The 54,809-nt window shown below is 36.4% G+C and overlaps 2 protein-coding genes across 3 annotated transcripts; one reads left to right on the forward strand and one right to left on the reverse strand.

Moving 5' to 3' along the window:
• Window positions 1-924: 924 nt before the first annotated feature.
• Window positions 925-11,799, reverse strand: LOC125695443 (APAF1 interacting protein). Of its 2 annotated transcripts, XM_048949865.1 has the most exons (8): window positions 11,681-11,799; window positions 11,322-11,422; window positions 8,936-8,984; window positions 7,682-7,799; window positions 6,331-6,466; window positions 3,598-3,765; window positions 2,893-3,009; window positions 925-1,626 (listed from the first exon to the last, which is right to left on the reverse strand). In XM_048949865.1, exons 1-7 carry the CDS (start codon window positions 11,735-11,737, stop codon window positions 2,910-2,912), a joined length of 729 nt encoding a protein of 242 aa, XP_048805822.1. In that variant the 5' UTR covers window positions 11,738-11,799; the 3' UTR covers window positions 925-1,626; window positions 2,893-2,909. The 2 variants fall into 2 exon arrangements, with proteins under 2 accessions (XP_048805822.1, XP_048805823.1); XM_048949866.1 differs by lacking the exon at window positions 11,681-11,799 and having other exon boundaries at window positions 7,682-7,854.
• A 47-nt stretch (window positions 11,800-11,846) lies between these two features.
• Window positions 11,847-48,631, forward strand: PDHX (pyruvate dehydrogenase complex component X). The gene is made up of 11 exons (XM_048949853.1): window positions 11,847-12,026; window positions 21,281-21,364; window positions 25,338-25,438; window positions 29,180-29,385; window positions 30,080-30,178; window positions 34,734-34,917; window positions 35,537-35,684; window positions 38,359-38,417; window positions 41,612-41,770; window positions 44,961-45,025; window positions 46,769-48,631. The coding sequence occupies exons 1-11, from the start codon at window positions 11,888-11,890 to the stop codon at window positions 47,031-47,033; spliced, it is 1,509 nt and encodes a 502-aa protein (XP_048805810.1). The 5' UTR covers window positions 11,847-11,887; the 3' UTR covers window positions 47,034-48,631.
• Window positions 48,632-54,809: the final 6,178 nt, after the last annotated feature.

The raw sequence follows: 54,809 nt of genomic DNA on the forward strand, positions 1-54,809 counted from the left end.
AATGTGCTCTCTTGTGCCCCGCATAGAAAGATAGGCTGCAGTTGCCACAAAGATGTGGAAACACAAGACATGTTGTTGATGACAAACTGGCAGCATAGCAGCAACAGCTCTGTTGACTACACCAGTGCACAAGTAACCACATCTTACTGTTTAGAATCAGCTGTTGCCCAGCATGGGTCGGCTCTCATCAGCAAGCACTTGTCTTATAACATGATGCCTTACTGAAAATGAGTTTTGCTGGAGCCCAGCATTAGACTGTTAGATGGGCACTAAAATATCCTCCAAGACAAAACAGGATATTTTTTGCATGAATTTAGCATAATGCTATTACCAGTAAATAGAAGAACCACCAGTGTATGTTGCCTTAAAATCAGTGGTCTGATGTACACAACTAAAGAAAGCCAATGCTCTGAATAGGGTAAAAAATCCAAGTTTCTTCCTGACTTCTTGGTTTAGCCAAATAACTTTCCACGAGTAGCTGAGTAAGTCTGATTAGTTATCCTCATCAAATAGAGTCTTCTCCATTTCTGATTTTAGTTATGTCCTCTTTTGCCCCAGCTCTGGCACTCTGAACCCACTTCTGAGTTAACTTTTTAACAGTGGCTGATTAGGAAACAATATAATTATTTTCTTTTTACCCCCTGCAGTAGTTTCTCTTAGGTTAATGAGTTAATTCACTTCACAGAAGCTCAAACAAGTGCCAAAGATGATGCAAGGAAAATGGTGGGAATGTATGGCCCCTAGCAGAAAACAGGAGGGAAAACAAGACCTCTACTTTCTGGCAATGTAAGTTGTCAATTGGTGTTCTTCCTTAGGATGAGTCTCAATACTCAGACAGAAAGTTGGTCAGTTGTGGCTTAGACAGATGCCACTGGGGCTATTCCATGAGGTTTTAAAATAAAGACACTAAGACACATAAACATATAAAGCTAAACTTTAATGAGCTGCTTGAGTAAATTGAAATGAGTTTGGCTTATAGAATAAAAAAACTGTTTTAAACAATTGCATTGAAAGTGACTGAATTTAAAGAGGTAAAGAATAGCTAAGACCTGGAGGAATATCTCAGTAACAACTTCCAAATGCATGCTACAAAATTATGTGATTTTCCTACACAGAATAACAATGAAAATATGACTTAAAAATACATATGCTACAGGCTTAATTTCACAGAAATTAATGTAGCATAAATTAATCAGTAGTTTAAGCAATCATTTTAAATGTAACTTTTAATTAAAAGGAGGTCCTCATATCCTTCCAACGTATAAGGACTGCTTTATCTTTCAGAAATTCAGATCTATAACAAGTCAAACGATGCAGCAGTAGAGCAGGATCAGCAAATGCAAATCTGTTAAAATACTAATTTTTAAATCACGCAAGCAATATGTCACATTAGTTCTCTGTAGCAATTTGAATGTGAATTTTCATTCCTCCTGAAGTAGCTTTTGCCAGTACTCATAAACAGCAAAGATTGTGCAGGATCTCTTTGTTTTAACTCTTTCTTCTTTGATACGCTGGTCAAAATTGGCTGCCAACATCTGTCAATTCAGCTGAATACAACAGCACCCCCTTCTGGCTTCAACAGTGCGAGGTGGAAACTGGAACTCCCATGATCACATAAGAAGAAATCTGTGTAGGGAAAACAAGATATATACAAAGATTTGTGTGGTTTAATGATCATGGTGAAGAAAGGTCAGAGGTTGGACTGGGTGATCTTAGCACCCTTTTCCAACATTAATGATTCTATACTCTAAAATTAGGTATTTAGCCATAAGAAATGGGCAAAGGAAAATTAATTCTGCTAAAGAACAATTTTAGAAATTTTCTCAGAGGCCATGGGGCAGCTCTGTGCAGATGTGGTAGGCAGATGTCCCTGCATGCAGTGGCAGCACTCCAAATACCTGTTCGCACAAGGACTCATTTGACAGTAAGCGTTCTGTCCCACTGCTTCCTCCTCTGGCGTGGGCATAACAGCTAGTGCCCTGAGTACGTGGCTGTTTAATGCTCACACTGCCTAAGCACCCATTTTTCATCTCTTCTGATGCAAACACAGTGGGTAGAGAGAATTATCTGATGGGTCAACTCTGTGCAATGGGTTAGTCCTTTCTGTTCAGACCACTACTTTGGTCCAGGACTCCTTTATAATCTTAGTAGCAGTATCTTTAAGCTTGCTTAGATTTACAAGAAGAGGGATGCCAAACTCTGAAATATTGTGCTACCACTGTGTTTTGCCCTACTGTGCTGTAAAAAGCTTATGTGTCAATTGTTTCAGAGTGCCTTCTCCTTCAATTACATAAAATACTGCCTGATCATATTACATATATACTTTTACTTAAAAATACTGGTTATGAAAACCTTGAAAACATTGATCATTGCTGCATTAGAAAAAAGAAATTCACAGTTAGCATCACTTGGTATGAATATGATACTAATTAATTCAGCTTATTCAAATTGCAACAAGTAATTTCTGCTCAAGAGCAGAAAACTACACCAAATAAGTAGCACTGAGAAAAGACTGAAATAAGAACTTGATACTGCAAGCTGAGGAACAGAAGCATGTGTTCAGACATCTCTGTAAAAATTAGCATATTAGGATGAGGTCCTTTTCTTTCACTGTTTTCATTCTGATAATGCTTGATCTACCTTGGTTTTGAAAGGTAATTGCACTCCGAGCTGTACCTAAGTGTTAAAATAGGCACAGGACATACTTAATATATATCCTTTCAGTGCACTGGATGGTAAGGAAGCATGATTTCGGGCGTGGACACAACTACAATGGTAACAGAGCAGGGAGAAGTTTCTGTTCTGGTAATCAAGTGGGAAAGCAGACGGAACAGATGGCATTATCTATAGTCTTTCCCTGCAAACAGATAATATCTACAGATAAACTCACACCTGAATACTGCTGTCATTCACAAGATCCCATTTTCTCCTGCTGGATGTTTTGAAGGATCTAGCCCATGCTGCTTCATCTGCACTGCAATATCAAATAGGTAGTCGTAACATTCACACCTAGAATTAAAAGGAAAAATAGGTGAAGAGTAAAGTTAGGTTCAATTCATTCAAGTCTTACTGCTTTTTGTGATAACAGTTATCTTCCTTGAGCTGTACATCATCAATGTGACAGTCTGACTGGATAGCTGTTATCATTTATTTCCATCGCAGCTGTATGAAATATCAAGGACACCCTAGTGCCCAGCATTTCAGCTACATGATCCTGATGTGTTGCACTTTCAGTAGTAAATGAAGAATGTAATTTCCAATGCCCCTGTACCTCCTCCCCAACCACAAAAAAAAGGGACTAGAGAAAACTGTATGAACAGTATTGGCAGGTGTCATATACAAGCAGAGAATGTCTTAAAGTTTCATACTTGTCCATGTGAAAAGAAAATGCTGTGAATTCTATCATTCAGAATAGATTGGAAAGAAAAATCAAACAGTGAAATAATGGATGAACCTAGTGAAGCCATAAATTCAATGAGGCCAAAAGGTTTATGAATATTCTGAATCACTGACAATGGCCGGAGATAAACAAAACAGCAATCAATCAAATTTTGAGGTATAATGGTAAAATACACCATGTTCCTTAATTGTACTCACATTGTTTTGGCTTTTTCCCATGTTTCTCCCCATACATAAACTCCATGACGTCTGACCAAAACAGCACAGGAATCTGGGTATTCTTCCATTGCTTTTGCCATTCTTTCTTTGAGATCCTTCTCTTCCGGTGTATTCTCAATAATGGGAACCACCAGTGTGTCATCATATCTAAGAGAAAAATAGATTTAAATATATCTTAAACATGAAACAAAATGTTTGGAAGAGATCTACCTTATACCTCAACTCTTCCATTAGAAAGAGCTTCTCCTTTGCATAAAGGTATTAACAGATTCTCAGCACTAGAGATTTTTAAGCCTCTCTTGTGAGTCACACTGCAGTAAAAGAATTGAGGAATGTATCCCACTTTCATGACCTGCTGGCAGTATCTGAACCATACTTGAGGCACAAAAAGAAAATAACACTTTAATGTATTAGATATAGTTGTTTGTTCACGTATCATCACTTTGTAGTTAGGTCCTTTTGCAACTTTTTCAGACTTTCTTCATCCTGTATTGGCATCGCGTACAAGCTTGATCTCAGATTAAATTATTCAAAAGAATCATATCACAAAGAAGGAAACAAAACTGTTTGCTGGAGCGCAGAAAAAAATTGAATTTAGGTAGTCCAAAAAGCCCCTGGAAAAAAAGATTGTCCTTCTAAGGCATATAAATAGAAAGTAAGTGTCAACACATGAAAAATAAATTCTTCTCTGATAGAGTGGTTGGTGGGCTACATGTGATCTTAAGAAAGCCTGAGAACCCCAGTTCCAAAGACAAGATGATGCATGTTCCTCAGTGGAACTTGCCTAAGAGTTTCTTGTGAAGGAGATTGGGATATTTGGCATTGTTTGAACCTTAATTAACACTGGCAGAAACTTGTTTAAATAGTTTTTAATAAGTCCCCAGTTCACATTCGGATTTATCATTGAGATCTCGTTGATATTTCAAGAGTGGATGCTAGCAGAACTTATAAAAAACACAGAGGGGAAGCAATGGTAGAATTAATATAGCCTGTACCTCTTATTAAATATTTACAAAATGTAGAGGTCTCATGTCTTACAGTTTTCAATGCTGATGCTTTTCCCAAAGAAGTGTATAAATTAGTGAGGAAAGAAAATTCAGTGTTTGTAGGTTTACTTCATCTTTTTACTTGTCTCTCATATATACTAGTCATTAAATTTAGATTTGGAGTGAGTGCTACCAGTTAGGACATTACAACTAAGGGATTGGTTTCCTAGTTTCTACTCTGTGCTCAGACATTAGTTTGGAAGCAAGTATAAACATCACAAATTGATTCCTAATCATAACCTTTTTTTGTAAGAATCGTTAGCTATAATAATAAAACCCACAGAAGACTCTGAAGGAGTTAAACTGTAGAGATAAAAAAATATTTTACTGAAACATAAGGAGCCTGCATTGAGACAAAAGTTCATATAAAATACTTTGAGACAGTCTGAGATTTTGAAAGCTGTTTACTACAGATTTAATTCTACAGAAGCCAAAGGTAAAATTATTCAGGGATCATATTTAGGCCAGGAAATACTTCTGATTATCCTACCCATAACAGATTGCTTCCAGAATTTCTTTTGAATTCAGTGTGCAGTCTGGTGTGAGACAAGGCAATGGAATCTTGGATGGATGCATATGTACTTAGCAAACATGTAATCTGGAGCTTTGATTTTTTAATTTTCTTTTTTTTTTTTTTTTTTCTGATATGACAGCAGGATGACACAGGACAATTTGTAGATACGGAATGCAATAAATACAGTGTTTCCTGACTAACATACAGGAATTTTGGAAATTCACAGTGCAAATCCAAAAAAAGGAAACTGTTGGTGTCGCTTTTTTCCCCAAACCAGTGTCAGACAGTTCCAGTATAAGGGATGTTTTTACTAGGAAGCTATGCCACATGAAAAACACAAATGCTAATGCTAACAAGAAGGTAAAGCTGGCAAGTCTACCAAAACTCCAAATAAAATATGTCCAGGCATCAGGCATAAAATCACATGCCAAACACATTGTTTGCTCCCTTGCCAAAGGGCAATTGTTATTTACAAAAATTTACATCAAAAAGTGGAAAGAATTTAGCATTTCAATTTTTCATCTAATTGTCACATATTATATAAAAGATGTTTGCTGGTCTCAATTCAACACTGTGGGTGGAGTCCTCAAAACAAGCCATCACACATAATTTGGAATAACTCAGCACTTACCTCAGAGCTCATCCTCGGAAAGTAATAACATTATCTTTAATGAGATGTTTATTCTGATTTTTCTTTCAGAAAAGTCCGTCAAGTAAAATCTGAAATCCTCAACTCTCTTAACTTGCTGTAAACTAGCGCAAGCAATGATATGTGAAGTCCACCCAAACACAGTTGCACTTTATCAATTCAGGCTAATGTTGGCTGGATACAGTTTAAGTTTAACATTGTATAGATGTGTTAACAACTCTGTTCTTGAGATATTTGTCAAGACCTGGCTCTTTATTTAGTTTGTTTCTACAGCTCAGTGGACCGCAGTAACTTTGACTTGGCAAGATTTTATCTCAGATCTCTTCTATAGGCTTGAGACCTTTGTAGGAGAAGACAATGATTGATTTATTCCAGAGGTCTTGTTACTACTCATTTATAATACTTTATATTATACACTTGAACACACATAACTCAAATTACTTATCATCTGTTTTGCTGCAAACAAGCAATCAAATAGCACATCTCTGCTCTTAAAAATGTACCGGTAATAGCCTCCTGAAGAACACTTCTGGATTCCTTTTATCATCTCCTGATGGGTAATAGTGAACTCACTCCCTGGGTAAAGAAGGGTAGCCATAACAGCAGCCTTGGAATGAGTATGTATCACTGCACCTGCTCCTACAAAGAGAAAATATATACATATATATGTGAAAGGCATTTATTAAGAAAAAAAAAACATTACTGTATTTGATTCATTTTCTTTGGCTAGGCATTGTAGCAAGTGGTGATCTACTGTATCAGAAGAAAAAATGCACAGCAGCCTAAATAAAGGTAGGAAATAATTGCTCATCTATAAAGGGTAATTATAGATTATTTTAGGACAGCAGTGTCAACTTTTACTTAGTGACAAATTTCAGGAGAAAAACCATTTGCACAAAAGCAAGGAGAAACACTGTATAGTTTTTTTTGTTTGTTTTTGTTTTTAAATTGCTATAAAAACTAAAACACTCTAATAATTTTATCAGAAATTCGTGATTCTGAAAACTTCCCGAACTTATTTGTAACAGTTAAATACTCCTACTTTATGCAAGCAGTATTTCTCAATTATCCATTGATTCTCTGAAAAAAAAACAAGCAAAAAAAATTATCTGCTTGTCCCATGATGGAAAGATATTAAATAATTGTAATTAACTCTACGAACGTGGCTGCAGTGTTGCCAAAAATATGAATTTTCCTCAGGTACGTAGAGAAGTTTCTTATGCAGGAAGACTAGATGAGCCTCCTTAAATCCTTTTAAAAGTAACACATGTAAATCTTCCACAATAGAAAAATATCTCTATTGCTGTCAATCTGCAGACATTCCACTCAGTGCAGGTGTACAGATCATTTGCAGCTCAAGTACCTCCAACAGCTTTTCCCAAAGTGGGACTGCAAGCCGTGTTGCTACCTAAACATATCAAGGAATTGCATGAAATGAGCCTTCTTTAACATCTCTGACACCAGAAAAGGAAAAGGATGCTCAACTGGAAACTGGCACTAAAGAAAAGATTCATATTTTGTTCACTTAATAATTTAGAACCTTTGACAATAGCCAAGGCATGTCAAAGACTTCCCATTCCCTCCAACAAATTATTAATAGACTGGGATAAAAATCAGTGCCGAAAAGATGATCTCAGGTGCAGCTATGTAGGAAGCTGTAGAAGTGGCTTACAGATGTTACTATGGATTACATTCTATTGTATGTGTGCCTGTACAAATTTATTTATTTCACAGGCTCGTGTCTTTTTCACTGTGACTTTTATGTTTAAAGAATCTGGCACTGAATTTTAATTTTGTTGACAATGTACATACGGTGTTTCAGTCAACAGTAAGGCAAAAAGATTTGCCACATACCTCTCATAGTGTAGGCGTTCATAAAAAGAGGTGTGCACTGGCTTTTCTTTAGTTTCTTGTGTGCTGGGGGACCACTGATGTCCTGCTCGTTCATGTCACAAACAAACATATCTTCTGGCTGTATCAGAGAAATTATTTTTACCTGTGATGCCCTGAAGAATTTCATTTTCCTTCTAAGGAGATATATACATACAGAAACACAACATATTTAATATAGAATGCAATTTCAACTTCGTAAAAATTCTGTAGTACGCTGTGTTCATTCTACCCACCAACACTAATTATCATTGCTGTCTAAGGTAAATGAACATTTGGTACTGTCTTGCAGTACTGCTGCTGAGGAGTACTAAAACTCAAACTTTCTAAGAAAGGAGATGGCCTATATCTAAATAACAGACCATGAAAAGCTCAAGAGAAAAAGTAGTAACTTACAAAAAAAAAAAAAAAAAAAAAAAAGCTTTACAGAAATGTTTCCTTTGTATTAAAAAGCTATAGCTGTTGAATTATCTACAGTAGAAATAAAACAGCCTCATTTTAAAAAAATAACAGAAAATACAGTTGCAAGAGATCTGCTTACTCATTATGCTCAATCCACTGCTGCCGCTAAAAAAGAGCAAGACATCACAGCCTTGCCATATTATGCCTTTTCCTGTCTTATTTGCTAATGTGGCTAGCAAGCACTATGCAAAACTTCAAGTTTCTATAGGCAAAAAGATTCCTTTCACATTTCCTTGTATTTCCCCTCAGAGCTGTAAAACAATTCTTCCTATTGTCATAAAATAGTTATCATTTACCATTTTCCCCTCCACTTATATTTTAGGGGTTTTGCAGTTCCAGGAAAGGAAAGACATAAAACAGCCAACATCACCTTTTCTTGGAGAAAGCCTTTATTTACTAAGAAGACCAAGAGAAAAGATTTCCAATCACTCAAATCACAAGAAACAGAAAAGAGGTGTTAAAGCATAATATGTGTGTACTACAGTAACTTGAAACTCAGATAGCTAGAAAGCCATTTAATCTTGAAAAAGAAAAAAGCTGATCTAGAGTAACTTTCAGTCAAACTTTGCTTTATGCCATGCTGGCCACAGGCTTGCTTCGGTAGCTGAGTACTTAAGAGAAGAAATTCAGTTATTTCAGCAATGCAGACGATAGTATTGTAAGCCTTACTCTATGCAAGGAAAAATAAAACACTAAGCATAAGTAGTTTTACCCACCTGAAGATAAGCTCTGAGGTAGAAATAAAGTTAAACATACCTGTATTCTTTCCTTCTGGACTCCTGAAGGAGCAATATAGATTTCATTCCTAAGAAAATTTGAAGATAGGTAAAATATTAAAAACCACGTCTTTCTAACAGCATGAGCATTAGAGCTCTAGATTCACTGGAAAAGAAATAGCAAATCTAAACTGTGATAACAAATTTATCACTCTTCCATATATGTGGTCACAGGTAGATGGGGTTGTCTTTTGCTTTTGTTTGTTTTTTTTTTTTTAAATGCAGATGGATCACATAAGAGCTTAAAGGGATATCAAACAGTGCTTTCAACTTGACAAGAGATTCAAAATAGATGCAGAAAATGCAACTTTGTTTTCTCTGTAAAGGAAAACACAAAACCTTCCCCTGTAATAATCTCAAACTCGGCCCCTGGAATTCTGAAGAAAAAACAAAGAGAACAAAATAAATTGCAAGCAGACACTGACCTGTGGCAAAACTGGTACTTAAAAATCCACAGACTACCTATAAACAGTATCAACTGTCTCTTGTATTATACAATGTAAATACTTTCATTTTTGTTCTAACTGCCTAATCTACATATGGCTACAAAATGCATTTGTGTGTTCATTTGCACTGATTAAAAAATATCACTCAGTGCAATTAAGTGACAAATTCAAGTAGAAGTATATCCTTTCTTCCAATGTTTACATGATCAAAACCCATAAAAATATTGATTTAAATTTAAATAATCTTAAAGTGGTAACTGAAATATTTTCAATAACAACAAAGAAAATCAGATTGCTATCTTGTACTTAATCACTCTTTGGTTTACGGAGCAATGCTTTAAATTCAGGAGCACAGAGACATCTAGTGAATAATTAGTCAAGTTACAGGTGTATCTCTCGAGAAGTGTGAGATGTTTAAATATTTTTCTCTCGTCTAGAAATTTATCATTCAGAAGAAGTGAAACAGGACAGCTGACAAAGAATTCTAGATCCAATTTTAATAATGCTATCCCACATCTTGGCATCTTCACCCTGAGTAGTTCCAATGAAGAGTGCAGTCAGTAATGTTGATCAGGACGTAAGATAAAACTAGCTGCTAGAACTTCAGTTGTTCTTATGGAACAATTCTAGGCTAGTCTACTTGCTCTTTGACTCATGGCTGTTCATTCTGAAACATACCTAACACTAATGCAGGTATAAAAATGAGTACAGTCATTCAGATTACAATCATTAGCTACCATGTAAGATGTACTGGAAGCTACTCAAATATGTAGTCTGAGCTACGAAGTGAAAGAACTGTTGAAGAAAACTGTACTACTACATCAGTGTATTCTCTGCTGAAACCATGTGTCTTGTCAAAATGAACAAGAATTACATAGAAACAACAGAGAAAACAGCCTATATTCTGCCGCTGGTAAGAAATTAAGTGTTATGTAGATCTTTCTATAGATGAAGAACTTTAAAACCAAGAATCAATCCTCTTGTCACTCCTTTGATTACTTACTGCTGCTTTTTTTGCAAAACTATGCAGGGAAGTGAAGTGAATTGCATAAAGCCATTAGAAAACCACAAATATTGGTGTTTGGAGCTTTTATTTCAGATATATGTATATATGTGAAAAGTAATAGCTGTGTTGTTTCTTTTTTTAACATATACTGCATGCAACTGTATGTCAGAAAAAATGAGAGATCAGAAACTTTCAAGTTACAGTGTCCACGATTGGGCAGTGACAGACACTGGAAAGTATTTTGCAGAGTGAAGGTTTGTTTCTTTTCTTCAGCAGCCACTAGCAGGGGTTCTGTTTCCATTAGAAGCTTTGAAAGTATAAATAGGAGTAATGAATAGGAGTAGTTAAAGAGCAAAGTGGTGCTTCTCAGATATACACCAAAAATTGTTTTGCTGTGCGGGTGCCACTTCAATTATGTCAATAACAACTCCTTAGAAATTATCTCAGTAGAATAGAACTTTCTTTATTGAAGGAAATGCCTTGTCTGCGACAAATACAGGGTGGGATTAATCTCATATTATCACTGAAAGCTTTTTGTGTAATCTAATCTAGATTCCACAGTCAGTGGAATGAAAAGGGGAAAATGAATCGCTCCTTAAAAGCAAGTAGTTTACCTTAGAGACAGAAGAAGGATAGAAATAAGGTACTCTCTTAACTTGACTCTCTTTCTCCATTGAAAGAACCTCAATGATTAATTTAGGCCAAACATCTTCCCTTCTTTGCTTTAAATCTGCAGCAGCATTCATTTTCCCTTCTATCTTCTTCACTAGTTTCTGACTTTCAGACATCTGCCACAGAACAGAACTGCCCTCACCAATTACAGCCAAGCTTTCTCTGCAAACGTCACGGAATGATCTGAGTTGGAGAGGACCTTTAAAGGCTGTGCAGTTTGTTGCTCTTCCACCTTTACTTACCCATGTTTCAGGCTGATTCCTCCACCAGTTCCCGTTACCCAGCCTAAACCATAGAACAGCCTACAAAGTTCAGGGATAAGATTTCTTGGATGTAACTTATCCTAAAAACAAATTTAAAAAAAAACGACACATTAAAAGCCATCAGAAAACTAAGAATTTACAATCTGAAACTCAGTTTGAACGGGCTATAGTCATACTTCAGCACGACGGTGTTATTTATGACTTTAATTACAAGAAGACTGTCCTTTCTTTTAGGACACGTCTTCCTAAGGCCTGGCTCGTTCTGGACCAAGCGCTGCTACCGCAGCCGACCCGTCACAGCCGTACGGCGCGCGGTAGCACGGCTGCCCCTTCGTTACCTGCGCCGCGTCGCGGCCGTCGGCGAGGCGGAGGCCGGGACCGTTGGCGGCAGCCATGGCGCCGTCGTGCGCTGGGTCCTGCCGCCGGGAGGCGTGCCGCGGCGCTGCCTGCCCGGCGCTCCTCGCGCGGAGCCGGCCGTATTCCCGAACGCCCGCAGTCAGGCAGCGCTAGGGGCAGCCCCGCGACGGCGGCGAGGGCGAGGCAAGATGGCGGCCTCCTGGTGGCGGAGCGGCGGCGCCGGGGTGCTGAGGTTGCTGCGAGGCGGGCGGCCCGTGCCGGGCGCTGGGCTGGCCTTGCCCGCCCGGGGAGGCTGGAGGCTCCTGCACGGCACGCAGGAGCTGCTGGGTGAGTGCCGGGCTGCGGCCGGCCTGCCGCTGTGTGGGCAGCGGGGAGCCTCGGTGGGCCGGAGCCGTGCTACCTTGTTGGACCGGACCGGTGCTACCGGTGTGTGGGGCTGTGAGGCCCGGGGGATGAATGCAGGACGAAAGGAGCAGTTCCGTCCCACGGCACATTGAACAGGAGGCATTGGAGGTGGGCCTGCCAGGCTGGGCGCTGCTGCCTTGGTCTCCGCAGGTCCAAAGCATGAGTGCTTTTTGGTAACCTTGCTCCTGTATTTAGCCCAAAGCTGGTTGTTGTTCGTCAGATGTTAATTCTTTTAGTCTGTCGGGTTTCTCTCTCGAAATTATTTCTCTTCGGTTTTATTACTAATTGTTCTTACACATTCATTTCTCCTGCTCTCTAAGGTGTGAGGATGGGCCTCTAAAGAAGTTCAAACATTTTGTGTAATTTAAAAGGCCAAACTTAAGGTGTAGCATTGAAATGCTCTACTTAATTTCAGAGGCAGCTTCTTGGCTTCTCAGCCAGGTGAGGGCTGCCGTGCTGAGCTTCTCTGTTAGTTTGGTGTCACACTCTAAAGAGCACACCTTCAGTTCTTCAATTTCCTTTAAAATAGTTCTGCTTATTCTCATTCAGCAGACTGCAAGTGTATGTATTATTCTAGATAATGTTTTCTTACTCTTGTAGGAGTCCAAATATGTTTTTTTGTACATGTGTGATATCTGGGATGGAAGGTTAACACCCATCGCATCCAGAAGTTAAAATGTAAATGTGTACGTAGCATATAAATGTATGAATGTTTGAAAAAAGGATGTCAGATGAGGAGGGAAAGCAAAGGTCAGTTTCCAAGAAAACTCATCAATGCATTTGAAAGAGGAAGCAAGAAAGCATACAGCACAATTCAAATGAAATTACCAGCACTGAGCATGTAGGGACAGAAGTGAAAAAATCATGGCATAAAATGATGCAATTGTAATCTTGCAGGAGTATTGAAGAAATAATCTATGAGTTAATATGAGAAATAAGGCCTAGTCTGTTATGCAACAGAATACACCAACATCCAAGTTTGTATTGCTGCTGGTTTTTGGTTGAGCTTTCACTGAAAGCTAAATCAATGCACAGACATGTTGACTAAAGCTAAGCTAGGTGAAGGATGCAAGTTATTCAGAGAATAACTTCAGACAAGTTAGGTGTCATTCATGCAAATTAGTGTTGGAGCTATCAGCTGCATTACGCAGAACAGATGAGATGGAGGGAAAGCAGAAAGACATCTTCATTATCTTCCTGATCTGTATTAAAAAAAAAAAAACAAAAAAAAAACTACATGAAAGTATCTTCCTGAACTTTTTGTTTGTTTGCTTTCAGAGCCTGCAGTAAAGCAACCAGCTGAATAAATTATGAAATAGAAGGCTTAGGAAAAGTTTGTTTCATCAGGCACTCAGATTTGCTTTTGTCAGGTGTAACGGTGCTATCACTGTTGCAGATTGATTCTGTAAGGCTTTGGCATGCTATTGTATTTTTGTGGTTTTTATTTTTTCCAATCTTTTTTCCTATAAAGGAAACATGATCTCAAAAAATTTGTATAGGGTTGTTCAAACTGTGAAGGAAGGTGGGGAGTTATTGCAGTTGGCTGTCCTAACTGGAAGGATATTTATCTGAGATCCTTCAAGACCCTTTCAGGACTTGTGCCTGATGCTGAGTTTTAAATGCTGTTTTTGTTAGAGGTCTGAAAAACGTTTGTCAATCCAAATATGACTTGAAGACATAATTAGACATCAAACTAATTGCAGTGAGTTATGTGAATAACAGTAAGAATAAACACCTAGTATAGGATGGGATGTGGTAGTTTCCTAGGTCATAATCCTGCATTAAGAAGTCAAGGCTTTTGCAAACAGAATGTGAGCGAATCATCATCACATGGCAAAAGTTATACTGGGTTGATGAGCCAGGAGTGTCATCTGGAGGGCATGTGCTAATTCTTCTGCCACTCTATTTTGTACCGATAATACCTCAGCCAAGGCTTTGCTGTAGTTTTGAATGCTGTACATCAGGAAGGGGTACGGGCTGATGGGAGAGAACTCAGATGCGTGGGAGTTGTTAAAGACATAATAAATTGTCAAACAATTCAATTGAAATGTATTGGCTGTGTAACAGAAGGAATAACCAGAACGTAATTATTTGTAAGAGATAAGCAGTGAAATACAAATGGATGTATTACTGGGGGAAAACTTTCAGTGGTTTGAACGGCATTGCTCTGTTTTATCTCTTTGATTGCATTGTGCATCTCCATAAACAGGGATATGTGACATTCCAGCTGTATCTATAGGTAGTCAAAGCACCAGGGTGTAGATCTGCTTAATTGTAGTTGCAAATTGGTGTATGTTACGCTGAAGTTTCAGCAGGTAATAGACACTGTAGTAACCTTGTGGAGCTGTACAGTAAACTGTGGAGACAAGGTGCTGATGGACTTTCTTCGTAGAAGGAAGAAAAAAAGTATGAACTATTACTTTTTAAAGAATATTTTAAAATATCTTTTTATATTCTTCAGTTTTATCATTGCTGTCAGATTGTAGCAAGTCTTTTAAACCTTTGCTAACCAGAGGGTTTGGCTTGGGGATTAACGAAATACCTCACGAGTGGCACATGTTAAAGTGTTTGTCCTCAGTTCATCACAGGTTTTGTTTATTTTGTTTTGACAAAGCTGGAAGTGTTCCAGCTTTATTCCATAACAAAGGAGGTCAGATAAGGGACAATGAAATGGTGTCTTGTTGGATATGCTTAAATAGGAGGTACTCAGATTGTAGTCACCAGCCCATTATAGGTATCTCCTGACTTGTCTTCCATTTATTTGGTATAGGGTGTAAAGGACAAAGGAGGAGGCAGAAATCTCATCCCTAGATGCAGCGTTTTTATTGATGATATATTTTAAGAGTTGTATTCTTGGCTACATAGAAAATTATCTTTAAAATAGGAGGTACTGCTTACGTGAAAAAAAATTGTTGTTTTCTAAGCCTTTAACTCAGATAATTGGTTTATGACAACAGAAAGTTGATGGCAGTAAAATTAGCAGATGGTGATGAGAGCTGAGAAGTTTCATGTGTTCTAAATTCTCTTAAGTGAGTGAGCCTCACTTGTCTTTAATAGATTGTGTGAATTGTCTGAACTCTTTACTCACCAATAATGAAAGATCAACAATATTTATTTTCCAGAGTGCTTATAAGGACCGTACTGTACAGCACAATTAACCTGTATCCTGTTTGGATGCCTGATCACTAACCAGAAAGTGACTAAAATAGCTCTGAAGGGTAACCATTTTTGTAGCTGCTGTTCTTGTGTATCTGTGGAATAGGAAGCCTTAATTGCAGCACTTCTGAACCTGGCTGTGAACATAGATGTGTCTATATGCATGTGCCTCAAGTGAACACAAGGATTGGATTGTTCAGTGAGGCTGGGGGTGGAGAAATTGGAGTTTAGTTGCACCTCCTTTTTCCTTTCCTTTGCCATAAGTACTTTATTTGTAGTTAGCAGTTCCTTTAGTCTGGATTGAGTCCTGTCCTGCCTTCTGCAGGGTGTTTTGAGTGTCAGTGTTATTTATATTGCCGTGTGATGAGTCAGGTCAGGGAGCTATCATGAATGAAATCGTATTTCTTGTGATAAGATTAACTACCAGCAAAACCCATTCTCTAATCTGGATAACTGAACAGCATCATAAATATTAGCACTGTTGGTAGTATGAGTAAGTGGGTCAGAAGGCTGAACAGCTGCTTTCACGTGTCTCGTGGATTGATATTAAGGTTAACGTAGGACAAGAGGACGTGAAAGGCTAAGCTAATAAGTTTTCCTTAAATTAGCACAATTTGAAATGTAATTGATTCACTGCCTTGCAAAACTGTTGTGAGGGTTGGATTAGATGATCTCAGAGGTCTTTTCCAACCTCTGTGGTTCTGTATCTGTGATACATTGTAGGTGAAAGAAGCAGTGATTTTGCATAGAAATCACTTTGATTTCACAGTTGTGAAATTTTTTTAAGACACCAAAATGCTGTTAGTGAATGTGTTCTGTGGGAAGTTTTTTCATTGCACTTGTTGGCCATGTCTGTCATCCAAACATCAGAAAGCAACTAGAATGTCTTTTTTACTTGATAGGCCAGCAGAAGCAACCTAGCAACTGACCTTAAGTTTCATTGGTGGTATGAGTTTAAAAATAAATAAATAAAATGGAATGGAGGGAGAGAAGGGAAACGGTTGGATAGACCATGGCCAGCACATTTGTCTGCAGTGACAACGTGATTAGATGAGGACAGCATTTTGCTCTGGTAATACTGTTGACCTTTTTATGGTACGCATAAGAAAGTGAAAGATCAATGAGTAGTGTGTTGGAGTGAGAAACCACTGCAACCTTTATGAACTGCTTGTTTACCACGATACCTCTTCCCTGTTACAAATCTTCATACAAGTATACATAGAGTTGTCCAGTGACAAAAATAAAAAAATAGATAAAGTCTTTTCAGTTCTTTGCTTTTTTAGGTTTTGTGATATTTTTTCTGAGCTTTGGTGCAGGTAATCAGAAGTTTGTAATGTTTTTCTAAATAGCTGATTGCTTTATGTTGTATACCTTGGCAACTAATCAACAAGTAAGCTCATGTTTTCTTTTTAAATTGCGATCAGTGATGTGTCTGTTAAATTCTTTATTGTTGGAGTGCATCTGTGGATCAAGATGTTTCCATATGGCAGTTGTTTTGTAATTTAAGTGGCACGTCAAGCATTCAGGTGAACCATCTAACAGAAAACATCTGTGACATCAGCAGTCTTTTAGACTTAATTTTATTTTATTTTTTTTAAACTGGGGGGGACACGCTGCAGAATGTTACAGCCAGGTGTTTATTTGCAGAATGAAATCATTGCATAATTCCATATAAATGTAATATTCTATGTTTTGAAGTAAAATGTCAGCTACCTCCCAAGAAGTGATCAGCTTTGTCACCTGCAACTTACAGGGCTTTGCTGCATTCAGAGAAAGTGGAGCACAGCATTAATTTTCACAAACTTAAATTTTCTTGTGATGGTTTCTAAATAGGATTGCAGAATTGTGATGGTGGGGTGTATGTATTTGTTTCTGTTGATTAGAAGCAGTCATATACCTTCTACAGTAGGTTTGAGTGCTGCTCCTCAGTTGCAGTTACCATTGTTGCAGTGGGGCACAGTAATATAGAAAATGAGTTTCCAATTTTCAGACTTCAAGTGCGCCTTCATTTTTTGGATTCTTTCTTCTGCTTTGTCTCCTGTTTATTTTTCTAATGCATCACATGTGCTTGCTGCCAAGTCTTGTCTTCTAACTTGATTGGAAGAGACTATGGTTTGCAAAAGCTGCTTGTTATGTGACAGGGAAAATGTTAAAGTACTCCAAATTTGTTACTCAGTTTTGTATTTATGCCTTGGGATGGAGCATATTTTGGGGAATGGGTCAGGTAACTCTTCACTAAATTGAAGCGTTTGAGCCATCATATTTTAAAATGTTTTTTAAATCTCATTAGAAATATGGAATGCTTTCTTTTTCTTTTTCCTTGAAGCATGGTTAACAGTTGTAGATAATCCTACAGTTTTGTGGGATATGACTTCAAAACTGTTTTTGATTTATTTTTTGTCTATTTGGTTGTCAAAGTTGACCTGTCAAGCTAGGAAAATGAAACAGAGCATTTATTTACATTGTGTACATTTTCAAGTAATGTGTTTTCTATTGGCTGTTATCCATAATACATTTCAGTGAATGTACAGAGCATAAAGGGAATTGTAAACTCATGTTTTAACCTACAGTATTAGGAAGAAACTAGACATAGTATGAACACAGGCATTCAGAGGATAGCTTACATTCTCAATGTCATTTATTTCTTTTTTTGTGTATTGAACAAGAGATTGCAAAAAAGAAACTTTAAAAAAAAAAAAAAAAAAGATAATTCAGTTACAGAGTGCCACTGTTACCCACAACACAACACAATGATTATATATATATGTTATATATATATATATATATGTGATTTGTATATATACACCCTGGGCTCATTTCTACAGCTCAAGTGTTATGGGCAGCATGACCCTAATTGTGATGATGTCCTGGGGTCTGTGGGAAATAAATAGCTCACCTTCTGCTCTTGGTGCATTATAAAATGGCCAGGTCATTAATGCTTGCTGAGGTTACGAGATAGTTGCTGCATTGTTTAAAATTTGCATTAAAAATGCTTTGTATCCATAAATAATGAGAAAACCATTTATTTCTTTAACTCTACCCAACCTCTGAAATATTTACAGTTTAATACTTTTTATGAGTGTAATAATTAGTTCTTTCATAGTCCTGTAGCAATGAGACAGACAAAGGCAGATTTATTGGACATGTTAATATTAATTAATTACAGAAGGAAGGTGGATAATTTTAATTCCCTTAAAACATTGTGTATTAATTGAAGTTTCCCTTCTATCTTTATCTTCTCTGAGATCTTAACCAGGGTAATTCTTAGGACACAGAAGAAATGATGAGAAGCATTTTTGTTTCTGGCTTCTTGTCTTAAAACCCCAAATTTATTTTATTGCTCTTTTATTCTCAATAATGGGAAAAAAGGGATACCTGCTAAGTTTTTTAAGCTGTTCTGCTTACTCTTAAGCAAGACAAGATGTAAGAGAGAGATATATTGCTGCTTCCTAGTTATGATAAACTTTAATGCTGCTGACTGGGTACAAAGAAAAGGGAATATGAAGCAGAATTGATTCTTGCCTTTTTATACAGCGTTCCTCTTGTGTGTGTATTTTTTTGGTTTAATTGAATACAGATTCAGATAAATAATTCAGAAATGGGCCTTAAATTGATCAGATACTGGAAAACTGCACAAAATAGTACTTAAACAACTGTACTTTTTTGGTCTTGTAGCTATCCTTATAAGTTCAGAATGATGATATCCATTTATTACAAGCTGTATGTCAGAATGCTCCTCTGGTGCCTTGGATCAAATGTTGGGGGAGGCAGCATGCTGTGTGGCCAAGGAATGTGCTGCCTGGTGGGGCTCTGTGTTCCAAAGAATCCCACTTATGTGACATACAACTGGGCACTGTGCAATGCCACTTGGCTCTGTGTATGGGCGTACTGAGCCAATCCAGCTGACTGTGTGTTGCAGTGAGCTGCTGGCAAGCTGCATCTAGGAGGTGGCAGTGTCATGGCAAGAAAAGGCCAAGAATTTAGCTGCTCTGTGTATACAGACACTTATCTATTAGAAACATCTCTGTAATCATCTTTCAAGCTTTTTAACAGATGCCTAAGATAAAATCATTGAAATTTGAAGTTAGGCAACTTCAGTCTGCAGAGTTTCATAAAATCATAGAATGGTTGAAAAGGACTTCATAGATCATCGAGTTTCAACCCCCCTGCTCTGTGCAGGGTCTCCAACCACCAGACCAGGCTGCCCAGAGCCACATCCAGCCTGGCCTTGAATGCCTCCAGGGATGGGGCATCCACAGCTTCCTTGGGCAACCTGTTCCAGTGCGTCACCACCCTCTGTGTGAAAAACTTCCTCCTAATATCCAACCTAAACCTCCCCTGTCTCAGTTTGAAACCATTCTCTCAGTTCCCTCAACCTTTCCTCATATGAGAGGTACTCCAGTTAGGAAGTAGATAGGATTTCTTAGCAAAAAGGGTAAATAAACACTGGAACAGTTTATTGGTGGAGGATGTGGCTCATCATTGCTTGGAGTACTAGGATTATGGGAGCTTTGTTAGTTTAAAAAGTGTGCTTTAATCTTTCATCTGGAAAAAGTTCCACAACCTGCATTAAAGAAGAGGAGCACGTAGTGTTTGTGGTGGTTTTGAGAAAAAATCATTGATGCTTATGGTTCTACAAATCAGCACTCTGATTGCTTCAACTTTTGAACTTCAGGAGGATGAGGTTACGTGCTTTGTCTTGGCACGCTTTTAATGTTGCAGTTCAGCATTAAAGCAATGGTCCTAATTATAAGTACCTTAGCCTCTGTTTAGGTGTCAGAAGTTAGTCTAGCAGTTGGCTAGGTATGTTCCTTACAGTTCCACCACTCTGTCTTCATGCTTAAGAAATGTGAGGATAGATGAGTACTCTGAGACTGACAAGAAGATGCTTGATACTGTTCTCATGCGTTTGTGATTTTGCTGCATAACTTGGAAGGAAAACCAATAAATAACACTGAGGAATTTCTGGATGGAGCATACATCGGGGAGCAGGGAGCTATCCAGTTTCTTGTGGTGTAGATTGGCCTCTCTTAAGAACTGAGATACTATGTGTGCACATTTCACTTCTTTGGGCTTACATATATCTGACAGGCCTTACTTTCAGACACCATTTCCTGCTTACTTGTCTTTGAGACTTGTTCCATTTGCCCACATGGCCTGAAGTGAATAAGAGGCTGTAGCGTGGTATTTTAGCCAAGGTTTTGCTCAGAGGAGCTCTCACAGCAGCAGAGTGAAGAATAGGCAGGACCACATGTGGAAACACAAAAATAATGAAAATAGGCTTTGACTTAGTACGTATGCATCCGATACTCAAGAGGAAGGAGATGTTAGTTGCCTCAGCTTATGAATTTTGTGGCATTTCAGGGGAAGAAGAAAGACTCACAGCTTTATGATAGCTGCTTATTCTTCTAGTGGGTGTTTGTATTGTATGGTTGCTTTTTCAATCTACACGTGATGAAGTGTGTAATTTGAGCTTTAAGCAAGCTTTCAATTTCCTTCTGTTTACACTTCTGTCGGGCAAAAGTTCTATAACTGCTTCACTTCAATTCACCACAGCATTTTTCAGCAGGTTATACTGAAATTTGAAATACTAGTTTGTGTATTTTTCATAATGCATTGTCTTAATTGTGAGGGGGGAGCTTACATTAAAAACGAATTGCTTCAAAGCTTAAGCAGATGTACCTTCTTTATCAGTCATACAGTGTCCATACCATATTTTTACTGAAGACAAAACTCACTTTGCTTAACACGTTGTATGGTTTCGTTCTCAGGTTGGCTCTTCTCTATGTAACAGATTCTGTAGTTTATTTTGTTTTCTTTGATGTTCTTGGGAGTGCATTTAAAGTATATGCTTTGGAAAAAGAACTTTACAATAAGCTTTGGAAAAAGAACTTTGTCTTAATGATTGCATTTAGTTCAGCTGTCTTTCAGGTTCGTGTGCTTTTAGCCTCATTTGTGCTTGAAAGGTATTAAGTCTAGATTGTTGTTCTTATTATCTTAACAATGTTCTTATTTTACAGGTACACCTGCAATTAAAGTTTTAATGCCTGCACTTTCTCCTACAATGGAAGAAGGAAACATTGTGAAATGGTTAAAGAAGGAAGGTGAGACACCATTTTCCGCGTCCTCAGTTGCAATTCTTCAGCTTTATGTGCTGTAAGAATAAGTTCTTTGTTTCAGGCTGTATCTTAGCATTTTGAAGCAAAATGTTTGGTGTGTCTGTGCTTTCTTTTAGAACAATACCTCACTTTACAATTGTTGGCTTTGAATACTTTTTCTTCAGTTGTATTCTATAAGGTTGCTTTGACCACATTTTGAACATTTTCTATAAGGTTGTTCAAGGGTGTGAGTATTTGTTTGTGGCTTGTTTGTTTTTTCTTAATTCCCAGTGTTGTTGTGATTAACAGTAGCAGCTTTAAAGATATGACAGCCCTTTAGTTTGGGGAGGGGTCTCTGTTTCCTTATTCTGGTGGGTGATAAAATAGTTTAAGAATATGGTATTTTTATAGTTGTTCTTTAGGACTTACCTTCTGAACATCAGTTGCAATTTGTTGATCTAAATCTGCATTTTGATTGTTCTACCTGGATAAATGAGTTCTTTCTTCAAAGTGTAGGTAAGGCCTTCATCACTGAATTACCAAAGTACTTTATGTGTGTCTGTTTTGAATATTTTGGGATGTGAAAAGATGGCAAATCCATAGCTCAGAGGTTCTCTTGTAATGGACATGAACTCTTCCAGTAGGAGTATCTGCAAAACAAACTAGGAAAAATATGACAGTTTGTATATGGTAAATAATAATAATAATAATATATACATATATAAAAATGAATGAATTGGTTTTCTTCATAAATTGATCTTAGGATTCAGCAGCCATACAGTGATTTTTCACAGGATTCCCACTACATGCCAACCCCAACACAAGAAGAAAAAAAATATTTTAATTAAAATGAAATCTTGATTGTTGATTTGACTTTGTGATAAGCTATTTTAGCATTGTCGTTGCTCTACTTGCTATTTAGAAGTAAACCAAAATTAAGTAAGAGATATCAACATGTTAAGATCTATTTAAGATTTATTGGCACTGATGTGCTGCTGAACTTTTGGCAGTCTGGAAAAGGAGCATAATGATGACATTAAAAAAGAAAGTTAAGAGAAAAACCACATGCTTCTGTCTGCAAGAGGTGCTCATAGCAGTGTGATTCACCAATGAGTTGACCATCCATGTGAAGCAGCATTATTGAATAGAAATGGTTGATAACATGATATAAAAAAAACATTTAAAACCAGTTGACAGAAGTGATTGCATTTGAAGTGTATTTCCCAGCTTCCCCAGCAGGGGCCAGTAGAATACTAGTTGAATTATTTTTTTGCTCTTTGTTTAAGAATGAAATGTTTTTGTTTAACAGTTTCATGGTATGAGCAGATCATTTCAGTAAGGCAGAAAGAAAAACACTGAACTGAATTGACAGCTTTACTCTTTTCTTGTCACTGTTCATGCAGTTTCATATAACGTCCGGTGGGTAATAAAGTCCTTCACTTAAAAACTGTGTATCCAAAAATTTTTATTTATTATGTATGAATTTAATGTTGATGAAAGATGATAGATTAACAGCCCTGGAGATGAAAACCCCCTAATTACTCTGGGTAGGAAACAGAACAGGCAACAGCGCTAGCAGTTTCCCCATGCAGTGTAACTTGGTCTTCTGAGAAAGCACCTCCAGGGACTTCTATGCTCAGTCAACTTTGATTTAATTTGCAAAGAGCACTTCAAAGAATGCAGTTTGTATCTTGTGATTTGGATACTTGTCTGCTAGTAATTGAATAGAGAATTCAGGCTATTGAATGTCAGTTGGAAGGGATTTCCTAGAGGGAACGTCAGTTTCAGTAGAAATACTAATCATTCAGTCTAGCTACAAGAAATGACTGATTTAAGTTTTTTCTTTTAAATGTGAAAATAAAAAGAATTTTTGAATGTATCGTATATAATCTCAGAGAGCTAGCTACCATTAAGGCAACTCCTTTTGAAAAAGCTGCTTTCTCATTCAAAAACATAAAAACAAAGGTACGTTTTGCAAAGCTGTTCATCCCAATCATCTCTACTGGGAAAGCTGATTTGTAATTGACATCAAAGTGGGCCCTGTTTTGGAGCTATCACATTTTGCACTCTCTACTAAAAATGACTATGATCCTTTCTATTACAGTGAATCACTGAAACCCGTGAGATTTTGAAGCCAGCTATGAAGTATTCTTGATTAAAATTTCATTTGATCAATTGCCTTCCAAATCTGTGACTGCTTCTTGGCTGCAATGCTTATTGGGAACAGGGAAAAGAAAACAAACCAAACAAGTGGCAAAGTGGTTTACCCATCTCCTTGAAGACTTTTCCTCTTGTCTTCCCTGCATATGAGTCCTCAGCTTTATACAGACAGCCCCATGTACCCGAGTTATGAGTTTATATTCTAAGGGAGAAATGTGTGATATTTGTTTTGGCTCGCTTGTGCTGTTAGTCCTGGTAGAGTTAGTGCTGAGCAATCTGCAGTAGTGAGAGATCTTCTCAATGGTGCAGAACATTTTCAGACTGATTGCGGATTGCAAGAAGAGAATGAGCAAGCAGATAGGGTGTTCAGCTCCTTTCTTATCTCAGCTATATAGGTTATGGAATTTGCTCAACAATTTGATTTCTTAACAGCTGTCAGGTATTTACCTAATGGTCTGATATATAAGGCACTTGAATTAATAATCCAGTGGGATTGAGCTACTGATATAAAGCCTGGAAATTTGGCTTCTTGTTGTAGACTGTTTATGCTCTAGTTATTGCAAAGTGCAGTGCAGCAATTAGATTATTAAATTAAATAAATAGGTGCTACTTTGTGACCTCCCCTGCCAAGTTCCATAATGAGATTGTTTATGAATTCTAAAACTATGTAATTAATTGAGGTTTGAATGTCTCTGTTGCTTATTACTGCAGAGATCACAAAGATAATAAATACTTTATTTTTCTTTTATTCTAATTCAGACAGTCATACCTAAATGGAGATATTTATTAAATTGTATGATAAACTTTAAAATGTAGGTTACAACCTGCACAAGAATTTTCTGATGCCTAGCATCAAAACGACAGCAGAAATTAAATGTTTAGATAATATAGGTGTGGCATTTCTGCTACTGAGGAGATACTAAAATCGTATTTTGTGTTAAAAGAAATGTAATCTTATGTTAGACTTCTGTGTATTGTCCCCATTTTTCAGTACTGTATAAGGAAAAGTGCCCTGTTTTGTTGGAGACCAAAGCATTCAATTACCTGAAACTTCGTCATCTAGTTTTGTTTTTAAGATAGGCCACATGATCAGTATTGATCTGCTGGAGGAATTCAGACATAGTAACTTCTGTGCGTCAGCAGATATGGGTACTCTTGAAAAGCAGAGGAGGAGCATATTTCATAATTATTCTACTTACATTCCTGTAATTAAGGATTAAAAGGCATTTTTAACATTTGTGCATATTTGTGTTTCACAAAGTAGGTATATTTCTAAAAGATCTTTTTTTTTGTTGTTTGACTGTGAAAGAGATTGAGAAATCAAGCTCGCAGGTACGCTTTCCAAAGAGATTGAAGCTCTTCATACTTACATTTGAAAAGCTTTGATAGTGTAGGTACAAGCTATGAACCTACGAATCTTAGTTGCAGGCATTGCTGCCTATGACCCCTGTCTGAAAAGATTTAAGTATCTTACTTAGACTGCTGACTTGCAATGAATAGAGAGGGTTGAGAATTGCATTTGTGGCAGTGCTTTTGTGCAGACAGTTTTCATTGTGTGAGTGTACTTTGTCTTGGAAAACCTACTATAAACATTGCTATGTTAATGTTCTGCTGTTTTTATTCCTGTCGCTGTATTGGAGTGTTTGTATATGAGAATGAACAATGCAATATGATAGATCATGGCAGGGAATCTACTAGCTGTAGAGTATGTTTCAGAATGTAAACGGGGTGTATTGTATGCTTAAATGTCTCTCTTCAATGGTTAAAGAGATATAAAAGAAAAATTAGATCATGCATTAAGTTCTGTTATATTTTGCAGGTGAAATGGTGAATGCTGGAGATGCGCTGTGTGAAATTGAAACAGACAAAGCAGTGGTTACCATGGAATCAAGCGATGATGGCATATTGGCAAAAATACTGGTAGGGATTCTGTCTGTCTGAGTAGGATGTTACCGTTTCTCTCAATGCATTTATTTGCATTCCTAGTGAAGGAAAAAACCCGTTATTTTTGTTTTGTAGCATCTGTTTAAAGGGACGCTGGTTGATAAGCTGCACAACCAGTTTTGTTAGTGTTTTCTTAAGAGCTTTTCAAATCAAAAAGTTTACTCACATCCTTAAACAAGGCAGAAGTTTTATGTTGTTTCATGCCAGCTATAATTCAACACCATCTTGATTTGAGTTCATTACAGAAAACCAAGTAAATAAAGGGAAGCTAACATTGTTTTTCACCTTCAAAGATTAATCATTAGATTAAATTCAAGCTTCTCTAATGCTTTTGCTTTCCATGACTGTATGCTGCAAGTATCTATAGTTTTAGAAAAAGCAGAGTAAGAATAGAATAGCTGTATCTGCATATATTCTTTGTCTCTCTTAATCTGTCTTTTAATGATCACATCTTGTTCAGTATAACATGCCATAAAAACTTAAATGAGTGGATGAAAATTTTAGAAGGGTAATTTCAGAGAAGTGATTATTCTTTCAGCAGAATTAATTCTTAAATTACCACTGACTTTTTGCCTAAAATAGGTAAATTTGGACTGAAAATGGAGAATGAATAATTTTTTTAAAGAATTGTATTTAATATCCATTACCATTTTCTCATTCATGACCTGAGTGAGATCTGCTATGAACTGAAACTACTTTGTATAAAACTTCCACTGTAAAGTGAACCAGCATAAAGTCCATCCACTTTGCTTGCCACTGTGCTGCAGTGGCACCAGCTCAGAGGTTACTCCTCTGTACAGTTAAAGTTGTCTCCTCCAACTGTTTCACTTGTCATGCCTTATTTGTGCTTTGTTTATTTGTCAGCAAAATCAGGTTTCTTTTAGAACCTCCTTGGTTGTGGACACACACAGAGTAATAGAAATGTTCCAAAGTGACTTTTTTTTCCCAGTCTTTCCATATGATAGCCTCTAAGACTCATTGAGGTCTATGTAAAGGAGTTTTCTGGTGTTATGAATTTTGAAAATGCAGAGGACATGATTAAAAAAATCCAGGAGGTAGAAAGTTAACCAATATAATAACGTTTTTTTCAGTCTCTTCTAGTTCTGAGCTGCAAAGGCTGCATAGATTTGTTTTTATTCTTCTAAAGTATTTTTAAACACATACTGTTAAAAACACACACTCTGCAGTTATCTGGGCTGGAAACATTTATTGGAAAATACGGAATGCTGGAGTTTTCACCTAGCTATTTATCTTAAAGAAGTGCTATAGGCTCAATACGAAGAGCAGTGACAGCTTTGAATGCTCATGTCACACTGACTTGTAGACGAAGTCTAACTAGGAGAAGCGTTACTGAATCATCAGCTGTCCCTGTTGAATTTCTGCATGTTATCATAGCATCCTTAAAGCTCTCTGATATCAAAATTGCAATAAAGATTTATACAGCACAAACATATGCTAACGCTTATTGGTCTGTTTAAGTACCATATGTAGAATGATTACTGAAGTAGAGCTGCTCTCTATTTTGTATGCACAGCCTTGTAAAGAAATGAAGATGTGCAAAAAAAAAAAATCCAAACCCAACACTGATTAGTTGTTATTAACTGTTACATGTCAATATGAGAAGCATTTTGAACTTGTGGGGCATCTGTTTTGTGTTGTCGTTGATGCTGAATACAAGATTCATAGCAAATGACTGAGTATTACGCTGACAAGCATGGTTTTTTAAATGCCTTATTTAGTGCTAAATATGATAGTGCTGTGAAATTATTAGGGTGTATAATCTTAGTATTTTCTATTTTTAGCATTATTTTCTTTTGTTTTTCCCAATTTTTGTGCTTCAATGAGTCGATTAGGTAGGTTATGTTTGCAGTTGCTTCAAACTGCTGTTTTATTTGATTGTGAGTGGTGGTAATACTGCCAATATGCACACTTACACAAATCTGCTTATCAACAGACCTTCCTGTGATAGGATCTTTCAGCCTTAGTCCAAGCAGTTCACAATTTTTTTGTTTGGCCTTCTGTTATCCTGGGGTACTTTAATCTCAATAAAAATAAAATGTGATGAAATCTTGATGCATAATTTCTTTTCTCAGGCAAAGCTTTTCAAAATACTAATGGGAAAAAAGTGCACCAGGAGATCAGAACAGGAAACATCCATCTACGTCTTAGGGTTGATTTTATTGTTTTGTTTTGTTTTTTTCATATAATAATTACTCTTAAAGTATTATTTACCTAGTGTTTATGGAGGGAAAAGAAGTAGACTGGCAAAACTGTAAATATGGAATGTTTTATGAGAATATAGACAAGATTGGCTTTGCTGTTCTTTCTTAGATCTAGTGTTGGTCTTTCTGGGTAGAGAGGCAGGTAATCTTGTGAAATGTGATGCATCCTGTTAGCAGAGTTAGAGTATGTGAGCAACAGCGTCCTAGTATTTGCAGCTGCTGGTACAGTCTTTATGGTTTTGCAGCATTCTGTTTTATTAGTGTTTAAGTTTCTAGAAAACTTGGCTTTATCTACTAAGAACAATATGATACCTTATCACGTACATCATTATTTTGTTTCTGTTTTAGTTTAGGCTTTTCAAATGTTTGATAGTAATTTGCCTTTTCTTACAAAGTTATCAGCAGTGCAGATGCACCAGGTCTACTTGAGGCAAATGTTTATGCAACGTGGCTTTTTGAGAGAAGAATGAATGTGTCTACTCATTGTTCAGAAATTGGCTGTGTTTGGGCTGATACAGTTGAAGTTATACAGAACTACTTTTTTTGCCCCAGTGAGCTTTGGAACCTGGCATTGATGCCCTGGAAATGTTAATGCCTGTGAGGGCCTGGAGAGTTGTACTTGTTCAACTGTTGTGAAGACCATCAGAGTATCCAATTGTGCAGCCCTTCTTCAGGTTGTTAAGTTAATGTAGTGGCTGTGATTTTATTTGCTACAGCATTGAAGAGCTATTTTGACTGTGGTACAGGTACAACTTAACTTTAGAAGGAGCATCTAAAACTAATTGGGCTTATCCAGTCTATATATATTCTATTCTTCCTGCGTGATTTCTGTTTGGATGTTTTCTGAAATAGTGAATTACCACATTAGTGTTAGCACTTCCTTTTTGGACAGACTTGTTTTTTCATACCATTTGTATTAAACTAGGTACACTACAGTGGTGGATGTTAGCATGAAGCAAATGTTATGTTCTTCAAAAAGAAGAAAAGAGATGCTACTGTTGCTGTAGGGTTTGGGGACTTTGGCTTCTGTTTTTTAGCTTCTGCATTTATGAGTTGTTTGTTTGTTTGTTTGTTTGTTTGTTTTTAAGAAGTACCACTACCAGATACATTGTAGTTATTTCAAGGCACATTGCTGTATGTGTCTGGCAAAATGTTCAGGCTTTCTTCTGAAAGATCCACATCCATTTCCCAAAGAATCTAATGCAACATTTTCTTAGAGATGCTCTGTAGCGTGTAACTCCTGCACTTTGACTTCTGAACGCTAGCTTTAGATGTATGGGGCTTTGGTGCATTAGTTGATACTTCTCTTTTACCTTATAATAGCAGCTGTAGTTAATTACAGTCATGAATCTTTGTTACTAATGGTAGAAATGAAACAGGATATATTTTCCTGAAGGAGTGTCATTAATATACCTGAAATTTTCAGTTACCCTTTTTAGTCATGAGTCTAGACAATGCAATATTTAACTGAATGTTCTCATTGCCTTAAATTTAGGTAGAAGAAGGAAGCAAAAATATACGGTTGGGCTCCCTAATTGGTCTGCTGGTAGAAGAAGGACAGGACTGGAAACAGGTTGAAATACCAGCTGATGCTAGTGATCCATCTTCTCCGGCACGACCTGCAGCTGCTGTTACCTCAACTCCTGCAGGTCCATCAGTTTCAGCCCCTCCTAAAGTGGAACATCAACCTGGAAAACTGCAGTGAGTTTTCATGCCCATTATGGAATTGAACTTTTTTTTGTTTAGATTAGTAGAGCTGATTCTGAGCTTAGATGAATTTTTGTTCACAGTTGATGTACACTGATGCTTATGGATCAGGTGGTCAGTTTACATTTAACTTGCTTTCTGTGTTGTTTTTTGTTGGTTTGTTTTTTGAGAAAGGTAAGACAACATTCCATACATTCTAAGTTCTTGTACTTTTTGGTACTGGAAAAGAATTGTTTTCATTTTCATAACAAAGGAATAAGAAAAACTCAAGACCATGACTTATGTGCTCTATGTGAGAAATGATAGAGGTGTAACCTTTGAATGAGTCCCTGAAGCTCATTGCTTATGTTGTTATAAACTGCTCTTGAAGAATGTATTTGGTTCTGCACTTATCTTCCTTTTCCAGTATATTGTGTAACTACTGAAGGAGGAAAATTTGGAGATGAGTTTTCTAGTCCTTATTTTGGTTCTTTTAAGTCACTGTCATGTTTTCAAATTCAACCTTATGTTAAAGCTTGTTGAAGGGCCGCATTATGATTTGTTAGGATCACAGCCTTTGAACAGAACTGTTTTCTTCCCCAACTATTGTTTCTGAAATACAGCATATGTCTTATAGTTTCTCTTGATATATGGAAGTAAGTAAACCTTACTATTTAAATAGTTAATTTTTTTCTCCCCACTTCTTTAGGTTTCGCTTAAGTCCTGCAGCTCGCAACATTGTGGAGACGCATGGGCTAGATCCAAGCAGTGTTACACCTTCTGGGCCTCGAGGAATCTTCACTAAAGAGTACGTAGCTGTTCAGTTAGATTGGAAAAAACCTATTAAGTGGATAGGGAGAATAGATGAGGACATGCTTTAAAAAGTCTTTAAAGTTCCAAAATAAAATGAATTTTTTGGTTTTTGTATCCTGTCATGGCTGTTCAATTCTGCTATTCTGTTTCCTGCAGTTCAGCCTAACAGCTGGCTGTCAACACCTAGGCAGCAGTGTGGGCTACTGTTGTGGATGTGAAGGATTTTGCTACTCAGAGGTGCAGTCAGAGCCAAAACAAAACAACTCTGGACTGTTTTCATCAGTTCCTTTTCTTTGATAAATTAAAGTTTTTTTCCTTAACTGAAGTTCAACCAGGAAATCTGTCAGAATTGTTTGATTTCTCTGTTGTTAAACTAGGGAGAGCAATGAAATGCAATGCTATTGAATCCAGAGTTCTGTTGTGTTTTTTTTTCCCCTTTATTTATTTTTATTTAGTGCTTGTCTTTGGCTTGAGGAATCTTTGTTGTGATGGAGCTCCTGGGTAGTTTAATCTTCTTCTGAATATTCTGAGCTGATGATTGATATTCAACCCTTAGAGCTGGGAGGTTGTATATAAAAACCCCCCATGGTAGATCCAGAATTCTTAACCTTGAAATAGTATATTTTCTTTGCATTAGTGTGTGAAGTATTAGAGATAAGAGCTTTCAACAGAAGTACTGCTTTTTTTTTCTTTTTTCTTTTTTTTTAAGTGAAATTGTTGCTTTCAACAGATGCCTTCCTTCACTTTCACAGACCTTGAAAGCTGCTGTAATACCATTTGAAAGACAACTAGGTTAGTGTAACTCTGAAGTTAATTCAGAGAAGCAGATAGTGGAAGTTTTCCTTGCTTTTTCAAAACTTCTTCCTAGTGCCTTTGGCTGAGTTGAATTAAAATAGGATTTTGAGTGGATGGAATATTCTGTGTAACAGCAACAAAGTATCTGAAGTTATTTTCTTCCTTGTGGTATTCTCTGGCGCATTAGTAGTCCTGGCAGGTGGAAACCCTCTAGGAGTTTGAACCACCTAATTAACATCCCCTAGTTGTCATGGTGTTGTAGCAAATCTATTTCAGTTGCTACAAAAACTACTTACTGAAAAAAAATAAGATTTTGTTGATACGTTGCACTTCTGTAAAAAATGAAAGCAACAAAAAAAAAAACCCCAAAACCACACACACAAAAAGATTGGACTGTGAAAATATTTTTAAAATGTGGACTGATTTTTTACTATTTTTTAACTGTTACTTTGAAATGATGTTAATCTTTCAGATGCCTGCAGGCTTTGCTACTATGCTTTGAAATAAAATGCTTGCAGGTTTTTGTAGAGAGCTGCTGCAGAAATATTTCCTTGAATACTGCTAACTTGAGATCCCTGTTAAAATATGTGCTATAGTTTATAGCTGAGCGACTCATAGTCTTCTTCCCAAGCAGACTTGTGATTGATTATTTTTTTTTGAGGGAGTGTTGCATGTTCACTTTTCACTTTTAAACACTGAGTTTCCTTATTGAACGGAGCTTATCAGATTACCAGAAACAAAGAAAGATAGTGAGTTGTATAGGCAAGCAAAATTCATTTCTACCAGCATTCTATCTTTAGATTCAGTCTACTGTGAATTCTGCTTTTATCAGCAGTAGGTTGTTTTACATGATAGGTTTCCCCGTCATAATTTCCTTCCTTAGCAGACTGATGCATTTTTTTCTAGACAATATATTGTGTTCTTTTCAGAAATACACTAGCAAATCGATGTGTTAACAGAAATTGACCTCTGTTAAAGGTTACAACAAGTAACCTCAGACACTGTATTTAGGAGAGTTATGTTAAAATTGCTGATTGTCTCAGTCTGCTTCTATCTTGTCTCATCCTATTTACTGAGTATGTAGAAATTTGCAAATGCAACCACTACAAGGCATGCATGTTAGGTACCAGCAATACCTGAGTTCTCTGAGACCATGTTCCTCCCACTGGTACCTTCTTATCTGCTCTCAGTAAGTGTGACTGGGGATTTCAGAGCTGCTCAGGCATTTGCGTTGTCCTCTTGCAAGTAAGACGTAGGGCATTTATGTCGTACTGATTTTGCAGAGTCGTTTTATGGGTATGTATTGAGTGCAGAGGTATAGTGAGATCTGGGCTGCATATTGCTTATCAGCTGCCAGTATGTATAAATGAGTTCCTTCTATAATGTTGATAGTGCAGTAGAAGCTTCTGATGTGTAATGTTTCCCTCTTCCAAGAAGTCTTCCATAAATATGCCGATGTTGTGCATCTCATGTTGCCAACGTTTGGATCTTCAGTGTTTATTAGGTGTGTTTATATCCTCTAGCTTGTCTATTTCACACAATTTATCTTTTGAGCACAAAATGCAGTGTTTACTTCAGCCATTCATGGAATTTTGGCTGATGAGATAAAGTGCAAAGTGTTAGTCTGCATGTTTCTGTAGTAGTGATTAAACTGAAGAGGTGCAGAATTTGAATACTACTAATAATAACTGTTTAGTATAACATTCTGTTGTTTAACAGATGTTCACTAAGCTCTGATGTCTTTTCTGGATATTGGACTACTCTCTTCCATGTTTGTTACCTCTCCCTCTCATTGTTCTCCATTGTTGTCCTGTGTCGATAGGGATTTTATAGAGTAATTAGAAAGGGATAGTGGCTTTTTTTCTTTGCAGTTCTAATGAAATACCTCCTTGACATTGTGCAGAAATCTGTTTAATTTGATATATTCCTCCAACTCTTTTATTCGGGCTCTCAATCTTGCAGCCATGACAGTCCTAAAACATTGCTATGCCTGTTTTTCAGAATCAGTTGAATTATGTTTTTGGTTGGTTTTTTTTTGTTTGTTGTTTTGTAAAAAATAAATAGTAAATCTCAGGCTCGCATGAGTTTCAAAAATTGTCAAGTATAAATTTTAGTCTAAAAATAAGCTCAACTTTCACAATAAGGATTTCGGTTAATGTGCTAGCAGCCACCAAAACCATTAAAGCATTTTAACGTGGTTGTAATAGGTAGGACCATCTGTTTTTTATGCCATATGCATAATACATTGAAGTAATTTTAAAGCATTTCCTTCACTTTAAATATATAAGAAGTTATTGAAGCTTTATTCTGTGTAATATGAGAATGATATAATGAACAGATGGTCTGTGTTATGATTGCCAAGTTAAAACTTTTGAGTAACTCTTAGTAGCTTCCAGTTAACTAGGGAAGTTACATTACATCATGATGTTTCTTCGTGTGTATGTGTGTGTGTAACATTGTAATGGCAGAGGATGATTTTCATTCTGTGAAATTTAATTTTAATTCTCCCTTCATGTAGTAGTTATGTTACATCCTAAACAAATATTTTTTTAGACAAGTTTTAGCTAGTGGGTAAATTGAGAAAGCAAGGAACAACTTTCACATTGAATTTACATCCTGACTTCAGACTTTTTTTTAAAGTATTAGTCGAAGTATCTACTGGGGCTAAAAGAATAAATTAAAGCAAATAATCAAGGAGTAAACAGATACTACAGAAAGTGGAGCTTTTCAGATTCTAATTCTTGAATCTAGAGTGATAAATTGTTAGGAAAAAAATACAGAGCCTTTATTGGTGTTCTGAGATTCTGTCTCTTTACAAAAAGCTAATACCATATGAACTGTTAACTCTTACTCAAGTAGATTCGCACTTAAGCAGTAATTAATGAAATTTGTAAATATTTTTGTTTGGTGTCTTAAGTTTAGAAGCCATTCTAAGGTTGTCAGTGGTCTGATTTTAGATTTCTTTTACATTTTCTCTGCCAGTTTGTAATAAACCTTTGTGTACGTAAACACTTGAGAACATTTGTGCTGTGGTGATGATGGCTTCATAAAGTGATAGAGGAGCACATAGGGTAAATGATACAAGATTGTGTTACCAGATCTGGAGCATAAAGAGGTGATAAATGACTGATGCAGCTTTTTTGCCAAGTCACTAGTGCAGATAAACTTTATTAGTATCGCATACTAGCATGTAGCGTTTGCGATAGATGGTAGTGGTGTAGATGAAGTGTGGACTTGCATGCTATCTCTGTACCTGTTTATCCATATTTAGGTCAGAAGGTACAGATGAATGATTAGTAAATGTATTACTTCATTGATGAGTGCTCACTTTATAGTGAGCACTATTTATAAAGTAGCATTAGAAACCATTTACAAGTAATTAATTTATATTTAGTTGAAGTGATCACCAAAATAGCAAATGAAACAACTGTTTTTTTTTTTTTGAGACCTTATAGCATGAGCACGAGTGCTCTGATGCCTTATTTACAAGAAATGTTAGTGCAATTCACAAAATGCCTTGTACACTGATGTTAGTGGTCATGAATTTTATGCTTCTCTGACACAAATGGCTTCTGTTACTGCATATTCAAAGCCCTTTTGTTAACAGGAGTGCTGAACCTTTGATTTGAGAACAGAAATGTGAGCACACAAAGGAAGGTTGCTAACCTATTAGAATTAGTGATGGAATAGCAACGCTTTGGGAATTTTTGAAATTTTTTCTTCATTCTCAGTATTTCATTGTGCTTAATCACCAGGGATGCTCTTAAACTTCTGCAAGGGAAGCAGAAAAGTAAACCCAGTGAATTGAAACCTGTGGTTTCTCCAGCTACTCCTCAGCCTTCTGCAGTGCCTTCTGTTTTGCCAGCAACAGCTGTGGCTTCTGCTTCTGCAAGGCCAATAGATCCACCAGTTTCTACACCAGGACAACCTGCTGCGCCGGTAATGTTTCTTTTAAGTCCTCGATGATGTAAGAAGTAAATATTGCCACTGCTGCTTAGGTAGTGATGTGAAACTTCCAAGACTGAAATCTTTCTTTCTGTCTGTCTTCACTGATATTTCAGTCAATTTTTTAAAAAATTACTTTCTTCTATGAAGAAGATGAGAAGAAGTTTGCATTGAAATATTACTCAATTTATTTGGAAGAGTAAGAAGGAAGATTTGCGGTGAAAACCATCTGAAGTGACCGCTCTGGGAACTGAGAAAGCAGTAACTTGCTTAGGAAATACTCTACTATTTAACTATTCAAGCAATATGTAATATTTGGCACGTGAAGATGAGTGTTTGTATACCCTAGCTGAGAATTCAAGCCTGAATATTTGGGCATATTCTAGCAGACTTCTTCACAAAAATGAGTAGGGCTAATTCTATGCTGTTAATCCCAGTTCAGTGGAATAGACTAGAGCACTCACTGATCTTAACTGTATTTAAATTGAGCAGTTGGAATGTATATCTGATCTTGAGGTGCTCAAAGTGCATCAAGGCTGGAGTTTTGTTGCAGCAGAGGGGAACGTATATTTATTTTCTTGATATTTAGTGTGTAGCACATGATTTCTTTCAGGGTACGTTCACAGAAATACCAGCTAGCAACATCCGAAGAGTTATTGCGAAGAGATTAACAGAGTCTAAAACTACTATACCTCATGCATATGCTGCTGCTGACTGTGACATTGATGCTATTTTGAAATTAAGAAGTGAATTGGCTAAAGGTTAGTGATTTAACTGATCTGCTGTAGCACATGGTATTAATGTGTACTTTGTCTTGTTCACATCATCTCATGTCCAGTAAGTGTGGATTTTTCTATGGACAGAACATGACATATTCCAATAATCTTTCTTGGTGTCCTGTATACAGACTCAAGCTGTAATCTTATGGTATCTTGACAAGTTATCCAATTCCAACAAGATACAGGAAAATAGAGCTGTTACTTTGCTGAGTAATGCGATTCTTTGTAGACAGCTGCAGAGAACTGTGTGTTGTCCACTGCATTTTTGTTTCATTCCATCCATTAATGTCTTGCATTTCATTTTTGTCCATGGAACTCCAACTAATTTTAATCCATTGAGGAATGAAGTTTAGCTCTTTAGGAGAAGTAGCTTTCTCAGTAAATCTATGTAGGTTCCTCCAAAAATAATGCTTTTTATTTGTTTTAATGGAAACTACAACATAAACCATTTGCTATGTCCCTCTGTTGCCATCTCTTGCATGACAACAAAATGTAGCTGAGTGCTGTTGAAGAGATTCAAACTTTACTACCATACTACCAACATCTGCTTCTCACATGGTAGGCCAACATAAAATAGGAAGCATTTAAACATATTTGTTTTTAAGGTAGAACCTGATGAATTAGTCAAAATGACCATGACATATGATTGACTTCACTGCTTGAAAATGATTCTATTGGCTGTATGTTTCTATGTTGACTATTCTTCACATGTGATATATTTGATATACTGGAATTTGGTTGATATCAGTCAGTATCTGTTTTGTCAGTTGCAGCCAAACTGATTAGTCATAGCTTTTAAAATTAATTTCCATTTTTACAGGAGCAAATCCCTTTTCAAATCAAATCAGGAAAATATTGATTAATTTATCTTTTGATAGCTTCAATTTATAATGCTGGTGAAAGAATAGCTTAATTTTTACAAAACTTGAATTTTCAATACCTACAAGTTTGGAATCTATTCTGGGCACTCAAATTATATTTCTGCTGCTTTGTAAATTTAATTTTCTTGTTCATTCCATTTTATGAAATTTAATTTTCTGCACTGCAGTAGTTCAGTCTACACGAACAACTACTTAATTCTGTTTGATGAAGTAGACGTGTCCACGTATGCTTCATAGCCTAATGCAAAACCTGTTACTTCAGTTAAAGAAAGTGTCTGAAGGCCCTTTGTTTAGTGACTGCATGATGAGGCTAAACGTTATTTTTTTTTTATAAGTTATTTAATGCACGCTATGCAGTGAGTGCTTTGTAAGTAAGAATAAGGGGCACAAAAATGCGTACGTTGCCCTGAGATGACAAGCACTGAAAACTACTACCTTCCTGAACAGTTGTCATGTCATCACTCAAGACAACCGTCAAGTTAATGAAAAAATTTCCAGTTTCAAATACTTAATGACCAGTGACATATTGTAACTTAATACTCTCAAAGTAATTTTTTATTGTTGCAGCTTTGGGTGATGATCCACAAGTAGATATTCCTTAGGCAAGTCGTATGGAAATCATTCAGTGATTAAACAAGAAAGTTATTGGTGTTGCCATTTAGTCATCTTCATTTATTCTTGTGTGTTTTCTTTCTTTGTTCCTTTTATTTTATTTTATTTTATTTTATTTTAAGCATCGCAAGAGAAGATAGTGGTGTATTTTGTTTTTTTTTCTGAAAAAAAATCATAATTGCCCTAGACAGAATGCCTGGATACTTTTTTTTTGTCTGACAGCTGTCATGATGGCAGCTGAGAAATTCATCTTATTATGAGAATTATGTATTTAATATTGTGTAAATATAATATATCTTCATGTAAATACAATATATCTTCATGATAATTCTGTAGCAAGTATGGAATATTCTACATTGTATCTGTAGGCTTTACTGCAGTTGCCAGTCAGTACTTCAGTCCTAAAACCTTCATGAAAAATAATGCAGCACATATTTAGCAATCATTTCTATCCCTTCTTCCAAATTTTAGGGGAAGAAAGCAAATGTAGTAAATTATATGCAATGTTTCTTATGCTCAGATGCAATCCAGTCCTGTGGAGGTTATTTTGTATGCTTGTAGATAACGCTGCCTTTCTTGTATGTAGTATTGCTCTTTACTTAATTCACTTGCTTACTTGCATATTATTTTGCTGCTCAGTTTAAAATATATTGTTAACTCAATTTAAGGATTCACAGATGCTTTCACCTTCATAATTCTTACATTATAACGTCCCAGGGGTAACTGGACAGTGACATACCTTTAAATCATGGCTGAATAAAAGCTGATCTTTGCAATTATTCCAGCTAATGCGTGAAAGTACATGAAGATTAGTAACATGCAGTGTTGTTTTTGTACAGTACTTTTCTACATGCAAAGTAAATACAAAAGGCCTAAACCACGCATGGACTACTTGTCATAGGAACGTGTATTAACACTCAAGTTTCTAAGTGCTCTAACTTTATATCAAAAACTAGAAGGAATGTCTCTGCTGAGGAGACTTTTCATTCCTGATATTCCTTTTGTTACAAGAAGAGGAAAAGGGTTCTCACTTTTATGGTAATAAAGATGAGTTACATTCTGGCACTGTTTCTAAGAAGCAAATCTACTGATTTACTGGAATTTTGTCATCACACAAGTCTGATAAGCATATCTTAAAGGCAATGGTGTTTTTCTTTTTTCAGATGACATTAAAGTATCTGTAAATGATTTTATTATCAAGGCAGCTGCAGTTACTCTCAAGGTAAGTGAACAATTGACTTTAATACATTTTATAGTAAACTGCAAAGGAGTATTTTGTAAGACTATGTGAAGATAGGAATGCAATCATAGCAAAGCTTCTAATACTTTGTCATTTAGTGTCAGTTCTTCTGAGCTATGTGAGTAGAATTCTCCACACTGTCTGTACTGTGGACTGTAAAAATGAGGTTTTTTGGTAATGCTCTTCATAGTACAGTTATGAGCAGAAACTCTGCAGGTGATAGAGCAGTTGATGCTTTGTCAGCAGGCTGAGGCAATTGGCAAGATAGTGTATTTGGTTATTTTATTTTTTTCTTAAAGTTTTAAACAAATGTTTATTGAAATCTTACACCTGTGTTGTGTATTAGCTCAGATGTATTTCAATGATGTACTCGGTCACTTGTGCTTTGAATTAAATGTTCTTCAGGGAACCAATCTTTGCTTGTTTCTGAAAGCTGTCATTTGTTCCCCTTGTATGTGTAAAGGTTCAACTACTGCAATACATCCTGAAGTTAAGATTCTATATTTCAGTAGTACCTACTCTTTATATGGCAAGCTATATGCTTCACAGTGTTGGTTAGGTACTTGCCTGTTTTTTGTGTGGAGCTGAATGCATTGCCTTCCAATTTGTCAGTTATTTTGCTTAGAAGACATTCCAAGTACCTCTTATATTTCTGAAACTGAAAAGTTTCAGAAATGATTCTTTAGAAGAATTCCCATGCTTTGAAGATCTGAGTCCAGAGGGTGCCAAACCACTTGGAAAAATATGAAATTAGTCATTTTCTAAATTTATGAAAAGAAGGAATTGTTATGACTTTACTTGAATGTGGAGTGTTTGTTTTGAGTTCAGTTTACATTTAATTTTAGAATAAGTCAGAGATGTGAGCCCTGACTAACCTGAAGGCCAGTATTTGTGAGGTTCGGGAGGAAACAATACTGCTGTTTAGTGACCACTCTTAGCTGGAATATATCTGTTATAAGAAGGTAACTTGGTAGCAATCCACGCTAGATCCTCAAGAATCCCTGTGGAATTTGCCCTTGCTATCAAGGCAATATAGTTACATGTGACAGTGAACGAACACAGATTTTGAAGCAGTATGGTGTTGCTGTGGAGTTGTTACCCAGACCTTGCAGCACAGTGATCGTGCATTCTAGCCATACGGTGAAAGAAGAGGTAAACTCTCTTGTATCATTGCATCGTTTGAGCAACAGCTAAACTCTAAAAGTTACATGTGAGGTTTCTGCTTAGTTGCATTACCTCACAATAAGATAAAAACATCAGAAAGGGTGAGAGCCATTTTTCTCATTTGACAGGACTGTTTTAACTATTTAAAATGTGAAGGAAGAAATTAAGTTAAAGAGCTACTCCCATGGACATATACTAATTCTGTTTCAGTTCTCATAATGCTGTAAAAGATTGGTTCTTGCACAGTGATGGAACAGATAGTAAATCAAAATAAGATTTCTCAAATAATTTTGCATTGCTATTCACTTTACATATAGCTGTGCTATATTATATGATGATGTGCTTGGTGTGAATACATGTCCTAGTCACTGAGGACAAAGGAAGCAGAGGGTTTTACAGTTCCACAAAAACTATTACTTTCCATGTTAACTCATTGTAGGTTGTCATTTTACCTTTTCTGATTTCAGTAACATTTCCTTTTCTAACGTTACACACTGTTGGCTTTCAGTTAGGGATAATATTTCTAGTATTCAGTTTTCCACATGGAGTTTCATTTTGATTATTTACTTTTTACAGAAAAATCTTACATAGAAATGTATCTGAAATAATAAATCTAAGATAGTAATGTAGCTTTTTGTAACTATGATTAAAAGAAATTCAAAATTGATCTCAACTTGGTAATAGACTTACACTACCTATATGTGAAGAGCAGCGTGATTCATTTAAAATGATAAAGCCATTTTACTTATGCATTGATTAGATAATCTAATTTCCTATGTAATGCATCTGGACATTTTCTTGTGTGAGGTTGAAATAATGAAATAAGACTTTTTTTTTTTCTTCCAGGAAACAATCTTAATTTAAAAAAAAAAGAAATTCTAATATTTACACCACAACCCTTGTCGATCAGTTTTAAGGTTGTTTTAATTACTGGACAATTCCTTGCTCTTCATTTGTAATCTGCTGATTCCAACTTTACCTAGGTGTAATTTAGACTTTATTTTATTGAGCTTTGCACTTGAATTTTTTTTTCTTCCCTTTTTTCTATTAAAGAATTTGTGACATGACAGCGTTAATTAGCATCCCAATAAATGGAGCTTATCTGAGTGTTCCTCCCTTACTTTTTCTCCTGCAATATGATGTCAATTTTCAGTTTCCTAATTTAATTAAGGTCACTTAATACAGACCTTTGTGAAAGTAGTATCCGTACAGTATCTCTGACCAGTTACTTGAGACTTCACCTATGTGTCTTGTTCTGTTGTTTATTGTTCATTTGCTTTTTTTTTTTTCCAATGACTTGACTTGTCTTTATATGGTAAACTCATTAAACTTATCAGTAAATGTTATCTGAATCTTCATTGTGAGTCTGCACAGAATGACTTTCAAAGCACGTTAGGAGAACTTCATCCCAGTAACGCTGAGTGCACATGCAGCATACTCTGTAGCTTCCATTATTAAGAGTCAGACTTGAGATAAGGCTGGAAAATAATACATGAGTACAGAACAATCTGAGTTTTTTGCACTTTTCAAGTTAATGTCCTGTGATTTATTTAGGGGGAGAAATAACACTGCTTTGTAGTTTGTGTGCCTAGTGTCTGTAAGGCGGTATCAGTGACTTCTGAAGGAATCTGGAGGTTTTTGTTAATTTGTTAGTCTTCTGATAGTACAAAAAAAAAAAAAAAAGAACTGGATTGCGTATTTTGAAATTGCATATTTTCAGTTCCTGGAGTATACATTCATACTTGACATACATTCATTCTTGACAAAGTAAGTTTAAATCAAACTAATAATGTACATTGTATTACCTTCTTTTCTGGCTTGTGGCAGTCCTGTTGACAGATGTGACTTGTTCTTTTGCCGTTGTTTACAGACATCTGATGCACTAATTAATTGGGTGGATGCAGTATCTGTCTAGCTATATGTCTTACAGAATTTTCCTTTTTTCTTGATAACTGATTGCACCACTGTTCTTTTACCAGCTGTCTTTTTCTTTCCCTTTGTTTTTTTTCTAGCAAATGCCAGATGTGAATGCAACATGGGATGGAGAAGGCTGCAGGCAGCTGCACTCCATTGACATTTCTATTGCTGTGGCAACAGACCGAGGTCTCATTACACCAATCATAAAAGATGTTCCTGCCAAAGGAATACAGGAAATTGCTGCCTCTGCAAAGGTAGGACTTGAGTGTATAGTAAGCTGAGGAATATAAAGCTGTGTAGTTTCTTGTAGTGGAAAATGAAACGTGACCCAGGTACACATCAATTTCAAGAAAAGCAGTTTTGAAATTGATCTAACACTGTTTCTTAGATTTAATTATTATTAATTTTGCAGCTGTTTATTTCTAATGAACCATAACTTAACCCTCATGTTATTTAATTGCATTTGGGCTAGACTGTTTGAAAAATAAACCTGTATTGACTTCTGTGTTTTATTGCTGTTGATGTATTTCAGTAATCCTCATGGGGTAATTTCTATATTTTCAATTTTTGAATTTGAGGTTTTTTGCTCCTTATCCCAGAGATCTTTTTGAGGCTGCTTCTGTTGCACTCTGTGCATTATCCACAGCTTTTCAATATGCAGCTGAAAATGTCGCTACAAAGATAACATTAAGCTCCTTGTACCAGTGAGCAGTATTTTACATAGGCTAGGTGCCCATTAGTGACTTGAACTCTTGGCAGTTGTTGCTAGATAAAGAAGAAATGTTTTGTGGCAGACTAAAGTATAATGAATGTTGAAATGCACCAATCTGGGCTTTTCTGTGTCATTTAATGAGTGAGGTCATCTAAGACGTTCAGTATCTCAGTATCAGGAATGCAATGAAGGTAGCTGCTGGGGCATGAAACTGTTCCAAAACTGGACACAAGCTGTGTTTTTATATGTCTAACTAATTATAAGTCTAAACTGCAAGAAAGGAACTAATAAAGTTATAACAGAAAAAGATTCCCATAAAACATTGAAATAAATATGTACCTGTCACACAGACAAACTGCATCTGTTTCTCTACCAGTCTCACTGTGTTTTGATAAGTGTATTCTTTCTGTAGATTGCTTATATGTTTCCTGCTTCATGTTCGCTGTGGAACTTCTTTCCAGGCTGTATGCGTTCTAATAGCGTGTTTTTCATTTTTCATCACTCAGTGCAATTGCTGATGTGCAATTGCTGATATGCTCAAATTGACCCTATGGTGTGAACACTATTCCCATAGTTATTACCTTCTAGTTCAGTAATTATTCAGAGATGAATGAATGCCTAAAATAATAATCAGTGCTCCTTTTGGGAACATACAAGAAGGAGATTGTTTACAGTCTGATATTGTGATAGGGCATGGGGGAATGGCTTTAAACTTAAGAAGGGAGATTTAGGTTAGATGTTTAGAAGAAGTTTTTTACTCAAAGGGTGTGAGGTGCTAGCACAAGCTTCTCGGAGAGACTGTAAATGCCCCATCTCTGGAGGCATTCAAGGCTAGGTTGGATGGGATCCTGGGCAACCTGGTGTGGTGGCTGGCAACCTTGCCCATGGCAGGGGATTTGGAGCTAGACGATCTTTAAGGTCACCTCCAATCTAAGCCATTCAATGATTCTGTGATCCTTTTAACTTTTTAAATCCATAGTAAGAGAATTTTTGAAAACTTCTTCAGAACTTGATATAAGCTTGAATTATTCAGTGGGCAATGTGTTAGAATGAAATTCCTTTAAGCTTCTTGTTTATTTCTAAGTTGAAAGCATTGCAATTGTTAGACTACTGTGACCTTTCAGAATGTTTGTATAAAAAGAAGATATTATTTAACAGGATCAACAATGTTGTGGATGTTGCCATGCATGTGCAAGTTGGGCTTGCCTCACGAAGGAGGCCAAGAGGATGTGCCAAGATTTTATTTCTGCTGAAAAGTACCCATCAAAAGAATTAAGCAATCTGTTTTCTTCATATGGTAGAAAATGATAAAAGCGACTGTCATAAATGGAAACTATGATGGAATTGGTGTCTTTTTGTTTGCGTGTGGGTGGAGGTAGAGTCATTATCAAATAACCTTCCGCAAAGATAAGGAGTTGGTTAGTAATTATAGTTGTCACATGGGTTGGTCCCTTTTCATGTCGCAATAAAACTCATAAGTTTATATGGATAAGTAGTAATGTTACACTAGAAGCTTTATTGTATCATTGATCAATTATGATGGTGGTTATAATTTTGAAAGATTGTGCAGTTGTAAATTGGTAAAACAAAAGCATGAATACCTTAGAAGTAATTAAGGATTATTATGTTAATGCTCAATTGTGTAAAGTCCTATGTAAGAAGGTATTCTAAAAACACAAAGATTTTAAATGAATAGAATAGCCATGTCTAAACTTACGTTTATAGTTGGTTAATTCCAGTTTTGCTTTTAATTGGCAATTGTCTGTTATGGCTGACAGAGGTTATAAAGAAGTCATGCTGTGAAGGAGTCTTGTGAATATGGTGTTTGTAAGCTTATTTTCATAGGTTGCTCCAAAGTAATGCCTCTTCTTTATTTCACAGAACTGGGAAAGTATGTTGGGGCAATTGCTGTGGAATGTGGTTGGGATGTGGAAGGCTGGAAAATATATGGAAAATTTCTAGAAAGCAGACTTCCTGGGAAGCATTTCTCTGAAGTTGCATGGAAAATTACAGAAATTCTATTGGTGGGGGATGGAGGAAGACTGCTAGAAAGCTCATGGAAAATACTTGAAATGATTGGAAAGCAAAGAGAGATTTCTTTGAGATCCACTGCAGGGAAGAGGGGGTATGAGAGTTTGTAGGAATGCCCTCTTGGGATGGTGATATTCATAGGAAACACCTGTGATTCCTGAATAACACATCCGTGGAGGAGAGGGTTTCTAGAAGGCACTTCAGAAAATCTGTAGAACATGTGTACGTATTCATGGAGTCCACTTGGAAACTCTAATTAGTTTTATCATTTTGAACCAGAAGGAAAATGCAAACAGAAATTTCTGAAGTTTTAGATGATATTTTTTCCTACAGTTATGTTGAGGGCAATATTGTGTATTTGTCTCATCATTATATCACTAGGTTATTTTTGTTATATTAAAAACACTACAGAGAAAAGACGATTACTTTTGTTTTGAAAGCTGGAACAAGGTTTGTCCAGTGACAAAACAGCTTATATTGAATCTCCAGTATAATTAGAAAAATGAAGATCTGTGTCCTGGTCTTGTCTGACTGATAATTGCAATTACAAATAGTGTCACTACAGTGCACACCAAAATCAGGTGACTTTTTTTGTGGTTGAACATTACATAAAATGTCTTAATGGAGTAGAAATAATGCGAGTGTTATAACACTTGAATTTCTTTCCTCTCTCTCATTTTTTTCTTGTTGTATTTTCTTAGGCTCTAGCAAAGAAAGCAAGAGATGGAAAGCTGTTACCTGAAGAGTACCAGGGAGGATCTTTCAGGTAACACTTCCTGGCAGTGTTTAATAAGAGTGCTGTGAGTTTAGAATTGCTTTATTCTCAGAGATTCTACTAAGTGTCAATGCATTACCTTTTAAAATATTGATCTATTTAGGATGAAACTCCATGGGATGATTATGATGGATGATTATGAGCCTAGTCCAAGTGCCGAGTATCGGGAAAATTTATCGGCTTAGCACACATCTTCAGCAAGTTAAATTCATTAGAGCCTGCTGAGACACTCAAGTTTTTTGTACCGAAGCAGTTCTGACTTTTGTTTTTGCACCTATTTTTTCATAATTGCATAAGAATGTTTTTTGTTTGTTTGTTTTACTTTGATTCCATCCTGTAGTTAGGAAAACATATTTGTCATAGAATGGCCTGGCTTGAAAAGGACCTCAAAGATCATCTAATTTCAACCCCCCTGCTATGTGCAGGGTCGCCAGGTCTCCTGAGATGTAAATAAATAAATAAACATTTTTAAAAAAAAATTGCTATAGCAAAGTTGTTTAGCTACAATTTGGATTGCATATACTCAGTAGATATTTTTTTCTATAAAATGAACTGCAAAAAGAGATAGCGATTTTAATTGTAGGAAATAAATAGCTTGTGTTAAACATTTGCATAAATGTAGTGATACAGTTGCACAATAAATTCTTAACTGACCTTCCAGGCTTTCTATTTCCAAAAATTAATATACTGTATTTTAGAATAAACAGGATTGTCACAACGTTTTTGTTACACAAATGTTAGTGCAGCTCACTATTGCCAGTTTTCGGATGCTGAGTCTGAATGCTCATCGTTAATGTTCTTCTATAGCTGACTGTTAGTGATGAGAATAATGCTAGAGATTACTCTGTTCTGCAGAAATATTGCTCTAATATATAGTCAAGTGCCTGAGGTACAACTGCCTGGAGTAAGTATCTGTGTCATGCTGGGGGGGAGTGATTGTGAGAATCTGTGAGTCCTTCAATAGAAAACGTGTATAGAAATGGTGCATCAGAGATGTGGATAAAGACTTCAACAAAAATTGCCTACAGGAGAATAACTGTGGGCACACAAATTTTGTTTTCCACTTTTTTTTTTTCAGTAACTAACAGAAAGGAGGATATGGTGGGCCAGCTTTCTCTGGTAAACAAGCTATCATGAAGGTCCAGTCCTTCCTTATGTACTACTTCCCAGCTGGTGATACAGGCAAGGGAGAAAAGTGTAATGAGGCTTTTTTTGTGTCTCTGTGATAGCTAGATATTCAAAAACATACAACTTGGTTATCAGCAGCCATTTTAACTTCAAGTTGTGGGGTTTGCTTTAAAAGATTTTTTGGTTTGGAATAGGGAGAGGAAATTGCAGGAGTTGTTTTGTTTGGTAATGTTGTGGTATCTTACAGTGTATTCAATTCCTCTTTGGAAAAACTATATTTTTAGGAAAGTATAAGGAGCTATGGATGTTACTGTGTATTCCCAGGTAGACAAATTGTTGCAACTGCCACTGTGTATGTTAGAGTGTAATGCAAGGATGTAGTTCTGTAAAGAAAGAGGAATTGAGGAATAGATGCTTTAGTTGTAATTAAAAAGCTCAAATCCATGAGAGTCTGAATTTGTCCAATTGAAATCCAGTTCAGAGCTTCTTAATGAGTGATTGGCCATCAGAAAGAAATCAGCTGATAGTAATCACTGAATATAGCCTTTATTCTTCTAGGGGTTACGTTATTTCTGATATTAATGGTAACTCTTCATTTTCGTTTAGTATCTCCAACCTAGGTATGTTTGGCATCAACGACTTCATTGCAGTCATAAACCCTCCACAGGCCTGCATCCTAGCTGTGGGTCGAGCAAGACCAGAGCTCAAGATTGTGGAAGATGAAGAAGGGAATGAGAAACTTAAGCAGCGTCAGCTCATGACAGTGACTCTCTCAAGTGATGGTCGTGTAGTAGATGATGAACTGGCCTCAAAGTTTCTGGAAACCTTCAAAGCCAACATTGAGAATCCAATACGTCTCGCCTTGTGTTGAACTCAGTGAAGATTGCTTCCTGATTTGACAGCACAGAACTCTGTTACAGAAAAACAACCCCAAGTAAGAATAGAGAGAGTAAATAGTGTGAGATAGGCAGTTAAAATATTTAATTTATTAAATTAACATGGAAAATATAAATTTTCATGCTTTTAGTCATTTCCAGTGACCAGTTTTTATATTGTAAAGCTGAAGACCTTAAAGTTAGCACATTACGTTTCTTTAAACATTTAGTACTAATAGTACATAACATGTGCATAGAAATTAAATTTCTTCTGTAAAGAAAAGGTTAAAAAAATTATATAAAATTTAAAAGGGAATTGAGGTACTTTTAAGGGCTAAATATCTAGCTTTTACAGTGAGATAAGCACGAACTGTAATTAAGCAATATGCTGCTGAGTCCTGATCAATACTGAGGTTCTGGAGTAACTGAGTTCAATTGCTGCAGTAGTTTCTTTCAGTTTGCAAAAGTCTTCTAGCACATTTTACAATCCAGCTTAGACTGAAGTAAAGTTTGTGAAATTTTAACAAAGATTTCAGTGAATTCTGACATAAGAGCAAAGGAGTTATAAACCAATTAAAGGTTTTGTTTAGTTACGTTTACATTGCAGGTTTAACTATTCTTTATCTTCTTTACTCTAAGCTATACTGGGCAAAGTGAGATGAGTGTGGAGATGAATAGGGAAGAGAAATGACAGGAAGTTCTGAGAAAGACTAAATTAGATCTTAGATAAAAATGTAATTTCACAGAATGTGAAGTAACCTGATGGAATCTACAGCTACATTTATATAATTAGATCTCATTAATACATTTTTAATAAGTAGCTGAATCTATCTTTTTTCAGTATTTTAAGATTGCTGCTTTATTTCATACCGTGCAGAGGGCGGAGATGGGAATAAACTTGTCTGAAATGGATGATATCTCACTGGTTTTAGATTTCATTGATTCTAGTTTGATGTCACCAATATCTGAGGAAAATAGAATTTTGTGTACCAGTTAATTAGTAATAGGTTTTCTTTGGCTTAATTTAAAAAAAATAAATAAATAGTCATTGAATTTAGCAGCTGTCCCAACTCAGAAATCTTCTTCAGTACCACAAAATATGAAAAATACTGTTTTCGGGTGTTCATTGATATACTTAATTGTTAACTTAAAACCCAAGGCAATTGTGCCAGCACTGTTGTGATAGAAAAAGTGGCTTTGATCAGAGGTTGCAGTATAAAAGGTCATTTTTTGCACACTGAAAATTTGCTGATTAATTCTGTTTTTCCAATGCATTAATGATGTAGGTATAAAATAATCTGTTGTTAGCCATGTATTGAATGGTAACTCAGCTAGAGGAATGTATTCAGTGGCATGAAGCTTAAGTGAACAGAGATAGTTTTCTTCCTATAGATAAATATGGAACCACTTGTTGTATGTGTTTGTAATGAAGTAACTGCATTTACAGAACCTGATTATGTAAGTTCAGTTGAATTCTGAGAGTCTGTATTATTCTGGTTGTTTTTGTTAAGTTTTGGTTATTTTACAGATTTGTAGGACTTGTTTATTGAGCTGCTGCCGTAATTAAAAAGATAATTGCAAGACAAAAACTTCAGTTAATGCTGAGTTCAGTGTTTTCACTAAATGTTTACTACTTTGTCTTGTTATGATGCCATAAATTTCCTAAATTGTTACTGTAACAGTAGGGAGGAAAGAAATTTCTGATTACCAGGTTTAGTCTACTGTGTAATAATGGACATATGCATTGGTATTTCCAGGAGTCTTACACTGATCAATTCTATTCATGATTATGTGCTGAAGATTGATTTTTCTCAATAGTGTTGGTGTGTGAACCCCAGCACTTCTATAATCTATTCCCTGCCTGGCCGTAGCTAAGGGCTGCATGACTGGTGTGTATACAGAACTGTAATCTTGTGTGTTTGTGTTCATGCAGTGCAAGTCAATGTATTGCTTTTTGTTTGGAGCCACTGAAAGGCGCTGTTGTGTGTGTATCATTTATTGTGCCGTTTCGTTCATGTGAGTGCTAATACTTCCCTTATTTAACGCAAATAGCTAAAGACAATGCAACTTCTTTTCCAGGTTAAATAAACCTGAAACAACTTTTGAACGGGGCAAATCTGTCAGTAAGGCTAATACAAGTTTTAAGTCTGTTTTCTCTACGTATGCCTGCTAGCCAGCCTTGTCGTTTGACAGAAAAAGGATGTGTGATATGTCAGTTATCAGCCTGTGGAGGACCTCTCTGCAATTTAGTCATGTTCCAGTAACAGTCAGATCCCAAATAAATGCATCTCCGTGAGTAATTGTACCATTCAACAACATTTACAGCTTTAGCAAAAGTGAGATGTTACTAGCTGCTCATACAGATCATAATAAACAATGACTTTCTTTATTCAGGAATTCAAGAATTTGGTAATGAGGCCAATGGTTGAAATGGCCCAGAAAATGAACCATGTAAAATGCTTATGCTTACATTTGAAGCAAGTTTGCCTTGGAGTAAAAATTTCACAGATAGGAGCACAAACTTTTGTGTTTTATTCTTTAAAATGACAACATCTGCCAACATCTCTTTTAGGTACCTGAGCAAGAAATACCATGAAAACCTCTATTTTCTTGAGTTAAAACACTAAAAATTAAAATTTGAGGTCTGTGTTGTTGTTGGCTGGGAAATGTCTGCCTTCAGGATATGCTTGGTGAAAATTGCTTTCTTTGTATAATTTTCCTCTGAAGGAGGCATAGTTAGGAAAACTAAAGGATAGCTATTTTGAACATTGTGATTGTTGGCAAGTCATGAACTGTACGTATTACACTTCAATCCCTAATTTTACTCTCAGAATCTTTGGCTTTCTTTATTTCTTTTTCCTGCCTTGTATTCCTTTTGCAATAAAATTTCTGGAATTAATCTTCCTAACATAATGCCTTAAAGATTCTCACTTGTGCAAAGTGACTGCACCGTACTACTTCCTCCAAATCTTTTGGTCCACATGTTTATTTCCACCAATATAAAATAACATAGATGCTTTATTTCATCTAGAGATCATTCCTATTGTATACAGTAGAATTTTAAAGTTGAGCAGGAAACCATAAACATGACAGCGTCTGAATAAATGCTTCTATGTACTCTTTTGTACAGCAAGCTGTATTTTGGTTGCGTTACAGTATATGTGGTTGTTGAGTGAGTTGGGGAAAACTAATGCAGAATCACTGGACCGAAGTGTTCATGCTTGGTATGATTTCCTGTGCCATAAAATGAAGAAGAAGAAAAAAAGTTGCCTTTAGGATTAGTTGTCTTATGGTGGTTTGGAGCTGATTTCTTTCTTATTTACTTTGCTTGTCTCGTATGACTTTGTTTTATTTCCATTAAATCTTTTCCTGGATTGCATCAGATGATAACAAATGCATTTTACTCTCTCATGTCCATTCAGAATGTTGTGAATTATTGTAATTTCTTTGAAAACAGTATGAATAAGGTACAGGAAATAATGGTTGCATGATGACCAGTGCCGATGGGATTGAGTTGGTGATATTTTTTGTAGTCAGATACACATGTTGCAGCCCCTTTTCAGTACCACTCAGATTATCTTGGCTGTTTCACTTATGGGTTAATCAGGGTAAGAATAATCTATTTGTATGTTTTACGTGCCAAAAAGGGACAGTATCACAAGTAGCCCCTGGGAATCTTGATTTCTTGTCATTTGTGCCATAAGCTTTTTTTATGGAGAAGAATTTTGGGTGGACAACCCAGTATCTTTCCAACCGCTCTGCTTCAAGGATGTGAAAATCCGTAGCATGGAGCTGAAAACACTGTAGGAAAAGGTGCGGTCGAGATGTCGCAAATGTGACAGCACACAATTTTAACAACTTCAGTGGCTGAAAAGTATCCCACTGTTGTCTTAAGGCAAAAGAAAACTGTTACAAGGAGTCTTCCTGCCAAGCAGGTGATTTTTCCATAGGCAAGCAAGTTACATGAAATGGCAAGATCTATAGGTTACTGAAATAGCAGCTTACTGCATTATTTAATTTTTTTTTTTTTTTTTTTTTTAATCTCACTGTTTTTAACTACCTCTGCATTGTTGATGACAATTTTTTTTCCCCTTTCCTAACATGCAGAAGTACTGTCTTAAGAATTCACAGCAAAGCACGTCACTGACTTGCTTATCAAGGAATGCTGTGCCTATGTGTTCAAAACCCTCTTTGATCTGTTTCCAGACCACACGGTCCATACATTTGCATAAGCTAGAAAAGAATGCAGGAGTTGGATTGTCATGACAGACAGACTGTCTTCTGTTATTCAACCCAAATCACCACCCTGTAAATGGCAAAGCTGTATGTTGCAGTAGTGCTAGATAAAGAGCAAGCATTCTTTGAAAAGATAGCAGTGGTGGTGGCCTTGTCTGCAGACTAATGCACGCAGTGTTCCTTTGTCTCGCACACTTGGGTGATTCTATATAAATTGGATGCAGGGCTGTAAATTGACATTGAGTGTTAGTGAAAGTGAGGTACTATTTTTTTTAGATAGAAGCTTCTGGGAGCCAGACTACATGGGGAATTTGAATGGAACTGCCATAACTGTATGAGAGTAATTCCCAGTAGCATGGGAAGAGAATCTGTAATATAAATATGCCACATAAAACTGCTCCTTAGTAATTTGTTCATTGTTATTTTGATGACTGTTTTTATTCCTACACGATCACTTACTACATCATTGTGCCAGTTATTTTAGTAATCTGACTAACTTGTGTTTCCTCCATAGGTAATATTTCAGCTTATGTTCTGTACCACATCCATGTTGTAGAAGGGTTTCTGCTAAGCTTCCTGTTAGTGGATGACTTCCTTTAACTGTCTGGTTCATGCTATTTAGAGGATGGTGCTTTTTTCCAAGGCTTTGAAATAAAACATCCCTTTACTGCTACTTATGTACAGCAAAACTGAAATCTAGCTAGCTATCTGTGTGCTTCTGTTAATTTAAGCTTTTCAAATAGGGAAGAGATTCATCCAATACTGTACATTAGAATCCATTACTATGGATCAGAAGTAGCTATTAGTTCACTTTATTCTGGCACTTGCTAATAAGCAATCAAGCACTATCATTCAAGAAGTATGCTGGCACTTGAAATTTTATCTACTCCAATGTGGATTTGTAGCCTTGATATTTGTTGTTTGGTTTTGTTTGTTTGCTTTACATTTGAAGTATTGAATACCATGCGAGTAAAGGACACAGTGCAAGTATTTGCAGAAAAGGTTTTCATTGTTTGTTGTGTTTTCTTGTTGTTATGATGATGTTTTTTCATTATCATTGAAGTTTTCAAATATTAGCTAAGTTATAGTTGGTATTTTGATAAACCTACTTTAGTAACTTGAACATTCTAATCCTTCACTGAGGTTTGCATACTGGGTAAATTTTAGAAACTTCTTTAAATTTTCACTTCTTTAATTCTACAATGTCTCTTACTAGTTTTTTTTTTTTTATTGTGTTAATGTGAAAAATGAAATGTGGTGTTTTACAGCAAAGTGTGTGAAGTACACTTCTTAAAACTCTGTTGTATTTTGTAAATGAACAGAAATGCGTGCAAGTTTATACAAAATCTATTCCCGTGAAGGTGTGTTAGTCAGTCTGTCCATCTCTGTACATACAGCTGCTCCCTGAATCATTCTGCACAAACAGGCACCACAGTACTAATGTACTCCTCACAGGTGTGCTTGGTATAATTCATGACAGTGTTACAGTTTTCTGTCACTTAAGTCAAGGAACAACTTGTTTTGGAGGCAGAACTGAAATACAGAAAAGCCAGCAGAGGGCAGACACAGCAGTATGTTTTTCTGACTGTCTCTCTTAAGGTCTCTGTGAATATAATCACTGAGCTATTTTAGTATGTAGGCATTATGCTTGAATTTAAGCAATGGCTTGATGGCTCAGTGTTTGGTTTTGAAGTATTTTGAAATGCGCCTGACATGAATAAAGAAGGAATAGTAAATAGTATCTTGTCTTGGTCTGATGGAAATAAGATCAGACAGAATCCGTGCCCACTGTATGGTGTTATCTCCAGAACTGATGGTAAGCATAAGTTTATAACTTCCAGGCTCTTTGATTTTTTTGTTTTGTAATCCTGCTGAAGTCAATCAGGAGGATGATAACAGTCGCCTGCTGGTGATTCGTAGAAATGTGCTAACTGGTAAATGTTCTGGGAAACACAAACTTCAGAGAAGGCCTGTTTGTTGGTTGAGCTGTGATACAAAACATTTACTGGAGGTTTGAATGGCAGCTTCAGGTGATTACTTTACAGAATCTGCTTAAGTCCTATCATGAAGTTCAAACAAACAGTGATGGCTTTCCAGTTTACGCTCTTTCTGTTTTTACGTCAGATTTGCTTTGACTTGAAAGTATAATGGGAGATAATTATTCAAATACAATAACTATATTGTTCTTCACTCTCTCCGTAATAATTGGCCTGGCAAGCTAACCATTTATGTCACTGCTAGAAATTATTAGCTGGAAAATGACAAACTTTTCTGTTTGTTCATTACCGGTACTAAAGGAAGATGATTCATGCTATGTCAATAAGTACTGTTGTTCATCTCCTTAATGATTAGAGATCAAGATTCTCTTACATACTTTAAAAAGTTCCTCCCCTGTGGCCTAGAGCTAGGTAGGAAGAAAGGGAGCTATGATCATTTTTACTTTAACTATTGTGTGGAAAGTATACTGAATTGTTAATGCAGCACATATAGCCTATAGTTTCATGATTTTTGCATTGTCTGTGTAACATTTATTACAAGTGTGCTTTTCACTTCACTTTGGAGAGGTGCAGTTGAACCTCTCAGCCTAGTTCTAAACCAATTCCCATTTCAACTGCTTATCTTAAGAAAATGTTCTGCTTCATTCTGCAGCTTTGGTACACTTAGAATTTCTTCCTTGCCCAATAAATTATAAGCTTAAATACCTGTGAAGACTGTGTGGATACTCATAGTTGCTGTGTCACGTCCCAGCAGCCATTGGCAGCATACTTTGAAATTCTCTGTGTCAACACACAGTATCACTGTTTCCTGTTCTTTATGGAAAATATATAGCCAGGATCTCCTGGCTAATCATGAAACTTGCATCCTCTGCTGAAACTCTTTTTAGTCTTCTGAAATATAATGCCTATTGCTCAAATTCTAAATTTCAGCCACATGATGATTGTAGTGCTTTGCCAATTTTGGAGGCAATTCACAAAATAATTGATCTCACAGGACTTTATTTGTTGTAACAAATTGCATTTTCCTGTTGATGAATACAGAAATTACAGCACAGCTTTTTCAGGCAGATTAGGAATCCTTCCTCTGTCCATTCCTATTTTGAGACTTACCTTGTTTTCGTAGTCTTCAAAGCAGGTGATGTCTTACTTAAGCTTATGAGAAGTGCTAATGATTCTGAGGGACTCCCAACCTGGTGCAGAAGCCATGTTTTGGAATGTGCCAAATTATCCTAAGCAGTGCTCAAAGACACCTCCTTGGCTGCTTTCCCTGTGTATTTTTATGCTGATATGCTTCAACTGCTCTTACAGCTGCAGAGGAATCCATCAGAGGGCATAGGTGCTCTTATTGAAATAAGCAGTACTCATAAAGGAAAAGAAATGTGATTGTCTCCTTTTTGTAAGATTTTTGTTAATAGCCACAAGGGAGCTGATTTCATTGACTGTAAGCTAATGGACAGGCTTGTAGTTTTACCACCACTGTACTACTGCTATGTTAATAGTCCTCTTATAACAGGAGAGAGCTTTTCCCAACTGCCTGTT

This window comes from Lagopus muta, chromosome 6, assembly GCF_023343835.1.
Source record: "Lagopus muta isolate bLagMut1 chromosome 6, bLagMut1 primary, whole genome shotgun sequence".
Classification (NCBI taxonomy): Eukaryota; Metazoa; Chordata; class Aves; order Galliformes; family Phasianidae; genus Lagopus; species Lagopus muta.

Excerpts from the sequence above, each read along its gene's own strand:
- PDHX (XM_048949853.1), top strand. The coding sequence starts at position 11,888 with ATGGCGGCCTCCTGGTGGCGGAGCGGCGGCGCCGGGGTGCTGAGGTTG. Across the intron at positions 30,179-34,733 it reads CGAGGAATCTTCACTAAAGA|GGATGCTCTTAAACTTCTGC; the intron begins GTACGTAGCTGT and ends CTTAATCACCAG. Across the intron at positions 35,685-38,358 it reads AAGAAGTGAATTGGCTAAAG|ATGACATTAAAGTATCTGTA; the intron begins GTTAGTGATTTA and ends TTCTTTTTTCAG.
- LOC125695443 (XM_048949865.1), bottom strand. The coding sequence starts at position 11,737 with ATGGCTGCCGCCAACGGTCCCGGCCTCCGCCTCGCCGACGGCCGCGAC. Across the intron at positions 11,423-11,680 it reads ACGGCCGCGACGCGGCGCAG|GATAAGTTACATCCAAGAAA; the intron begins GTAACGAAGGGG and ends ATTTGTTTTTAG. Across the intron at positions 8,985-11,321 it reads GGAATCAGCCTGAAACATGG|GAATGAAATCTATATTGCTC; the intron begins GTAAGTAAAGGT and ends AAATTTTCTTAG.